The sequence below is a fragment of the Salmo trutta genome, chromosome 30, assembly GCF_901001165.1.
Source record: "Salmo trutta chromosome 30, fSalTru1.1, whole genome shotgun sequence".
Lineage (NCBI taxonomy): Eukaryota > Metazoa > Chordata > Actinopteri > Salmoniformes > Salmonidae > Salmo > Salmo trutta.
Window position 1 is genome coordinate 16326685 of NC_042986.1, and position 72089 is coordinate 16398773.

The following is a 72089-nucleotide window of genomic DNA, read 5'->3' on the forward strand; positions in this document are numbered from 1 at the left end:
AAATTTAGACTCCTCAGACCAAAGGACAGATTTCCACCTGTCTAATGTCCATTGCTCGTGTTTCTTGGCCCAAGCAAATCTCTTCTTCTTATTGGTGTCCTTTAGTAGTGGTTTCTTTGCAGCAATTTGACCATGAAGGCCTGATTCACGCAGTCTCCTCTGAACAGTTGATGTTGAGATGTGTCTGTTACTTGAACTCTGTGAAGCATTTATTTGGGCTGCAATTTCTGGGGCTGGTAACTCTAATGAACTTATCCTTTGCAGCAGAGGTAACTCTGGGTCTTCCTTTCCTGTGGTGGTCTTCATGAGAGACAGTTTCATCATAGCGCTTGATGGTTTTTGCGACTGCACTTGAAGAAACTTTCAAAGTTCTTGAAGTGTCCTGTATTGACTGACCTTCATGTCTTAAAGTAATGATGGACTGTCGTTTCTCTTTGCTTATTTGATCTGTTATTGCCATAATATGGACTTGGGCTTTTACCAAATAGGGCTGTCTTCTGTATACCACCCCTACATTGTCACAACACAACTGATTGGCTCAAACGCATTAAGAAGGAAATAAATTCCACAAATTAACTTTTTAACAAGGCACACCTGTTAATTGAAATGCATTCCAGGTGACTGCCTCATGAAGCTGGTTGAGAGAATGCCAAGAGTGTGCAAAGCTGTCATCAAGGCAAAGGGTGGCTACTTGAAGAATCTCAAATATGAAATATATTTTTTGGTTACTACATGATTCCATATGTGGTATTTCATAGTTTTGATGTCTTCGCCATTATTCTGCAATGTTGAAAATAGTAGAAATAAAGAAAAACCCTTGAATGAGTAGGTGTGTCCAAACTTTTGACTGATACTGTATGTTACATCTCTTTGGTTTCACTAATAAATATGTTGAAATGGAACCAAATGATCTGTTTCTGTCTACAGTCCTTTTTAAATAGGATAGATGGGCTATATGGTCTACTACATGTAACGACGGTCGTCAGGAATGGACCAAGGCGCAGCGGGTTGAGTGCTTATAATTAACTTTTTAATGAAAACACTACTACAAACAAAACAAAACGATGGACGACGAAGACAGACTTGAAGGCACAAGACAGCAATTCAAGTGACAACCTCCCACAAATTACAAACACACCCTAATATATAGGACTCTCAATCAAAGGCAACTAGACAACACCTGCCTTCAATTGAGAGTCCACACCCCAATTAACTAAACATAGAAACAGACTAACTAGAAAGAACATAGACTAACAGGGCAGTGACCAAAACCTCCGGAATACATAAATCAACTACCCTCTACATAATACACACACCCCGAACCACATAAACCAAATACCCTCTGCCATGTCCTGACCAGCCTACACTAACAAAATAACCCTCATACTGGTCAGAACGTGACACTACAGTATAGGTCTAATGTGATAGTCTGCCTATAACCAGCCTGAGAAGGCATATATCTCCAAACCTATTCTATTCAGAGTTTAGAGAAATTAATCAAATCGGAAATAAGCTATTATCAGGCTGGTTAATGCGATGGATGTCTGTTGAATTTAGAAAAAACTACCCGCACTCTGCCCAGCCCCAACTACTCAGCCAATCAGGCTGTGACATACTGCATATACTAAACAATACATGCTAAATAGTATGCAACAATGAGTAGCCTAAATAGTATGCAGTTTAAGTGTGTAGTATGCTAGAATGGGTATTCGGACATGACCAATGTGTAGTAGTCAACTATATTGAATAATAAAAGAGAAGCCTCATCTCCTGAGAATGGACCATATCCCTCAGATATATTTTATATACTAGAATTGGAAAGAGTTGTGGGTAAAATATACAAAAACAATACGTTTATACATTTATGGTGCTATTAATTTATAATGAATACTTCACTAAGAACTAAAAATGAAAAATTGCAAACTAATTCACGTCCTTACTGTCGGCTTCAAGAATACTCTAATATAGGCAACCTGAAGCTCTCACCACTTAGTTTTCCCAATTCCAAGGTGCAAAAAATGTATTTTCTAATCACTCAACAATGTGAAACTTTCCTTTCCGGGTCGAGAGCTTAGTTTAGCATAATTTAAATTATTTTTGAGAAGACTATCTTTTCACTACACTTAAAATCAATGAATTTCACACAAGCATTTGCAGTAGACTCAAGCTGCCATTTTGAAATGAGCAAAAGTTCCTATTACCAAAGATAGTATGCATAATCACCTCAGGGACTTCATGCAACAAACTACTTCTGAATACAAACCACACATCTCCCTTCATGACTCTACACTCAAACCGCTGTAATGTATTGTAATGTATTCCTAACGTGGGTCAGTAGTAGGCTACAGAAATTATTTGGACTCTGAAAATAATCTTATCTAAGCCAATGAGCCATGAAAAGGGAATCCGTTTAGTTTTTTTGTTTCCTCTTTGTTTTTGTCAATCTCTCTTATAAGGTTGTACAATATTGTGAAGGCATTCTATCCAGGAAAAACACAGGTCCTTTCTGAAATATGATGGAAATGCATCACTAACTTATAGGGCTGAGACATTCAGATAAAGTGTATAATGACATAGGTAAAGTATACATGATAGTAAAGTAAAGTCAGCAGATGCAAACCAAAACAAAGAACAAATCAGGTCACTGAAAACATCAAAATGCACCTTATTGTTTCAGGTAATAATTGCAGGCTTTAGAAAAACAACTCTTGCAAAGAACCCTATTACACAAAGCACTCTGTTCAGCTGTCTCAATAGGATGATTGCAGCGGATTTGAAGGGTCCTCAGAGAAGAGGTCGGCGCAGAAGTGATTTATTAATCCCGCTCCCTTCCGCACCCGCAGCTTTTCATACCGCACCCGCCCACACCCGCTGGCTTTCTGTCCGACTCCCACCCGCTGCCGCAAGAACTGGTCCCGAACCCAACCGCAGGCCCGCAATGGGATTTTAGGCCTAGACGATGCAGCTCACTTGCCAGCCATGGTGGCAGCAATATTGCGCCCTATAGGCAATATTAATTAGGCTATCGGTATTACTGGGGTATATCAGCGAATAGGCTACACCTAGTTTTAAGAGAGCTAAGTTGAAGAGACTTGGCATTTGTCTTGAGCTACTGCTACCTTTTATGAGTGGGAGGATTTTCAGATGGCTACACATATGGGTGATCAATGTTTATTTCTAGGCAATGTAGTAACTATCGCCTAATCATATTTAGGAAGTACATTTCTTTGGAAATATAACTCACTTCCCCTTGGTTCTCCGCCCATGCATATGCAGTCTACTCTACAGTTTTTCATTGAGACCACACATACACTCTAAAAAGAAAAGGTTCCTAGAGTATCGTTTAGGAGTTCTTCAAATTGAAACTGTGGGGGAACCCCTATAAGTTCTTCAAATAACCCATTTTAATGGATCCTCAAAGAACCTTTTGAATAACCTTTTGGGGTTAGTTTTTGAACTACCCCCCCCCCCATTATTAGAACTTTGAGGGTTTTAGAAGAACCCTTGTTGAACCCCAAAATATTTTGAGTGTATAAGCCTACTAGGCGCACTTGAACTCACACGCCTAATTAGGAGAGAAGGGGTAGGCTACTAATTAGGAGAGAAGGGGTAGGCTACTAATTAGGAGAGAAGGGGTAGGCTACTAATTAGGAAAGAAGGGGTAGGCTACTAATTAGGAGAGAAGGGGTAGGCTACTTGAAGAAGCAAATTCTGAGTGTGTGAACAATGCGACAAAGATGTGATTTTAATACAATAGTCAGGCCTACGCTAACGCATACAAAGCAGAAAGACGACCATCTCCAAATAATCTGCGGGACAACAAAAATATTTTCATCCCAAAGTTGTCTGATCTGAACGCACACTCCCAACCGCATACAGCATAAAAAATGCCGAGACCCACATGCCTTTACTTCAGAGCGAGAAGCTTTGGTATAACAGAGAGAACAGATTATCACACACACATGTGGGTGGGGCTGAGCCTCGTGTTGAGCAACCCTGAACAATGTGGGAGGAATATTAGCCATTTTATCCCACACCTTGGCCATCTACACTTGACGGTGAGTCAGAACACACTCTGCGTGAGCAAGGGTCTGTGTGTTGTATTTACCCACCACTGTCAGGTATAGTCTGTCTATTTATTCATTTTACCCAGTACAGTATGTTGATTGAAAACACATTCTCATTTGCAACAATGACCTGGGTAGTGTTGCAGTAGTGCAAAATAATTATGAAGGTGAGAAGCACTTCCATTGCCCACTCATTCTCATTCTGACAAAACAGAAAATAGTACACTGCCACAGGTAACAGCAGGAAAAATTGTTCATGGTCTGTCTAGTTGGGGATATACTCATTCCAGTAAACCTGTGAGAATTTTCATGCCACAGTGAGGGGATTCTGAAGGCTATAGGAGAGAACTTAATCAGTACAATTGCTGTAGGCTCAGTGGTTTTGAATGGGCACCCTGGCTCTTAACAATCTGACAATCTAATTAGCCCCTCATATAATTGGCTAATTAAGAACAAATTGCCACCATGAATCTACTTATAGCTCTATAATGTTATGGAGGCATCCTTAGACAATCAAACAAATGCTCCATAGTCTAGTAGGGGCCTCCTCTTTATCTCTGGTTCTAGATCTGTGGTCAGAAATGGAACGGGCTCTACCATGTAGCCAAGTGGATGCAGCTGTTGCCTTGTCAAAGCATTTTTTACAGACTGATCACTGACGAAAGCTAGGATTATCATTTATGACAATCCTTCTAAGGATAGTAGTCTTATAGGTGTTTGTTGTTCAAATCCTATAAGGAGGAGGTGGCATATAATGAATAAGCCTATTACTTGACTAAGCCCAGCTCAGAAAAAAATATTACTCTTGTCCCCAGTGTATGAGACAGTTATTACAATGGATAAATATTCTCATTGGTCATCAGACTTATTCTGACATTATGTTTCCAATTACAGTATTCCTCTTTGTCAGTCATATTAACCACCACATGAACCCAACACAGTGAATGTAGGACAGTGGTTTATGACAAAGCTGCAAAGCGTACTTCTCCCTTTTGTCCAAGCGTAGGAGGCTGTAGTAGTAATTGTAGTGGAAAATTGGGTGTAATTCTTTTATTAAATATAATGTAACATAATGATCGAGAGCTCTAACAAATAGGTTCATTACAATAATACCATGGCGGTTACAACTGAAAAGTAACCTTTAGTATAGCTGTTGAATGTCTTTTTCAAAAATAATTTTTACTTACAGCCAAAATGTTCCATGCAATAAATTCAATTATTAACAGTTGGACAAGATAGTCTGGGAATGTCTTAAAGAGAAGAGCAGAGACTCAAACGTGTCTCTCACAAGCCCTCTGCTGTTAGCTGCTATAGCAGTGATCTATAGCAATGAAGCACAATAGATGATAGGACCATAGACCTATAAATAATGCATGGATCAGCTAGAGAAATGACAGTCCCTCCGCCTGTAGCTCCTCTCTAGGAGCCAGCCATAAATTTGCAGGGTAATAATAATGATTCTTCACAGGGAAATAAAGGCCACCCCCTGCTCTCTGAAGTAATAAACCTGGCTCACTCCTCCATTGGTGGAAGGAAAAATGGTCCCCCTCTCCTCCAACCTCACAGGAGTGATTCACCGTGGGTACTTCAACCCAGGCCAACTTGGCATGCAATCTTCTCTCTTTTTACAATGGAAAGAATACCATTTCAACTTTTATATTCACAATTTTCCGATAACACCTAGAAGGAGGATGTAAGGAAATTGAGTTCAGTAAAAGACTCCCACTGCTTAAGTCTTTTGAACAAAAGCACTGTACAATAATGTTCATGGGGATGTTTTCATATACTTCATGTTCCCCCAGTCAAGTTGGACACAGCATGCTGTAGTAGCTGTTTTAAAAGTTCTCTTTTCTGTCATATCAGGAAAAATGTATACTGCTCTTTTAAGCAAACAAATACCCCTATCTTTGATTGCATACCATATATCGTAAAACAATTAATCAAATGGCCACCTAGACTATATACATTGACCCCCCCCCCCTTGTTTTTACACTGCTGCTACTCGCTGTTTACTATCTATGCATAGTCACTTTACCCCTACCAACATGTACAAATTACCTCGACTAACCTGGACCCCCGCACATTGACTCGGTACCGGTACCACCTGTATATAGCCTCATTATAGTTATTTTATTCTGTTACTTTTTATCATTTTTTTTTACTTTAGTTTATTTTGTAAATATTTTCTTAACTCCATTTCTTGAACTGTAAGGGCTCGTCAATGAGTATTTCACAGTAAGGTCTACACACCTGTTGTTTTCGGGTGTAATTAACATTTGATTTGATTTGTTATGAAATCTGTTAGTTTTGTGTTTTTATGTTGTATTGGTCCATGTGTATTATTCGGATAACAAAGCTTTATATTGAACATAACTGCACAATACTGTACTCTACTGAACAGGCATTCAATCATTCCACAATGAGTTAGGCAATGGCTGCTCAACACTGTGTTTAGACTTGTGAAACCATCCCTAGGATTGTTAAAGCGCAGTCCCATGAGTGGTTCTCAGTCTACTGTATCACAGCATCTCAGGAGAATCACCCATCTGCTCCAAGTGCCTGGTCTCCAGTAAAACGATGTCAGCTTAACTCTTCCTTTTCTTCGCCTGTTGACCCCGCCTCCTGTCATCTCTGAACAGTATGATGTAACTACAAGTAAGATACTATCATCATCACTCAGGCAGAGTCTCCAGAGCCGACTGCTACCTCAGCCAGTAAACTACATCCAGCTGCTCAAAAAGTCAGATTCCCAAATAGACACTTTAGTTTAGTGGGTGAGACTGCTTCTTAAAGAACACATGTCCATTTCACGATCTCAGACCAGACTGGCATAATTATCTTGGAAGAGCTGTGTTGAAAGACAGAGTGGAGACTATGGTGACAGGTATCAAAACAATGATGGGTGACAGGTGACAAAACAATTTAGATCTCCTTGGCCTGGTGAGCGTTATCACTCAGACAGCATTCCAATAGTGGTGACCATCTCCTCAATGATTTCTCAGAATTCACCCATATGACAACTTTTTGGAAAAAAGTAATTTTTTTTCATTTCACTTCACCAATTTGGACTATTTTGTGTATGTCCATTACATGAAATCCAAATAAAAATTAATTTAAATTATAGCTTGTAATGCAACAAAATAGGAAAAACGCCAAGGGGGATGAATACTTTTGCAAGGCACTGTACTGCCAAGACGTCTGGATTATTTTCAGTATGTGTTGTATGCATGGTGCAAAGACCACCCTGCAGCATCTAATGTAGAAATCACATTTTATTCTCATTTTATTTGTCACACGCGCCGAATACAACCGTGAAATGCTTACTTATGAGCCCTTAACCAACAATGCATTTTTTAAATGGCTAAACATCTAAAGGGAAAATAACAACCCAATAAAGTAACAATAACGAGGATATATACAAGGTCCGTTAATATTATTCAGCCTCATCTCATGGCTGAAGTAGTGACATGCATGTTGATGGTAGATAAATATGAGATGATGTTGATGTCGCCCTCCAGATGCTAAACAGAATCTTTGAACACATTATGGCACATTATGGTTTCATTTGTGTCTGGCAGTCTCTAGAGACAAATACATTCATCAGGAAAGAGCTGACAAGTGCAATAATGTGTTCAACCACAGTTTTGGGAACGTTTGACATGATGGAGCCATAATTAATTGAATGAGCCACGCAAGGCATTTGCATTGGCTGAGCCTCACACATTTGGCATATCTTAAAAGTGAAAATGATATGTTTTCTCCAAAGTTTCCATAGGAGAAAAATATTAGACATAGTACAATACACAATGTATCCATTAGTAATCCACAGCTTGAGTTGGTTCAATACTATATGTCAATATTACACGATTCGATGTAATGAATCATTCAATGGCAGCAGCGATGAATTCTCTTTCCAAATGATTGATTTAAATCAAGTGGACAGGGTGACAGTTTTGAGAGACGAGTAAATTCAATGTCCTTGCCTAATAAAACATGTATTTAAGAGTACAAACACATTTAATAGACTAAAGACACATCCGAGTTGACATCTGTTCTTCGTTCTTTTCACCTTGATTTGACAAGTGCTCAGTGACAATGGCAATGATAAAAGCAGCAAGAAAGTAATATACTGCATAATTGAATAGAGAGTTGTTACAGCAGATCTGGGGAGAAGTAGAGGCACTTACTGAGATGGAACGGTGAGGCCCCGAGCCAGAATAAAAAGCATCTGCTCTCTCAGGAGACTGTCATCAGCAGCCCGGGATAAAATAATGAGTAGTTTTGTTAAAATGCATCTGTATGTCCTTTATTTTATGCCCAAGATTGCACTACTGTATTCACCCCTTATCGAAATTGCATGTGCATGCATTGATGTTACTACTTAGCAGAAAAACCATAAAAGTGACAAAATGGGGGTAATTGTCCCACAATGATCTCAAAAAGACGGCTTACACAGAGAGGCTTTGCATATTGCTCAGTCTTTTTTAGACTAGGGGCCTACTAGAAACCAAATACCAGAGAGTACATTATGTAAACATCTTAACCTGCTGTGTCGCTGATTTGTTTCCAATTGATCTCACTTCGACAATAGTGAAGTTTGTGCCTAGTAAGTTAATGAATAGTGTTTGCTGGGGGAAAGATTCCATCTGTTTCTCATTCTCATCCATAACAAATATGAAATGGAAAACATCCTTAAAAATAATCTATTAAATGTTAAGATCATCAGGTGTAAAACGTGGAGACACTCAATTTCCATTCAACTTGAGAAGTCAATAAATTGAAAAACACCAAGCTTCCTCAAATCGAGACATCAGTTATTCTAATAGTGGTTTGATGGAATCCTACCCAACATATTAATCCACCACTATATAAGATTCAAGGCCCCGGCTTTCAGACTTTCAGATTAGGTCTCCCTTTGAAGATAATCTTATTTATTACTTGGCTGAAGCCGCAAGGTGGCTCATGCAGATGGATCAGCCCCTAACTGTTTACCATTGACCTTTAAAGAAACAGGCCACAATTGCTGTGCTTAAAACAGAAGCACTCAATGAAAATGCTAATAGTTGGAAGTTGAAAGGAATCGCTCATCGTCTCATGCTGTCTCTCCGGTGTGGTTTATTGACACTGGTGATTGATATGCCTCGTGAGAAAAGGCATTTGGACCATAAGGCAAAGGCATTTCTTCCTCTTTAAATAGTCTTGAGTGTTTCCACAGCACGTCACTAAAATGGGTTTTAAATTATACTCTTTATTAATGTCAGTTGAAGAAATGATCATTCGATTATGAACAACAGAGCCTGGTGGGGTGGCTGGCACGTTCACGGCTGCAAACATGTCAGTCTCTGTCTCTGTGTCAGTCTCTGTGTCCGTCTGTCTCTGTCGTCTCCACATCAGTCTCTGTATCTGTCTCAGTCTCCATCTCACTACCAGGAAAGAGAGATAAATGAATGCCCATTCCTGTTACAAAGACAAAACACACACACACAGGTGACAATGAGTAAATCACACAAACAAGACTATCAAACCCAAAAAGTTCACAGAGCCCTCAGGCGAGTGATGGCTGAAGATGCTAACTGCTTGACTTCCCTTATTTAGGCAGTGTTTTGGCTTCAATGGAAGGGTTAAAAGAGGCTATCCTTCTGAGCAACCTGCAGAGAGAGAGACCTAAAAACACAATGGGGGTCTGCTGGCACGCTGTGGCTATGTCCTCAGGCCACTCTTTCATGCCACCGAGTTGATTAGAGACTGCTTTGCAGGTGTGTTGATAAGTAACGCTATACAGGTGTCTTGTGTGTCAAGTGACAAGGGTCTGGTTGTCCTTGGCCAGCATGGTTCTGTAGTGATTAGGGCTGTAGCTCTCCAGGCTGCTCAAATGTGGTTTCTTCATTGTGATGCCTATGAACAGAGCTGTCTGTGGTGCTGAACTAGGGCCTCTTGATGGCGTCGTAGTGAGTAGAGCTGTCCATGGTGCTGAACTAGGGCCTCTTGATGGTGTCGTAGTGAGTAGAGCTGTCCATGGTGCTGAACTAGGGCCTCTTGATGGTGTCGTAGTGAGTAGAGCTGTCCATGGTGCTGAACTAGGGCCTCTTGATGGTGTCGTAGTGAGTAGAGCTGTCCATGGTGCTGAACTAGGGCCTCTTGATGGTGTCGTAGTGAGTAGAGCTGTCTATGGTGCTGAACTAGGGCCTCTCGATGGTGTCGTAGTGAGTAGAGCTGTCCATGGTGCTGAACTTGGTCCTCTTGATGGTGCTGTAGAAGGCAGAACTGGCCATGGTGCTGAAACAGGAGCTGTTCAACCGCTCCTATGCCTATGCCCCTCACTGTGCTACACGTGTAGTAGAAATACATTTAATATGAATTATGAAATCTTTGGAGTAGGTTTGACATGTTGTATTGTTCTGAATGACCAACAATATATAAAATACAGTAACTAGGAATTTAAAAAAATATTTAATTTGCACTTTTCCCTGAAGAAGGCACTGCGTTCCGAAACATTTGTTATGTTTACCCATTACATTCTTGGGAGCATATATAGTTTTCAACTTTCTTTCTTTTTATACAGTTAACTCTCCATTAGTCAGCACCTCCTATAGAAATGTTTTGGTGTGTGACAGCTAATGCTCTTTACTAGATAATTACGAATTTTTACATGCTCCATGAAGTCCCTGTCTTAAAACAATGAGCCTTCAGGAGTAAATGTCACTGTCAGCAATATCATTTCCAAATGTCATGTGTGGTTTTTGGGACATCAAAACCTTTCAGAATTTGGTCAATCACGACAGCGGTAAACATTACTGTTGCTGAGGGGAGAAAAATATGAACTAGTTTAGGATACTGCAGCTCACAATTGCATCACATGCACTGTTCACTTCAGACATATGTACATTACCACCACCATCTTACAGAAAGGTTTTGAGATACATCCTACAGTATATTATAAATAGTACAGTATTTATGATGCATTCAGCGCTGCGTATCAGACCGAAATTGCCCTGTATTTGTTAAAACATGTATTCTCCTGTTTGGTCTTGCGGATAGCAACGACATGTGTTCCCATCCCTGGACTTCCTATAATGAGAGAGACTGTGTCAGTGGACTGCTGAGTGCTGCAACATCTGCGACAGCACAGACATGTGAGGGGTCATTTACAGGGCCGAGAGACTCACATCCTCAACAATAACAACCTTCCTGTCTGAAGGAGAGTGTTCCTTTTCTTCAACAACATACCTACTGTAATTGGTTTCTGTTTTCTAAGGATGATAGCTGTCAGAAACACTCATCCAGCGGCTGTACACAAAGCCTGTTAAGACAGAAAGTAGTGGTCTGTAGGTCAGAGAAACAGATGGTACCACAGCAGGTTTCACAATGAATAAGAAAGGTACTCTAGCATATTTATCACATTGAATCAGAACTTTTCTAAAATCTCAATTCAATGTTTATTGTTTTCAAAAATCAACAATTAATTCATAACAATAAACATGGTCAACATAATAGGGTATAGCAAGACGACTAATTGATGGGTGCGTGCAACGCAATAACAAGCAGGCTGGAACTATAGGTGAAACTTAATCCTGTGATTGGACCAGCAACCTAGCTATATCATAAATATGGTCGTAATAAAGAAAACTAACAGAGACCAAATCTTCTACCCTGGCCACTGAGCATTCAGCGCTGCATAGACTTGACGTGTGCTTTGTTGATGCCAGGACTTATTGGTTTTCAATGAGATCCTTGCATTGTTGCACTGCTTCCAACGGAGCTTTGAAGCATATCGTTCGCTCCTAACGCTGTCAAAGAAACATCTAATTAAATCAATGTTAAAGGCTGATACTTCATGCTGCAGATGGCTGACGATGGGAATGAATGTCTAACTCTGATTCTGTTCTAAGAGATTTAAGTTGTCTCTCAGTCTGTTTTCACTGTTATCCTCTCCTCCACATCATGTCTCCCCCATCCCCGTCAGTGTTGATTATTCCATAGCCTCGCAGCAGAGACATTCATTCAAAGCGGTTGTGCCATAACACCTGAGAGGAGTGTGTCACACTCTCTTCTTGCTCCAAGTTTTTATTCACTCATTCCCCTCCATGGGAATTAACCTCACCTTTCCAATCAAGCAACTCCAATAAATATGGAAGTTTTCTCACCGCTGTAAGAGCAGTGTGAGTTCAGGGCCGCAGGCGTGTTCTGTATACCAGCGATAAAGCCTTAGCACAATAGAGTGGAGGAGTGGAGCTGGCTTCAAGTCATGCCATGGGTATGGAGGAGGGAGGACAGCTTCTCTCAGCCTTACCGTCTCCCACACATACTGATCAGGGCTGACTTACTCCCTGTAATGACACTTACCTCTCCCTTATTTCCTAAGGTAGCCATTAAACCTCCATCACATGACTGATGAACTCGACTTCGGTATTTGAATATCCCCCTCAGCAGTCCAGTCTATGAACAACCTTCTAGTAAATTACCCTTCAGCAGAAGGCTGGTTTCAACTCTCCTCTTCAAACTTCTTATTTCTAATAGGTGTCTATTTGGTGATGAATATGTATTATCTGCAGTTTCCATGTAATCAACAGGCTCAAGTATATCAAATGTACAGTAAAAGTAGTTAGACTGCATGCAATTGCATGTCAGATTACCATGAACCACATGGTGTTATGTATATCTATAGTGAGGGGAGAAATGAAATGCTGACAAAAATCCATTAAAGATTACTGGGGAAATCTGAGTGTCTGTAGGTTCTCAAGTGGGTTTTCCTATGTGAGACCACCTGTGCTGATTTGCAACTGTGAGAGGCTGATTATCATAGTTTGTTCATACAGTACCCTACAGTAGCATGCAGTTCCAGTTTGATAGTGGGGCAGTCTTGCTTTAAGAAATGTGATACAGTCTTTACACTCAGCCGGGCTGTAGAGGAACACTCATTACTTAGTGCTCGCTGAAGGGGACAGAGCAAGAGCGTGTGCTCAGAGGCTGCCTTTCAATGGGAGGAGGATGCAGATGGAGAAAGCGAGAGAGAGAGAGAGAGAGAGAAAGCGAGAACGTGAGAGGGGAGATTCTACAGCAGTAAATTAAGGGTTGCTCCTTATGTGCCTGTAAACGCGAAAAGCCAAATCTATTCTGTGTCAGTGCCAGGGTCTCCTCAAGGGAAGCCAGTGATATTTCAAAGGTGGAAATGGCAAGGCTCTAAATCTGTTGTTTCTGACTGGCTCAGCTGTCAGCTTTCAGTCACTGTGCTCAACGCTGTTGGTTGTCCTCAGACAAAGTGAAGAAAAGGAAGGAAGAGTAGAGTGACGAGTCAAAGGAGTTTGGGAGTCTCAACCTAAATCAAGGACGGAGTTGGATGGGGATTCCACATCAGCCTCAAGATGGATGGATTTAAAACAACGTGTTAGAATACTTAGGTAAGAGACTTACTGTTTAAAGAAGAGAGAGAGAGAGGGAGATGTTTACTGTACGGAGGGAAGTAAAAATACAAATGTACCTAAGTGAATTGAAATTAATAAATGGAGACAGTTTTATAAAATCAGCATCACTTGTTTAACATGTTCACAAAGATTAAAGTGTGTTTGCACATATTTACTGCATTAAGCAAATTCCTTAGAGGTTCGGTGCTCTGTTTTTATCACACACTTTACTTGTTGTATCATTGCTTTGCTTACTCAATATCTACTGTTTATTTTATGTTGTGGATTTAATTTTCCTCTCTTTTTCCAAGGATCATTTATACCAAATGTCAATGGCAAATAAGTGCAGGTTACATAGAGCCTGTTCAAATACGTAATGCATGAACGATCAAATGTACTGACATTTTCTCAACCTTTTATGTTATTTACAGTGCTTCCATGAACACACATGAGTACCTGAACAAATTAATAGAGCATTAAAAATAACTCATAGAAATGTAATATGGTTTGCTGACTACGCCACCTTTTTACAAAGGTAAGGTTCTCTAGATCACGGAGACTGTAATATCTAAGATGAGCTGCTGGATGAAATTTCCTCATGGAAGTACCATTCTTGAAACCCAATCCTTTTAGGTAGAAGAAAAAACTGCTAAAATTTCACGCAGACACGGTAGGCTGCATTCAGAGAAAAGGCTGTGCAAAATCATTTGAAACCTAATCTAAAACAAAATCTTAACAGCTATTTTGCCTTTGACATGCTCCTTGAAATTGTATTATTTTGTAATTTGTTGAACAGAAACACTGCTTGCAAACAACCCTTCTAGTTTGTTGATGTGAGGATCTTATGACAGAGGTAATTATTTTGTTTATAACTGAGAAAAAAATGGCACTGAAATGGAATCTAATAAAAAATCTTATTACCTGACAAAGGCACCGGTCCAAAAGCTATTTCTCTTTCACAAGCGTGACTAAAATTGGATAATCACCTCTACAACGTTTGTTGATGTCAAGATCTTTTGACAGAGGCAATTGTTTCAAATATTGAATCATTCTCAAACCAACCCTAACCTTAACCTGGGATCTGCATGTGTCTTACAGCCCCCTTATATAAGCAGCTTTGTGAGAGACATTACATGTTTTTGGATTCCCATTACAGTTCTGTCACTGTCATAGCCTTGTGATATCCAAAAGCCATCCATAGAAAAGAGTTGGCAGCTAACTGCCTGCGAGCCAGGAGAGAAATGTTGTCTTTTTCAATTTCAATTTTTGGTTTAAAGGCAGGCAAGGAGAGGGAGAGGGAGAGGGAGAGGGAGAGGGAGAGGGAGAGGGAGAGGGAGAGAGGGAGAGAGGGAGAGAGAGAGAGAGAGAGAGAGAGAGAGAGAGAGAGAGAGAGAGAGAGAGAGAGAGAGAGAGAGAGAGAGAGAGAGAGAGAGAGAGAGAGAGAGAGAGAGAGAGAGAGAGAGAGAGAGAGAGAGAGAGAGAGAGAGAGAGAGAGAGAGAGAGAGAGAGAGAGAGAGAGAGAGAGAGAGAGAGAGAGAGAGAGAGAGAGAGAGAGAGAGAGAGAGAGAGAGAGAGAGAGAGAGAGAGACAGAGAGAGAGAGAGACAGAGAGAGAGAGGACAGAGAGAGAGAGACAGAGAGAGACAGAGAGAGAGAGACAGAGAGAGAGAGACAGAGAGAGAGAGAGAGACAGAGAGAGAGACAGAGAGAGAGACAGAGAGAGAGACAGAGAGAGAGACAGAGAGAGAGACAGAGAGAGAGACAGAGAGAGAGACAGAGAGAGAGACAGAGAGAGAGAGACAGCCTGTCAGAGGAAAACTCAGCTGCATGGAAAACGTATCCAGGGGCCATTCCACAATTGCTGCTGCGCTGTGGCTCAGGGACGAGATAGGGCAGGAATAAAAAGATTACAAATGAGCAGTTGATAATCACGCTTAATGATACACTGCTTGTTATGGCGATTATGTGGAAGTTCAGCTGGGTCAGTGTACCAGGACATCTATTTCTGTGTGTGTGTGTGCTTTCATGTGGTCATAAATGCATTTGTGCTTGCGTGTGTGTGTGTTCCTGTGTGTGTGACATGATGACCTATGACATTGACTGTGCTCTCCCCCTTCTATAGCAGATGTGTCCTGTCATGTCCTGGCTGCTGTGCCTGGTCCTCTGGGTCAGTGGGAGGTCCATCCAGCTGTGCCAGGCCACCTTTTATGAGACCATACAGCTACAGCAGCACCATGTGACACGGCCTGGAAGGACCTCCATTCACATGATTGGTGAGTTGGCTTCTCAACGACAACACCCTCTTCCACTTCTGCTTTGTTCCACCTTTCAGCTGTGTGAATGTAAGTTTGACCTTTCATGAGGTTTATTGTCTTCATATAGCCTTTGTATGGATATTTGTGGTACTCCACGTGTGTTTGCTAAGATAATACAACAACAAAGACGTTACTTCAAAAAAAATAATTGTATTTTACCTCGGACATCATAGGGCATCATAAGACATCATAGGGCATCATATGACATCATAGGGCATCATATGACATCATAGGGAATCATTGGGCATCATAGGGCATCATAGGGCATCATAGGACATCATAGGACATCATAGGGCATCATAGGACATCATAGGGAATCATTGGGCATTATAGGACATCATAGGACATCATAGGGCATCATAGGACATCATAGGGCATCATAGGGCATCATAGGGTGTCATAGGACATCATAGGGCATCCTAGGACATCATAGGACATCATAGCACGCGCGATAGAACAGCAGAGTATGTACCGCAATGTTTTTGACCACACTGCTGGATGCTTATTTCCTCAAAACATAATCAAAAACAAATGCGCATGGGGCTGCCAGTGGCGCTGTTTCACCTATCACAGATCTCAGCTTTAACTGGAAGAAAAGGGGATAGGGAGGAGGGCTTGGGCAATATAACTATATTCTCCTCTGAACAAAAATAGAAACGCAACATGTAACAATTTCAAAGATTTTACTGATTTACAGAAATCATTCAATTGAAATTTGTGAACCAAATTTGAGATAAATATGTTTCTTGTGCATATAGAACATTTCTGGGATCTTTTATTTCAGCTCATGAAACATGGGACCAGCACTTCACATGTTGCTTTTATATTTTTATTCAGTATATGTAGAATGGTGTGTGTTTGTATCTTCTTTGTAAATAGTCATGGAGAAAGATTGTGATATTTTTCTTACCGCTTTAGAAAAGGTTATGGTGCGTGTGGTGTCTGTGGGGCCTTAATTTGACGAAGGCATTCATTTCTAATAAGCTAGGACTAAACACCCACTAGCTAGCTAGCATGCACATAAAGAGAGAAGCATTCCCACGCTGTATAGTGAATCTTGTCAAGGCTTTCCACAGAGAACTGTGCCTGTGCTTTTAACTGGGGTGGCAGGTAGCCTAGTGTTAAAGAGCATTGGGGCAGTAACTGAAAGGTTGCTGGTTTGAATCCTCAAGCTGACTAAGTGAAACATATTTTGATGTACCTTGAGCAAGGCACTTAACCCTAATTGCTCTGGATAAGAGTGTCTGCTAAATGACATAAATGTAATTGAGCATGCAGCTCCTCAGTGGCTGTTAAATGTGTAATGTCATCGTAGTGCTAAAGCGTGTTAGCTGCTGCTAGTCTTCAACATTCTGTCAATGTCAGGAAAATTATTCGTACTACAATATAAAATTCCATGCCTACTGAAGCAGCAATCAAGACTGGTTCCGAAGAAACTGTGCCCCATTTCAATTGTTTTATACACCCTCCTACAGCATTGTTTTTTTATACTTAAAGTAAATGTTCAGTGTCCATTTAAAAAATGTATTGGGTCAATGTAAAAAAGCACAACATGCTGTAGGCTACATGCTCATTGGGTTCTGTTCTTTCTCATGTCAAATATCCACTTTAGTGAGATTTATTTGGAGAAAGCTGTAAGCCTGATTAGAGTTACTGCTCTCTCGTGAGTCTTTGTTGTTTAGATGTCCCTGCTCATAAGCTTTCCTGAAAAGATTGATTGTGCCGGCACTGAAAGCAGCTAATTAGTCTAGCCGCTTGAATCATAAAGCAATGATGGAGGAATAACACAACATGGATGTCATATTAGTAGCTCTAGTCCTTGAGAGTAAAAACTACACCGAGAGCCATTTAAAACTTCACAAAAAGCCATTTAAGAGATGGCCTTGTACACAGATAAACAGATAGACAGATGAGGTGGGACTGGGATAGAACTGTAATACTGAGTGTTTTAGTTGCATGTCTCCCCCCCAAAAAGCTCTAAACAATAATGAAGGAGACTATGTTTGCTGAGCTTGAGAGCCCTAGCTACCAAATAATGACCTTATGAAATCTCCTCTGAGATGTCAGTGCTTATTGCTATTCTATGAGCTTTGTGATGGTACAGACCATAATTACATTCTCCCACTGAAGAATGAATTACTTGGGATGTTGGCACAATACCCTCTACAAACACACATTTCAGACAAGCATTTAAGAGAGATTACAAATTCAACCAAACGTGAATCCTGGTTAGTTGATATTGTACAAAGCATACAATCCTTATTTTTCTGGATCAGGGGAAAGTGTAAAAGCCTTGTCAATCCTGAATACCATAGATTTCCTTATCCTCATTCCAGAATAAATGGGATGCCGGTGTTATGAGAACAGAATGGGATGTCTGGATTGACTGTGACATCGGGGCATTTGTTCTGTGTTATGTGTTGTGTGGCTGTTGGATTGGTAGCAGTATTGGGGTTGACGGGTCATGAATTGGTGGCAGGAAGGCCATTGGCTGTAGACCGTTGGGCCAATCATTGAAGCCAGTGACATGCCATAAGTTCAAAGTGACTGGTGTTACCACAGGTAATTGAGATCACAAGTGGCTGTAGATCAGTTGTTTCCTTGCCAAAGGAAAGTGTTGGGCTGTAGGGGTAAACAGGGCCTCTAATCATAATAAATGGTAGGCATCGTGCAATGGAAGTTTGTGACTCTTTACATGCTGATCACGGATAAATACAACTCACATGATGTCCAATATAAACATAAACAACACCTAATCCCAAACAATAGACATTCACTTTGAAAGCCTTGAACATAGGTAGGTCTATATGTATAATTGCCTTGAGCCAATTTTGAAATGTGTTTCAAAAACAGCACTAAGCATCCCAAGTCTCCCTGTACTTGAGATGATCACACTGGTGATTACTTCTGCTTTGCGAGGATACAGGTCACCCAACAACAGTTCATTGGGTAGTACTTGACAGTCCTCCCGGTAGCATTAAGGGCTCTATTCAATCCACATCATGGACATTCAGCTTTACAGTGTGATTGAATTTTAAAGGTAATGTTCCTGCTTCAGTGGAGGCTGAATTCACGGTAAACACTGCACATGTCGGCAGAATGGGAAATGACCTGTACATTTCTATTGCGGAATCTGTAACACTTAAGCTTTACATATTGAATAGAGCCTGAAGTCTTTCCTGTCCCAGGCCCAGGCCCAGCGCACTCTAACTCTAGTTGGAAGTAGGATTCCTGAATTGAATGATTATGTATGTCCAGTGAATCAGGAGGAGGTAGTGTACTCCTCTCCACCCTGCAGCTGTACTTATAGGATGTAGCATCAGCCGGAGCTCCAATCTCAGACGTGCTGTAGGCTGTTTTACCTTTGGTGCAGACGGACAGTGTGGCTTGCTGAGCTAAGGGTCACATGAATCACAAGGTGCCGTATTTATCCGGTGCAAGGAGCGTGAACAACAGCGCACAAAGAGGAACAGATTGTCAATAGTGGTGCATGGATAAAATCATTGGGGAAGCCAGGCTGGGTAGAAAAGCCATAGTACAACCTGTGTTGTGATAATTGCAATGTTTTTTACTTTTACTTCACTCCATTCCTAAAGAAAATGATATACTTTTTACTCCATACATTATCTCAGACAGCCAAAAGTCCTCGTTACATTTTTTATCCTTAGCAGGACAGGAACATCTCATTCACACATTTATCAAGAGAATATTCCTACTGCCTCTGATCTGGCGGACTCACTAAACACAATCTTCAGTTGTAAATTATGTCTGAGTGTTGGAGCATGCCCCAAGCTATCTGTAAATAAGTAAAAAACAAGAAAATGGTGCCATCTGCTTTGCTTTATATAAGGAATTTGAAATAAATGTTTACTTTTGATACTTGAGTACATTTTAAACCAAATACTTTTACTCAAGTAGTATTTTACTGGGTTACTATCACTTTTACTTGAGTCATTTTCTATAATGGTATCTTTACTTTTACTCAAGTTGGGATCTTTTTCCACCACTGAACTAAGGGGCCTAGCCCGAACCATGAAAAACAGCCCCTGTCAAGTGTCAGTGTGCAGCGGTTAGGACGGAGTCAGGCGCAGGACACAGAACTGAGTAAAATACGTACTTTACTCGAAAAGAAACAACAATAATTTCCATGCAGGGAAACACACCAGCTCACAGAAGTCTTGAACACTAAACAAAGAACAAACACGCACAAAACCATGTGGGAACCAGAGGGTTAAATAGGGAATAAATTATAACTTAATGGGAACCAGGTGTGTACAATCAAGACAAAACAAATGGAAAAAGAAACGTAGATCGGTGGCAGCTAGAAAGCCAGTGACGTCGACCGCCGAACGTCGCCCGAACAAGGAGAGGCACCAACTTCGGCGGAAGTCGTGACAGTACCCCCCCCCCCCCTTGACACGCGGCTCCAGCAGCGCGCCGACACCGGCCTCAGGGACAACCCGGAGGACAAGGCGCAGGACGATCTGGGTGGAGACGGTGAAATTCCTGCAGTAAGGAAGGGTCCAGGATGTCCTCCACCGGCACCCAGCATCTCTCCTCCGGACCGTACCCCTCCCACTCCACGAGGTACTGAAGGCCCCTCGCCCGACGCCTTGAGTCCATGATGGCTCACATAGTATACGCCGGGGCTGAGGAACCTCCCAGACCACAGACTGCTGGAGTGGACCAGCCACCACCGGCCTGAGGAGAGACACATGGAACGAGGGGTTAAAACGGTAATCAGGGAGGAGTTGTAACCTATAACATACCTCATTCAGTCTCCTCAGGGCATTAAACGACCCCACAAACTGCGGACCCAGCTTCCGGCAGAGCAGGCGAAGGGGCAGGTTTCGGGACGAGAGCCAAACCTGGTCCCCCGGTGCATACACCGGGGCCTCACTGCGGTGGTGGTCGGCGCTCGCCTTCTGTTGCCTGATGGCCCATTGCAGGCGCACATGGGCAGCGTCCCATGTCTCCTCCGAGTGCCGAAACCATTCATCCACCGCATGTGCCTCGATCTGGCTCTGATGCCACGGTGCCAGGACCGGCTGATAACCTAGTACACACTGAAATGGAGACAGGTTAGTGGAGGAGTGGCGGAGGGAGTTTTGGGCCATCTCTGCCCAGGGGATGAAAGCCGCCCACTCCCTGGCCGGTCCTGGCAATAGGACTGCAGAAACCTACCCATATCCTGGTTAACTCTCTCCACCTGCCCATTACTCTCGGGGTGAAACCCTGAGGTCAGGCTGACCGAGACCCCCAGACGTTCCATTGAAGCCCTCCAGTTCCTCGATGTGAACTGGGGGCCCCGATCAGACACTATATCCTTAGGCACCCCGTAGTGCCGGAAGACGTGTGTAAACAGGGCCTCCTTGTGACGGAGGAAGATCCGTCACGAAATCCACCGATAGGTGTGACCATGGCCGTTGTGGAACAGGTAGGGGTTGTAATTTCCCTCTGGGCAGGTGTCTACATGCCTTGCACTGGGCGCACACCGAGCAGGAGGAAACATAAACCCTCACGTCCTTAGCTAAAGTGGACCACCAGTACTTCCCACTAAGAGAGCGCACTGTCCGACCGATGCCAGGATGACCAGAGGAGGGTGACGTGTGGGCCCAACAGATCAATCGATCGCGGACATCAGACGGAACATACAGACGCCCAACTGGACACTGGGTGGGAGTGGGCTCCGTACATAACGCCCACTTGATGTCCGCGTCAACCTCCCATACCACCTGTGCCACCAGGCAAGAAGCCGGAAGTATGGGAGTGGGATCCGTGGACCGCTCCTCTGTGTCATACATCCGGGACAGTGCGTCTGCCTTAGCGTTCTGGGAACCTGGTCTGTAGGATAGAGTTAAAACAAAATGGGTGAAAAACATGGCCCACCTTGCCTGGCGAGGGTTCAGTCTCCTCGCCGTCCGGATGTACTCCAGATTGCGGTGGTCAGTCCAAATGAGGAAAAGGTGTTTAGCCCCCTCAAGCCAATGCCGCCATGCCTTCAGAGCCTTGACAACAGCCAACAGCTCCCGGTCCCCCACATCATAGTTTCACTCCGCCGGGCTGAGCTTCTTCGAAAAGAAAGCACAGGGGTGGAGCTTTGGTGGCGTAGTTGCACCGGTCCCCCCTTCAGCAAGGAGGTAATGGGAGCCGCTACCTGACCAAAGCCCCGGATAAACCTCCGGTAGTAGTTGGCAAACCTAAGAACCACTGCACCTCCTTTACCATGGTTGGAGTCGGCCAATTCCGCACGGCTGAAATGCGGTCATTTTCCATCTCCATCCCTGACGCGGACAGGCGGTACCCTAGGAAGGAGACGGACTGTTGGAAGAGCAGACATTTCTCAGCCTTGACGTACAGGTCATGCTCCAGCAGTCGACCAAGCACCTTGCGCACCTGGGACACATGCTCGGTGCGTGTAGCGGACTATATTAGAATGTCATCTATATACACCACTACACCCTGCCCATGCAGGTCCCTGAAAATCTCGTCTACAAAGGATTGGAAGACCGATGGAGCATTTATCAACCCGTACGGCAAGATGAGGTACTCATAGTGCCCAGAGGTGGTACTAAATGCCGTCTTCCACTCATCCCCCACCCGGATACGTACCAGGTTGTAAGCGCTCCTGAGATCCAATTTTGTGAGGAAGCACGCCCCGTGCAATGACTCTGTCACACTAGCTATGAGAGGCAGCGGGTAACTGTACTTCACCATGATCTGATTTATACCTTGATAGTCAATGCACGGGCGTAAACCTCCATCCTTCTTCTTCACAAAAAAGAAACTCGAGGAGGCAGGTGAAGTGGAAGGCCGAATGTATCCCTGTCCCAGAGATTCTTAGACATATGTTTCCGTAGTCGCCGTATCCTGCTGTGACAGAGGATACACGTGACTCCTGGGAAGTGCTGCGTCTACCAGGAGATTTATCGTACAATCCCCCTGTCGATGGGGTGGTAGTTGAGTTGCCTTCTTTTTACAGAAGGCGAGAGCCAAATCGGCATATTCAGGGGGGATGTGCATGGTGGAGAACTGGTTTGGACTCTCCACTATAGTTGCACCTATGGAAACACCTACACACCTCCCTGAGCACTGACGTGACCATCCCTTGAGAGCCCTCTGTTGCCACGAAATAGTGGGGTCATGATAGGCCAACCAGGGAAGCCCCAACATCACAGGAAACGCAGGAGAATCGATCAGGAAGAGACTAATTCTCTCCTCATGACCCTCCTGCGTTATCATACATAGTGGAGCTGTGACCTCCCTAATCAGGCCGACCGTAAAGGATGACTATCTAAGGCATGTACAGGGAAGGGCACATCAACAGGAACAATAGGGATCCCTAATCTAAGTGCAAATGAACGGTCAATAAAGTTCCCAGCTGCGCCTGAATCTACTAGCGCCTTATGCTGGGAATGCGGGGAAAATTCAGGAAATTCTATACATACACACATGTGCATAACAGGGAGCTCTGGGTGAGTCGGGTGCCTACTCACCTGGGATGATCCACCAGTGCCCTGCCTGCTGCCTCGACTCCCTGGGGAACCTCCCCAGCACCGACCAGCAGTGTGCCCTCTGCGGCCACAGGTGGTGCAGGAAACGCCCCCCCGCCGGTCACCCTTAGAGCAGCACCTCCGAGCTCCATAGGTGTAGGATCGGAGGTGCTGGGGGATGGAATGGACGGACCCCGATCCGGACATCCGCGGGTGGCCAACAGGTTATCCAGCCGGATGGATAAATCCACCAGCTGGTCGAGGGTAAGGGTGGTGTCCCTGCATGCCAGCTCCCGACGAACGTCCTCACGTAGACTACACCGGTAATGGTCGATCAGAGCCCTCTCATTCCATCCCGCGCTGGCAGCCAGGGTCCTGAAGTCCAGTGCGAAGTCCTGTGCGCTCCTCATCCCGTGTCTGAGATGGAACAAGTGTTCCCCCGCCGCTCTCCCCTCAGGTGGATGATCGAAGACCACCCGGAAACCGTGGGTGAAATCCTCATAGCGGACCAACGCTGCGTCTATTCCTCCCCATTCGGCGTTGGCCCACTCAAGCGCTTTCCCCGACAAACAGGAGATGAGGGCGGACGCGCTCTCGTGTCCCGAGGGAGCAGGGTGGACGGTCGCCAGGTAGAGCTCCAACTGGAGCAGGAACCCCTGGCACCCGGCAGCCGTCCCATCATATGCCCTCAGGAGCGAGAGCCGAATCCCACTGTGTCCAGGTGATGGAGGGGTGGACAGCAGTGTGGGTTGGGGTGAAGTTGATGGGGGTGTGGGAAAACCCCCTCTCTCCCATCGCTCCATGGTGTGCAGCACGCGATCCATGGCTGTGCCAAGGTTTTGGAGCATGGTCGCATGCTGCTGGACGCGCTCCTCCACTGGTAACGGAGGACTAAGTGCACCTGCTGACTCCATATTAGGTGCGTGTTTCTGTCAAGTGTCAGTGTGCAGCGGTAGGACGAAGTCAGGCGCAGGACACAGAACTGAGTAAAAGACGTACTTTACTCGAAAAGAAACAACAATAATTTCCATGCAGGGAAACACACCAGCTCACAGAAGTCACTAAACAAAGAACAAACACACACAAAACCATGTGGGAACCAGAGGGTTAAATAGGGAATAAATTATAACTTAATGGGAACCAGGTGTGTACAATCAAGACAAAACAAATGGAAAAAGAAACGTAGATCGGTGGCAGCTAGAAAGCCAGTGACGTCGACCGCCGAATGTCGCCCGAACAAGGAGAGGCACCAACTTCGGCGGAAGTCATGACAGCCCCAGACAGATTATTCCTCCTCCATCAATCTTTACAGTTGGCACTATGCATTGGGGCAGGTAGCCCCAATCCAGATTCGTCCGTTGGACTGCCAGATGGTGAAGCGTGATTCATCACTCCAGAGAACACATTTCCACTCCTCCAGAGTCCAATGGCTGCGAGCTTTACACCACTCCAGCCGACGCTTGGCATTGCGCATGGTGATCTTAGGCTTGTGTGCGGCTGCTTAGCCATGGAACCCCATTTCATGATGCTCCCGACGAACAGTTCTTGTGCTGACGTTTCTTTCATTGGCAGTTTGGAACTCGGTAGTGAGTATTGCAACCTACATGCTACATGCTTCGGCACTTCGCGGCTGAGCCGTTGTTGCTCCTAGACGTTTCCACTTCACAATAACAGCACTTACAGTTGACCGGGGCAGCTCTAGCAGGGCAGAAATTTGACGAACTGACTTGTTGGAAAGGTGGCAACCTATGACGGTGCCACGTTGAAAGTCACTGAGCTCTTCAGAAAGGCCAGTCTACTGACAATGTTTTTCTATGAAGATTGCATGGCTGTGTGCTCGATTTTATACACCTGTCAGCAACGGGTGTGACTGAAATAGCTGATCCACTCATTTGAAGGGGTGTCCACATACTTTTGTATATATAGTGTATATAGGCCTAAGTCCAAGACAATAAGAAGACACAGTGGCAGAATAAATCCAACCACACATTTGTTTCATCACAAAACCGGAAAGCAACATCTGTCCGGTGAAGTTCACAAAGCATATTGCATGTAATAAGCAGTTACATGACCTACAGCATGGTCAATCAAGTTAATGTTTCAGACATTTTCTGCCTCCACTATTCCAGCACTATTTTAACATCAACATTTCAACATCATCAAATCCCTCTAAGACAGTGACAACTAAAAGATTCCAAAAACAATTTATTCCAATCAATGTAAGCTAAATATCATGTGGCTGTCCATGGTACTGATTACCGTGTGTGTGTGTGTGTGTGTGTGTGTGTGTGTGTGTGTGTGTGTGTGTGTGTGTGTGTGTGTGTGTGTGTGTGTGCTTTCATGCAAGTAGAAAAACATGTTGACTCACCCTACTTGTAGAGAAACGTCAATGCCATCCTCCTCTTTTATGTTGCCTAAACGGTCTATGACTCTGTCATACAGTACACACTTTTAGTTTTCTGTTGTCCTAGGCTACCTCAGTAAAATAATTATTCACTAGCTTAACATCCTTTCATTGGCAACGATGTGCCAGCTAGTTAACATTAGCCTACTACATCTAGCTACTGTACATGTTGAACTTCCATCCTCTCAGACCAGAGGCACAATATATGAATTTATGGTTGGATCAGAATCGCTGTTATAATCATTGGCCAGTAGGGAAAATTAAGTAAAACCACAAGTCCAAATCCTTATCTCCATCTATGGCTAATTTAGGAAAGGGACAATTTTAGCTAGCTAGCTAGCCACCAGAGGACAACAACACAACAAGATGCAACTATTCATGTTTTTTTCTGTCATTGATATTTGGCTTTTGAGGTTATGTGATTGGTGTTTAGCCAAATCCAAACTTCTTTCCCTTGAGACTTTTTGTTGGTGCGCCAGAACCATTCACAGTTGAGCTCGCTCAGTTTAGCGCAACACTAATGTGCTATTATTGTATTGTTTTTTTAATCAAGGGAGGACAAATGCTCACTGGCTTTCCTTGCATTCAATGCTACAGACAGCAACAATATCTCACTCTTTTTGACCAAAAAGTATCAGATAGATGGGCTATTCATAAAGAGACAGAGGGGCGCTGTTTCACTCGCTCGGATGCTTTCTCCAGTGAGATACATTCAGCCTCTTGCAAACTGAAGGAAAATTATGAAACACAGAGAGACGAAAGATACAATTATTTTTATTTTTTGTTTTTTTTATTGGTCAATTTGACTTCCCTTGGAAACCATGAATACACGCCACTGCAGAGGGGTTGTCATGCATGCATAACGGGCATTAGTTGGCATGCAACCATCCACACCCAACAGGGACCACAGGAAATGCACTATAGTACTCAAAAGTAAACACTCTTGCCACTGTTGCTAAGTTTTATTTAGTTTTTCAATCACACTTTATCTCTACTAACTCATAGTTAACTCATGCATAAGCTTTGTCCCATGTTTTGAACTTACTTTACAAACTGAACCATATGCTCAAAACAAACACATGCAATTAATCTATAGTGACATGGTTATATATAAATGATATGGTTATACAGTATATAAGTGTATGAAAAGGGTGTGCCCCCAGGTACAAAGTTATATTTATTTTAAATGCAAAATGCTGTCTACCAGACAGTCCATTTTCCCGTGTGGTGTGTGTGCACTTAACAGTGATCTACATCCAGTGGAGGGAAACACATGCCATCTTAAATGAATCTGGAGTGATTGTACTGTTATTATGTACATTCTTCAAAGAGGAGGAAAGATTGGTGCTTTAGATAGGAAGAATCCTGTTGATTGGTTGTCCTAAAGCTTAGATCCATGTGGAGATGTCATGAGAGACAACAGAGAGGAGGTGGTAGGAGACAGAAGCCTGAGGTGGTCTCACTCTCATCAACTCGCTCTCACCTACACTACGGCTGGCAGGGCTTGAACTCAGGCAGTGTTGAACTCTACTTGGCTGAATGGTTCTCTCCTAAAAGCCCTGAAGATACAACATCAACATCATGTTTGTGTACGAAGACTCCCAGTGTCATTTTAATTCTCAGTGCAAATAAATACTTTAACTGACGGACACCAAAACGTTACATACATTTTTTTTTGCGATAAAGAAATCAGAACTGAATCCACACACGTCAAAGTATAATATTTAGGTTAGAGGCAGTGGTTATAGGTAGGTTACACAATTTGTATGTTTCTTGCAAGCTACATGTTTTTCATTGTGTATCGCTCTGTAAAACAGAGTGAGAGAGAAAGAGAAGGAGCACAGACATTTCCCCCATGCTGTCTAACAAAGGACAGCCAGGATACTAGTACAGTACTACTCATTTGCCAAAGACAGGAGAGGCAAGGAGTGGAATGTAATAGCTGAACAGAGACGGCAACCAGGCTACAGTGCTACGTCCTCGCCAGAAACAAACATGGAAAATGGATTTTCAGCTGTCGCAAACAAAGGTTGCATCCTTCTCTGCCGAGTTGTAGAGAGTGACAGTTTAATAGCCTTATATAATGCATCCTCCTGGCGCGTTATTTGACTTACATTTCCCTCATCCTACCCTCAGACCTCCGCTGGGAAGGCTTGGGTTAAAATACTATTTGAAATCTTTCATACACTTTGAGCATTTGCTTTAGTCTGCCTGGAGTACCAGGTGGGAGGGGTTTGCACTTTTGAGACTTTTGTATTGGTTCCATTGCAACAGGCAAGCTTAATCAAGCACAGATACAATACTTGAAATGATTTCAAATAGTATTTGAACCCAGGTCTTCCTCAGAGCCAGGAAGCCATGCTCTCACCAGTCTCATCCCAGCCTCCCTGCAGTGTTTATGGGAAGTGGCATGCACACACGCCTGAGCTCCAGGCCCTGCTACATCTGGAGCCTGCCAAGGCCACTTTGGCACAACATTCTCCATACATGCCACAGTATGACCCCAGAAGACCAACACTCCATACAGCTCCATTATGCTATGTAGGGAACCTTTCCAGACTAATGCCCAGTCTATAAACTATTCTCATAGCATTTGCCACATGCCACATCAGACTTTGGGGTCTCCTTCAGGGGAGGAGAGTGATGTGCCAATTTTGGATTTTGGATTTGGGCCACATGTTCTCAGTTATTTTGTGTCTTTGGTTCAACTTGGTGAAAAGTAATCATATATGGATACAGCACACTTTGGACATGCAATACCCTTGTTATGTTCAGTATAGGAGCGATATTGGATTTTACAATTCGATTTCCTCACAATTTTCTCTCTTGGAAACCATGAATAATTCAATACACAAGACACATGTGGGCTTAGTGCTTGTAGATAGTTGTTTATACAACATGTTAATTGAAAATGTACATGCAGCAGCATTGCACAAAGGGCTATGGTTTGAGGTCAATGTGTGTGTGCAAAATGAATTCTGGTGGCCTACAGCTTAATTAATTACCCAGCACTCTTTCTGCTCTGCCTCTGCCAGCTGTTAGCAGCTTCAGACTCTCTGTATGAGGATCTCCGTGCATTAATAACCATGCTACATCACTCCCACTAGGCTCAGTGGCCGCTGGCGCAGGGGGATCTCCAAGAACGCACACATGCACGCACACATAAAGTGTAGAGTGGAAATTGTTTTGTTTTGCATGTTGGAGTCACACAAAAACAGCAATCCATCAACACAGTGTCAAACAGCCTCCACATTCAATGCGATCATCCTCTATTCACGTTTCACCATTTCTTTCTCCACAACAACAGCATGGGGATGAAGGAGGCTAGAAGAATACTATTTATCCTAACCCTAGATAAGATCTGATTTTGAAATAGAGTAAAGCGATAATCCTTTCACTGAACATATCCTGCCTATGTCAGTGGTTCCCAACCTTTTCAGATCCGGGGACCACCAAATCATTGTCAAAAGATCTTGAGGACCACCATTCGCGATGCCAATGCATTTTTTGAAAATAAAATATATTGGGGGTCACATTTAGCTAATTTTAATGATAAAACTAATAATTTATTCAACTTTTACAGCGCTTCTCAATACAATCTCAAAGCGCTTTAAGTGAGATAAATAAAAAATGTGTGAAAAAAAAATGCAACAAATAGTTCAATAGATGGATGATCCTGCATAGTCAACTTCCACACAGCTCTGACACACACACACACACACACACACACACACACACACACACACACACACACACACACACACACACACACACACACACACACACACACACACACACACACACACACACACACACACACACACACACACACACACACACACACACACACACTTACCACACCAAACATGCTACCAGGGGTCTTTTCACAGTCCCCACATCTAGAACAAATTCAAGAAAACGTACAATATTATACTGTATAGAGCCATGATTGCATGGAACTCTCTTCCATCTCATATTGCTCAAGTGAACAGCAAACCTGGTTTCAAAAAACAGATAAGGCAATAGCTTACAATACAATGCCTCTCTCCTGTTTAACCTATATATTTTGTGTGTATGTACTGATATGTAGTCTCCATGTGACATTTTAAATGTGTGTAGCTCTGTCCTTGAGCTGTTCTTGTCTATTAACGTTCTGTATTATGTCATGTTCCATGTTTTATGTGGAACCCAGGAAGAGTAGATGGTGCTAATGGGGATCCTAATAAAAAACCAAAATACCATTCATGGCTTGAGCAGTCAGCACCAGGTAGAAGGCCAGAGTAAAGCAGTGAAGGTAACAAATTAAAGGCCTATTATTATTTGAAACAATTTGAATTGTGAAAAGTTAAAATTGTAAAATTGCTTAATACCATTCATACTCCCAACTGTTATTATCTGCGGACCACCTGCGGTACCACCATTAGCCACAACATCCACATGACCACATCCACATGACCACATCCACATGACCACATCCACGTGACCACATCCACGTGACCACATCCACATGACCACATCCACGTGACCACATCCACATGACCACATCCACATGACCACATCCACATGACCACATCCACGTGACCACATCCACGTGACCAAATCCACGTGACCACATCCACGTGACCACATCCACGTGACCACATCCACGTGACCACATCCACGTGACCACATCCACGTGACCACATCCACGTGACCCCATCCACGTGACCACATCCACATGACCACATCCACATGACCCCATCCACGTGACCACATCCACGTGACCACATCCACGTGACCACATCCACGTGACCACATCCACATAACCACATCCACGTGACCACATCCACATGACCACATCCACATGACCACATCCACGTAACCACATCCACGTAACCACATCTATGTGACCACATCCACGTGACCACATCCACGTGACCACATCCACATGACCACATCCAAATTCACAACACAGTGGCTGATGTAATTGGGCACGAAAGGATGCATGATATTCTGAATGAATAATTGACACATACACCATTTTCTTAGAATATATGATAAACTACAAAGCAGTATTAATGGTAATACATTTCACACCACCCTACCAGTTGATGGGATTTTGATGTCTGACATTTTTTTCTGAGCATCATTAATTTATCATGATGCCGGCGTCAACTCTAATCAGTATTAAACTATTAGTGTTGTGAGTCTGCTGTACATCTCAGTGACACAAGATCTGGCCCCTTAGGTATCATCAACAAGACTCCCCCCTGGATCTGATGCTGTGTCTGGGCTGAACTGTAACCACCAGAAAATAACAGAATCATTTCAATCATTTCATTTCAGCTGTTTTTCTCTTGTCCTAATCTCTTGCAAAAAATGTGTTTGCGACCATTTAGCCCTAACTCTAACCCTAGCTTCATGTTCACATCTTGGTTCAAACCTAACCCTATCCTCAACTATAACCCTAGCCATAACCCTAACCCTAGCTTCATGTCCATACCCATAACCCTAACCCTAGCTTCATCATGTCCATACCCCGGTTCATCATGTCCATACCCCGGTTCATCATGTCCATACCCCGGTTCATCATGTCCATACCCCGGTTCATCATGTCCACACCCCGGTTCATCATGTCCATACCCCGGTTCATCATGTCCACACCCCGGTTCATCATGTCCACACCCCAGTTCATCATGTCTACATCCCGGTTAATCATGTTCACACCCCGGTTCATCATGTCCACATCCCGGTTCATCATGTCAACACCCCGGTTCATAATGTCCATACCCCGGTTCATCATGTCCACACCCCGGTTCATCATGTCCACACCCGGTTCATCATGTCAACACCCCGGTTCATCATGTCCACATCCCGGTTCATCATGTCCACATCCCGGTTCATCATGTCCACACCCCGGTTCATCATGTCAACACCCCGGTTCATAATGTCCATACCCCGGTTCATCATGTCCACACCCGGTTCATCATGTCAACACCCCGGTTCATCATGTCCACATCCCGGTTCATCATGTCCTCACCCCGGTTCATCATGTCCACACCCCGGTTCATCATGTCAACACCCCGGTTCATCATGTCCACACCCCGGTTCATCATGTCCACATCCCGGTTCATCATGTCCATACCCCGGTTCATCATGTCCACACCCCGGTTCATCATGTCAACACCCCGGTTCATCATGTCCATACCCCGGTTCATCATGTTCACACCCCGGTTCATCATGTCAACACCCCGGTTCATCATGTCCATACCCCGGTTCATCATGTCCACACCCCGGTTCATCATGTCAACACCCCGGTTCATCATGTCCATACCCCGGTTCATCATGTCCACATCCCGGTTCATCATGTCTACATCCCGGTTCATCATGTCCACACCCCGGTTCATCATGTCTACATCCCGGTTAATCATGTTCACACCCCGGTTCATCATGTCCATACCCCGGTTCATCATGTCCACACCCCGGTTCATCATGTCCACACCCCGGTTCATCATGTCCACACCCCGGTTCATCATGTCCATACCCCGGTTCATCATGTCCACACCCCGGTTCATCATGTCCACACCCCAGTTCATCATGTCTACATCCCGGTTAATCATGTTCACACCCCGGTTCATCATGTCCACATCCCAGTTCATCATGTCTACACCCCGGTTCATCATGTCCACACCCCGGTTCATCATGTCCACACCCCGGTTCATCATGTCCACACCCCGGTTCATCATGTCCACACCCCGGTTCATCATGTCCATACCCCGGTTCATCATGTCCATACCCCGGTTCATCATGTCCACACCGCGGTTCATCATGTCCACACCCCGGTTCATCATGTCTACACCCCGGTTCATCATGTCCACACCCCGGTTCATCATGTCACACCCCGGTTCATCATGTCTACACCCCGGTTCATCATGTCAACACCCCGGTTCATCATGTCCACACCCCGGTTCATCATGTCCACAACCCGGTTCATCATGTCCATACCCCGGTTCATCATGTCTACACCCCGGTTCATCATGTCAACACCCCGGTTCATCATGTCCACACCCCGGTTCATCATGTCCACACCCCGGTTCATCATGTTCACATCCCGGTTCATGACCTCAACACGGTTAATTATGTCCACACTCTGGTGCAACTCTGACCCTTGACAATAAAGGAAACTCTATGTCCAGTACACCTACAGTATATCTGCAGGATAATCCATGACTGAGTCTTTATCCTCCATTCTTAGTTATTTCAAATGCTCAACAGGGATATGCAATTCATTATCATGACTTAAACCTCATTAACTAGAAAAATAGCATCTTGAATTCCTAATTAGGTCCAAGGATGAGGCTTGGTATGATAAATAAGGAAGGTAATTAATACTGTGAGTATCAGGCTCTATTGCAGATTTCAGCTTCTTCTGCTTCTTATACCTCCTTGGTGTGCCACAAATCACTTTGCATATTTCAACCACCCATTCAATTACAGCAGGTTCAGAGCTGATGTTAAGCATGCCGATGCCGAGGTAGAGGGGGGATAGATAGAAATGACTGCTCTGTTGCAATAACGGGAACCCTATCACAGGATGAGGGATGGAGTTAGGCTAGAGAGCATCAATTGGAGCAGCATCCTATTCTCTCACATTGGGACACGTGTGATAAGAAAAGACCTAATGGTACTTCATTGTATAGAAATTATGATTGGTGTACTGTCCCTTCATTAATATGAACCAAACAGTCCACTGGTGGCAGCAGGACTGGAGAGTAGGCTAGAAGTTAGATAAAACATGAAACAGCAGGATGTACACGGCACCAACACCCACATAGCCTAATTCCTAACGCACGATTAAGATAACTGAAAATGCTTGTTACCTAAGACGTCTCTGCACAACACCAGCATATTGAATTAATCATTCACCATTTCCTTCAACTCCTTTTACCAGCACTGTCACCCTGCGAAACTTACGTAATCATTACTACCCAACCCAGGAGAGTACATGTCTTCTTGTATGACAGGTTATTTAAGCATTCTATTATACAGTGCATTATCACACAGAGCACATGTTGCAGCAGAGTGCAGTAGCAGGGGAGTCAGACACATTAGTACCCAGCACCAGACCGCAGTGTCTGTCCATCCAGCCCTAAGAGGAAACGACGTCGCTACAGATCCAAGCTAAGCAGCTGTCCACTGAAGACTCTTTGAATAGCGCTCGCCAATCACTTACCTCCTTTCTTTCTTAACTTTCATTCTTTCTTTTTTTCATTCTTTCTTTCTCCATGCGGACTCAAAGTCTGTCATCAGGGAAGGCTATATATAGATATTAAATACCTGGAAACGTAGCAGGCAGAGAGAGCTAGGGCCAGATAGATAGGCAGGCAGACAAAGCTTTGACATTTAACAATGGAGTAAGGAAACTAGGGGCTCATGTTCCATGTTTCTTGTCCTATTTTACCAATGTCACCATTCACCAGATAATGCAAGTCTAAAGTGGCATGTTTTTCTTTCATTGAATGATTGCTACTGTAGTTTGTTGTCACGACCGACAGCACTCATATACAGTATATCCACAGCAAAACCATAATCACCATGGGCAGTTTTTCACATAAGGGAAGACTGGGAATATGATTTCATACCCTTGATCAATACCAGTTTTACAACAGCCTCTGCCTCCCTGTATGACAGCTGTGGAGACAGGCTTTGAGGCTCAGATGCAAATGGGAGAAAAAAAACATTCCCTTTCTCTCTCTGGTCCCTCACTCTCTGGTTCCTCTCTTCCATGCTGTTTTCATGCATCTTAAAACAGCAGCAGCAGCTCCCTCCTCTCCGTTTGCATTTCAATAAAGTATTGCCCATTCTAGGTGGCCTGTTGCATAGGACATATCTTTCACCCTGCTGTGTTAAAGTGACAGTGCTGCCAGCCATTTATTTCATACATTTCCTTGCTTATATTTGTCATGGGCCCTACTTTTTCAGAGTAGCAATTTATATTTTTCTTCAGCCATGTGTAAATTGTGCATGCTGTGAAAAAGGACTTTGCTAAATCCAATCCAGAGGGGGAGAGGGGAGGATCATTCTTTCTGCTCTGGGAGGGTAGGTAAACACGCGTATGCACGCATGCATGCACGCACACGCACTTACTGGGACCTCTCAGTGCTTTTCAAAGCCATGTTATTTGCTCTAAGGAAACATTGATCTAACATTGAGCTGTTCATAACATTCAGTTACTCAGGGTTTTTTTTCACACGATTCATCTAGATTTCATTTGGTCTATTGAATTTCAAAAGACAAAGTTATAATTGGCAAACATATCATGTTATCTTACGTTGTTCTTTTTTTGCAGAAACAAATTTCTCATGAGCGGCATATTTATCATAGAATTTATCATGCAATATTGTCTCCATGTTTCTCTGTTTTCCCCAAGCATTTTAGACCAGAATAACAACAGCACTGCAGGGACTTTACTGGAGGGAGAAACATAGTCCTTAAATTTGACACCATGCAGGCTTGTGTTTTGTGGCTCTCGCTGTCTTCCATCTGCATTAATTTGACATTCTCTAATCTGGTTGTCTCATTACCTCAGTAACAGGTCTGTGGTAGCCTGCTGGCATGGACCTCTACAGAGAATGAACCATAAGAGCTGCCTATTACGGGTCACCTTGAGCAAATCTTCTATTTAATGGTGACAGGCATGCTGCTTCCTTCCAAGCATGGGCTGTGGTTTGCCAGGACTCTTGGAGATCTGTCCTGCTGTTTCATTTAAGTTAGTTGTTATATGTATAACATTTGAGCACACAAAAGAGGGACCTAGGTTGCAAATGTAATATTTGCTATAATTTAAGTGTAATATTTACTGAGAGCAGTTACTTTCCTTTGTTATAACATCATCAATACCAATAATTCTTATTTCCTCCTCAAATTATGTAATAAAGGCAATAATTACATTATGTAACTGTTAGAAACATCTCTGAAGGCAGCCAAACATGGCATTGTTCTGAAGGAGTTGTCATAGATTAGCAGATCACACACTAGTGTCTATGCCTGAATGTGTGCGTGTGCGTAGATGCGTGAGAGCGTGGGAGAGAGCCATGTCACCTGAGTGTGTCCATGTGTGCATGCGTCTGTGTGTTGGTGCGTGTATGCTCATGCGTGTATGCTCATGCATGTGTGTTTTTTTTTAACCGATTGAAATTATAAGGGGATATCGAGGAACAAATGCCGTTGTCAAGACTACAACGGTGCCAGTGCAATGAGTGGAGATGACTCAGGTGTTCAAAATTTATATCAGACCGAGAGCCTACTGCTTTTATGTAGTTCTTTAGGAGTTTTAGTTTAGAGAACAACATTTCGGTAGAAACTACAGTTACAGTGATGGTAAAAACAGCTTGATTGCCATAGCAACATCAGGGAAACTGGGCAGTAGGGAGTGGTGCTTCAAATACAGCAGTTCTACAACATCTTTAATTCAGCCTCTCATTCTCCTTAGTTGTCGGCCTCAACGCGTTTAATACGGAAAGAGATGAACTGTATAGGAAGCTCTGGGGACAGGTCGTCTGGATACTGGACAGCCAATAAATTTCCAGATGCAAACAGATGATCATCTTTAGCGGACAACAGTTCTTGAGGGTTTGAACAAAAAATGCTGTTTGCTGGTGAACCGGCATTTGAGTTGTGTGGTTGCAATATAAGCAGTCCCTTGTCTCTGGTATATCTTGGCATTCATCATTCAAGACTAAGTTTAAATTGTGTGCAGTGCAATGGACACAATGCACAATGTCTCAGGAAAGACTGTCTGTGTTGGCAATACTCAGTATAGAAAACAGTCGGGCGAGCAACCTGGACCCACATGCCATGATAAAAAAAACACAAAGGACTTCAGAAGCCTTGGGGAGTCCCTCAAGTTGGATTTAATTTGATTTAATTTAATTTACCTTGAATATTGCAGCCCATTTGTGTAGGCCATTAGCCTGACTAAACCCGCTGAGTTCAACAATAAATAGTTGCTGAATTTATCCTCAAGCCAACATGTATTTGATGTGTACTTTTCATTTTAAAAAGTTTATAAATAGCAGATAAATAAGTTTCTTCAGAAAGTATTTGTAACAGTCTTCGTCGTCTGAAGAGGAGGAATCATCGGACCAAAACGCAGCGTGGTAAGTGTTCATGCTTTATTTAATAAACTGAACACTAAACAAAAATAACAAAGAGAAGAACCGAAACAGTTCCGTAAGGTGCAAAACACTACACAGAAATTAACTACCCACAAAAACCCTGTGGGAAAAGGCTACCTAAGTATGGTTCCCAATCAGAGACAACAATAGACAGCTGTCCCTGATTGAAAACCATACCCGGCCAAAACAAAGTAATACACAAAACATAGAAAAGGGCACATAGAATGCCCACCCTAGTCACACCCTGGCCTAACCAAAATAGAGAACAAAAACCCTCTCTATGGCCAGGGCGTGACAGTATTCCCACGCCTCGACTTTTTCCACACTGTGTTGTGTTACAGCCTGAATTTAAAAAGGATTAAATAGAGATTTTTTGTGTCACTGGCCTACACACAATAACTCATAATGTTAAAGAGGAATTAAGTTTTATTTTTATTTTACAAATTAATAAAAAAATGTAAGCTGAAATGTCTTGAGTCAATAAGTTTTCAACCCATTTGTTATGACAAGCCTAAATAAGTTCGGAAGTAAATATTTTCTTTACAAGTCACATAAGTTGCATGGGCTCACTCTGCAAATACATAGTGTATGCAAATAAAAGTGTTTAACATGATTTTTGAATGCCTCATCTCTGTACTATACACATACAATTATCTGTAAGGTCCCTCAGTTGAGCAGTGAATTTCAAACCCAGATTCAACCACTAAGACTAGGGAGGTTTTCCAATGCTTGGCAAAGAAGGGCATCTATTGGTAGATGGGTAAAAAAAGTGACTGAAGTTATTAATTACACTTTGGATGGTGTATCAATACACCCAGTCACTACAAAGATACAGGCATCCTTCCAAACTAAGTTGCCGAAGAGGAAGCAAACCGCTCAGGGATTTCACCCACGAGGCCAATGGTGACTTTAAAACAGTTACAGAGTTTAATGGCTGTGATAGGAGAAAACTGAAGCTGGATCAACAACATTGTAGTTACTCCACAATACTAACCTAATTGACAGAGAGAAAAGAAGGAAGCCTGTTCTGAATAAAATATTCCAAAACATGCATCCTGTTTGCAAGACACTAAAGTAATACTGCACAGAATGTGGCAAAGTAATTCACTTTTTGTCCTGAATACAAAGTGTTATGTTTGTGGCAAATACAACACATTATATACTTTCAAGCATAGTGGTGGCTGCATCATGTTATGGGTATGCTTGTAATCATTAAGGACTGTGGAGTTTTTCAGGGAAAAAAAGAAATGGAGCAAAGCACTGGCAAAATGTTTGAGGAAAACTTGGTTCAGTCTGCATTCCACCAGACACTGGGAGATGAATTCACCTTTCAGCAGGACAATAACCTAAAAGGCCAAATATACACTGGAGTTGCTTACCAAGAAGACAGTGAATGTTCATGAGTGGACGTGTTAGTTTGACTTAAATAGGCTTGAAAATCTATGGGAAAACCTGAAAATGTTTGTCTAGCAATGATCAACAACCAATTTGACAGAGCTTGAAGAATTATGAAAATAATAATGGGCAAATGTTGCACAATCCTGGTGTGGAAAGCTTTTGGAGACTTACAGAGAAAGACCCACAGCTGTAATTGATGCCAAAGGTGCTTCTTCAACGTATCGACTCAGGGATGTGTATACTTGTGTAAATGAGATAATTCTGTACTTAATTTCTAAAAACTATTTAATCAATTTTGAATTCAGGCTGTAACACAACAAAATGTGGGATAAGTCAAGGGGTATGAATACTTTCTGAAAGCACTGTAGATAGCAGATACTACAATGCATAATGAAACAATCCCTAGTAAGCTAGTGTTTTGAGGGTGGACATACTGTGTTATTTGGAATTAATAGACTGGTTTTATGCACAACAACTTTCTATCCAAGCTGGGAGAGAGAGTGAGGAGAGCTCATGTCATGCAGGTTCAGGTAGCCTATATAGGACAGTTGTATATTCAAAAAAATCTATTGGTAACTCATTAGTATGCTGTTGCATCAAAAATGTATTTTACTATCTGCAATGTTTTAATTTCCAACTTTAATTACTGAACAAGTAATTACATTATTGCCACCAGCCAGCAATCTAAAAATGACAGCATTGCATCACCTTGTATAGCTTTGTGAAATGTTAGGCTTAACATGACAAAATGATGACCAAATAGGCCTAACAATAAACATTTATTAAAAAATATTTTTGATTTATTTAACTAGGCAAGTCAGTTAAGAACAAATGATGACAGCCTACCCCGGACAATCCTGGATGACGCTGGCCCAATTGTGCGCCGCCCTATGGGATTCCCAATCACGGCCGGATTTGACACAGCCTGGATTTGAACCATTGAGATGCAGTGCCTTAGACCGCTGTGCCACTCAGTAGCCCCTTAGTTAAAGCAAAGCTGGATATGCCCTAGCACCACAGAAATCCTATCATTGATTCGATAAGAAATCAGCCACATAAACATATCGCAATTTCAGCACCATGGACAGCTATCGGTATTCTATACTTTGTGAGTGGCTGTCTGGCTGACACATTAGGTTATTCATTTTTTAGGGAGGGGGCTGCAACTCCGACCTTGTAGGGGTCCAGAGAAACTGCATTACGCCAGTGACACACACACACACTCTCTGTGTTAATTATAGTAGACAGCAAGTCATGGCATGCTTATGGCATATAGTATTAGTGACATTTCTAGTGAGATGTAGCGACCATTTGCCTTTGAGAAATAGCAGCTTCATTACTGGTGAATAGTCAATTATTGGTCCCATATTGCCCCTGTTCACCTCCATTAGACACAGAGAATCTCAGAGCCACGCAATTGTGGAATCTCAATGTTGTGAGTCATTGTCATGCATGCGTTGGCACTACAGTATGAACCTCTATATTAGGAGTAATAAATCATCATTCTTCATTTCCGCTGGGTTTCACTGGGTTTCAGCATGCGTTTGATTGTTTTGTGGACTCCCCAGAAACTGATGTACTCCTCTGTTAGTCCTCAGAAAGTGATTTACCATAGACACCAGGTGTTGTGTGACCTGTCCAAATCATGGGTTCTTAAATTATTTAGTGTTCACACAAAGGTTTGTCTCTGCAGCCCCCATGAATCGGGGCTCCCAAACCCCTTTTACACTGGTTTGAAATGTTACAACCATCTCCCCTGAGTGCCACAGAAAGTACATTGTCAAATGTCAGGACTGTACCTTATCTTTCCTCGAAATGCAGTGAAAAGGGTCAATGCCTCTAAAGAAAATAAAAAAGCGGCCCAGATCTATTGGGTGGCAGGTTGTGTGTTGGCACCTGTGTTGCTGACAAATCCAATGTTCAAAGTCCTGCAGCCAGGAGGAGGGCACTAGCAGAAACATGGCATGGCAACTAAAACAGTGCCATACTAGAAAAGCTCCTCCTGTTCCTGCCTGCCTTTACCACCAACCCCCTGGAACGACTGTCAGTCAACACAACAGCAGTAGAATCAATAAGCTAAGAGATCAGGAACTGGCTCGTGACATGCTTCACATAATGTGCTTCTCAGGGAGAGATGGGAGATATTAAACTGATATTTTTCTGCTTTTCGGAAAACACACAAACTCAACCTTCCATAGAATATCACAGCTTCTATTAGACCTATAGCTACATAAACACATGCATGCACACACTAGTTCTGACACCATTTGTCATGTTGACTTCGTTCTCAGTCATTGATAACGGAAGAGAGGAATGGAAATACAGAAAACGATTATATCCTGGCATGGCTCCAGCAGCCGTCACCTGATGAGGCAGTATTCATCTCCAGCCATTATTATTATCCATAGGCAGCTTTTCTCCATCTCCCATGATATATTCATGATGCAGAGATGTGGTCTTGGGGCATGCAGTGTGTGGCAGTCACAAACTGACTCCACGCCGACTGAGCTTAAAGAACGCTCATCAGTTTTACATTGCTTTTGTTTGAAGCCACCGAATACACCTGCCCAGCTGGAAATAACCAAGTCTATTTGCATTTTTATTTGATTTTAATATATTCTTCAGCGGTAATGATTTCCAATTATAGAGTATATCCAGACTCAAACGTGTGTTCTCTCTGCTGCTGCTCTCAACAAGCAATGAACAAAGTGGATTCTGTTGAGTAGTGTGGTTTTAAATAGATCAAAGGATGAATCTGGGTCTTGTCTTATGCAATTAAGAAGATGCATTAAAGAGAACAAACCCCTGTGGGCTGTTGTTGTTTTAACTGATGCCCTATTGCTTCCACTGCTATATCAGGATTAACATTGTGCAAATAGGCCCTGTTGTTATACAGTACACCGACCAGGCTCAGAGCTACACTTTATGTCTCTCCTCAACTTCTACCAAAGGTTGTTGACTTTTTCTCCACCACTAACCTTGAGTCACAAAAACCCCTCTGAGAATTGGGAAGCCAAAGTTTGTCATTTCTTTCCTACCCCTCAATTAAACTTCAATTACCATTGTTTAATTACTGTATTACAATTATTTCCACCAATTAAGCCTCTAGGCTGTCTCTAACTTCACTTGTCGGCTTTGCTGCTATTATTTGAAGTCACTTCTCAGTCAATCTGTACATTTCAGATATCTGATAGACGTTACAGTGAGGGAAAAAAGTATTTGATCCCCTGCTGATTTTGTACGTTTGCCCACTGACAAAGAAATGATCAGTCTATAATTTTAATGGTAGGTTTATTTGAACAGTGATAGACAGAATAACAACAAAAAAATCCAGAAAAATGCATGTCAAAAATGTTATAAATTGATTTGCATTTTAATGAGGGAAATAAGAATTTGACTTAGTACTTGGTGGCAAAACCCTTGTTGGCAATCACAGAGGTCAGACGTTTCTTGTAGTTGGCCACCAGGTTTGCACACATCTCAGGAGGGATTTTGTCCCACTCCTCTTTGCAGATCTTCTCCAAGTCATTAAGGTTTCGAGGCTGACGTTTGGCAACTCGAACCTTCAGCTCCCTCCACAGATTTTCTATGGGATTATGGTCTGGAGACTGGCTAGGCCACTCCAGAACCTTACTGTGTTTCTTCTTGAGCCACTCCTTTGTTGCCTTGGCCGTGTGTTTTGGGTCATTGTCATGCTGGAATACCCATCCACGACCCATTTTCAATGCCCTGGCTGAGGGAAGGAGGTTCTCACCCAAGATTTGACGTACATGGCCCCGTCCATCGTCCCTTTGATGCGGTGAAGTTGTCCTGTCCCCTTAGCGGAAAAACACCCCCAAAGCATAATGTTTCCACCTCCATGTTTGACGGTGGGGATGGTGTTCTTGGGGTCATAGGCAGCATTCCTCCTCCTCCAAACACGGCGAGTTGAGTTGATGCCAAAGAGCTCCATTTTGGTCTCATCTGACCACAACACTTTCACCCAGTTGTCCTCTGAATCATTCAGATGTTCATTGGCAAACTTCAGACGGGTATGTATATGTGCTTTCTTGAGCAGGGGGACATTGTGGGCGCTGCAGGATTTCAGTCCTTCACAGCGTAGTGTGTTACCAATGTTTTCTTGGTGACTATGGTCCCAGCTGCCTTGAGATCATTGACAAGATCCTCCCGTGTAGTTCTGGGCTGATTCCTCACCGTTCTCATGATCATTGCAACTCCACGAGGTGAGATCTTGCATGGAGCCCCAGGCCGAGGGAGATTGACAGTTCTTCCATTTGCGAATAATCGCACCAACTGTTGTCACCTTCTCACCAAGCTGCTTGGCAATGGTCTTGTAGCCCATTCCAGCCTTGTGTAGGTCTACAATCTTGTCCTTGACATCCTTGGAGAGCTCTTTGGTCTTGGCCATAGTGGAGAATTTGGAATCTGATTGATTGATTGCTTCTGTGGACAGGTGTCTTTTATACAGGTAACAAGCTGAGATTAGGAGCACTCCCTTTAAGAGTGTGCTCCTAATCTCAGATCGTTACCTGTATAAAAGACACCTGGGAGCCAGAAATTTTCTGATTGAGAGGGGGTCAAATACTTATTTCCCTCATTAAAATGCAAATCAATTTATAATATTTTTGACATGCGTTTTCTGGATTTCTTTGTTGTTATTCTGTCTCTCACTGTTCAAATAAACCTACCATTAAAATTATAGACAGATCATTTCTTTGTCAGTGGGCAAACTTACAAAATCAGTAGGGGATCAAATACTTTTTTCCCCACTGTATGTACAATGCACACTCTGAAAAACACAACGCTATGATGCATAAAGACAGTGGGTGGGTGAAGAATATCACAAATCCTAATACCCTTACTTATAATGGTAACATTTGGAAGCTTCTTAAACATTCTTTGCATGTCTTATTGAAAATGTGAACTGAATTATTTTGCTAATGAGATAAGGTGGTGGAATGACTGAGCAAGTGAGTCGGTAGGAGAGTAGTGTGTGGTCTCCTTTCATCCAGGGGTCAGGAGAGGTGGTGTTAGATAATCTTATCAGGCTTTACCATGATGTCTGAATTATAGCATGAAACTGACACCGACTCATCTCCAACCTGAATTTAAGCTCTTTTAAATGTTAATCTGGGTTTTGACTCTGAATATGGGTTTTACTTGAAATCTCATATCTTTGAAGACAAATCAAAATTTCTATCTAGTTGGTGAAAAGTCCGTTGGCTATATTTGACTAATCTTTGGGTATTGCACAAGGTAAGATTATAGCACGAGTGTTATTCAACCCAGTCTCATGGGCTATAATGTTCCATTGTATTACTTTCATCAGCAGGTGATATCCACTGCTGCTCTGCAATTACATTCTCTAGTCATAAAACATTTTTTAAACATAATGACATATACATTTCTCAACAAACTTCTCCAAGTAGGAATATGTTCATACTTGTCTCATTTTGAAAACACAAAGGAATATACTTTCTCTCTACAAACTCCTCCAAATGGGAAACTTTACATTTCTCCCACCTGATTCACAATAAACCTTCCTTGTTTCTGGTCAACAGACAGGCCTAATTGTTGGATGGGTCCTACTTGTTGTGTTGACAGTGTTAGGTGTAGGGGTAGAACACTGAGGACAGCAAGTGGGGCATCCTGATAGGGAGATGTCTGTCCTGTAGGCAGAGTAAGCCAGCCAGGCTGATAAAGAGGGACGGTGGGCAGGTGTCCTGTAGGCAAAGATAACCAACCTCCTGATAATTACATGAAGGGCCATTATTCAGACTGAGGGGGAGGGATGGCCCCTGCAGACATTCTCATCCTGCTTATAGATATGTCTTTATCTACTGGCTCTCCATTATCATCATCATTCCGTCACACACACACCAGGGGCCTCACTCAGTCAAAGCACAACAGCCATCACTCTTGTTTATGATAAATCTGCTTGACATATTAATAGTTGTCACATGTAATAAACTTGTAATATCTTGCATAAAGATATTCCATCTACTGTATGTTGATATTGTGATAAAACCTAAAACATACACAGGTAGTAAAGATATTTAACAGACCACCAACAATCCTACAAATACAGCTACATAAATCATTGTTAATTGTGCTGACTTCGCTATCAAGTAAGCCAGGGGATCTTTCAGCTTCAGACCCAAATGAGAAATTGACCGCTCTTCCGTGACCCAAATCCTCCTACAATGACCCCAATTGAAAAGAAATAGTATGTGATTATAGATGTATCCTCCTAACTCACGACCTACCTCTCACATGCCCAGGGCCCACTTTGGGATACAGGGATAGTTTAAGAAACCCTGGACTAAGCTCAGGAGTTATTCTGAATTATTTTTGCTTGTTTGTTGTTCTTTTTTCTTAGAGGGAGGAACATGTGAGGTGATTGCTGCTCACAGATGCTGTAATAAGAACAAGATTGAAGAGCGGTCCCAGACAGTCAAGTGTTCCTGTCTACCAGGGAAGGTGGCAGGGACCACCAGGAACAGACCCTCCTGTGTTGACGGTAAGTACCACCACTACCATCACAATCCCCATTGGTATTGCAGGCGCAGAGAAGTGTTGGCACTGTCACTGATTGGACTCACACGGGTGCTGCTAATAGAACCCATATTCAACAGTTCTTTAAAATATTTTTCTCCAGGGTTGCGTAAAAGTACAATATATCATTTGGAGTGTGTATGATGCTTCAGCCTTTCTCAATAGATCTGGAATAGCAAATATCACAGCAGGTGGCCAGTAGAAATAGAGAGCCCCATGCCCTATCCCTTTCCTCTGATTAAATGACTGTAGAAGTATAAACCTGAGAGAACGTATCGAAGAACAGATACAATTCATTAATGGCATACATTTCTTAGAACTAAAGAAGCTGCGATGGTTCTTTATTTATTATGCATTTTGTTTTAAATAGTGTCAAGTCTAAGACAGGATGCCCAAGGAGTTGTTGTTATTGATTAATAGATGCACTATAACCTTGGTTCGACCAGCCTCCTGGCAACAAACCTTGGTAACCCTGTTTACCATAAGGAACAGGTCCAAGTGAGGTCCTCATGGGTGATGAATATGTATGACTGGAAAACCACTTAGACTAGGACAGAAAATAACACTGTTAGACCAGCTGGCTGCAGTGTTCATGGACATATTCAACCTCTCCCTGTCCCAGTCTGTGATCCCCACATGCTTTAAGATGTCCATCATTGTCTCTGTACCAAAGCAAACTAAAGTAACCTGCCTTAATGACTATTGGCCTGTAGCGCTCACTTCTGTCATCATGAAATGCTTCGAGAGGCTGATCAAGGACCACACCAGCTCCACCTTACCTGACACCCTCGACCCACTCCAATTAGCATACTTCCCCAACAGATCCAAGGATGACGCAATCACCATTGCTCTACACACTGCCCTGTCCCACATGGACAAGAGGAACACCTATGTGAGAATACTGTTCCTCGACTACAGCTCAGCGTTCAACACCATAGTCCCCTCCAATCTTGACACTAAGCTCAGGACCCTGGGTATGAACACCTCCCTCTGGAACTGGATCCAAGACTTCCTGACAGGCAGACCCCAGGTGGTGAGGGTAGGCAAAAACAGCTGCACAATCGAGAGCATCCTGACCGGCTGCGTCACCGCCTGGTACGGCAACTGCACCGCCCTCAACCGGAAGGCTCTACAGAGGGTGCTGCTGACAGCCCAATACATCACTGGGGGCAGAACATTTACACCAGGAGGTGTCTGAGGAAGGTCCAAAAGATCGTCAAGGACTCCAGTCACCCAAGCCACGGACTGTTCCCTCAGTTACCATCTGGCAAGCTGTATCAGAGCATGAGGTCTTGGACCTACAGGCTCCGAGACAGCTAGTACCACCAGGCCATCAGACTGTTGAACAGCTAACTCTAGCTGTCTCCCTGCACAGACCTGGACCTTAGAGACTATATACACCTTAGAGGTTATTTGCACTGACTACTCAAACATCCAACTCTCACACACAAACTTACACACACACAAACACCCATAAAACACACACACACACAATTACCCGCACACATTTAGAACACACACACACACACACACACACACACACACACACACACACACACACACACACACACACACACACACACAACGCTGTTGTTCAATTATATACTATTGATTCCACTGTGTGACCAATTCACTACCCACTCTATATTTGTAAATACAGTGTTATACAGTCCATAATATTTGATTTGAAACACTCAAACAAAATATTTACTGAATTTACTGGCCACACACAACACAACTACCTCATTTTGTACTGCGGAATTGCAGTGATGCTTTATGAATTGTATGTATTGGGTTTTGACTGATGAGGCACAATTTTACCATCTCTAGTAAAGAAGCCAATAGAAGCCAATAGTAGCCTATATCCCTCCCTATATATTCTTCCTGTGCTGTACAGCGAGCATTACTCCTCACCTGCCTGTATGCTTCTTTCGATTCTAACCATTAGATGATGTTGCCATAATTACTGAGCAGAGTAGACAGAGTGAGGGAATCTGAGGTCTCTTCTGTCTGTCAGGACTGACAGGGTATTTTCCTCTGTCAAACATCTGAGATGTGCTGGACATTTAACCTGTATTTAAGGCAATTTTCTTTTCCCAGAGCAAGAATATGGCCTGCATTAGAGTCACAGCTATGCCTCCTCCTACATGTCTAGACGTCTGTCTTTCTCGTTGATTTAAAAATCATGTAAGAAATGCAATGATATAAAATTCTTTCAATAATTCACATAGGGTTGTTTCAGTGCATATTTTGTTTTGTAAGTACTGGTACAAGGATTCAGATATTGATTTTGATCGATTATTACACCATACTCAGCTAGGGACGTTACTTTGATATTTGTCAGACAGATTCCCACAATTTAGATGTGTGTGTCTGTCATGTGATGAACAAAGCAACAGACCCTCTAGTCACCAATCCATCTCCAAGTCATACACTGCTATTACATATAGCCGTTCCACTGGGTAAGACATACTCAGGTCACATTATCCATTTGTTGCCTGCAGCATCCATAGTGATTGGGAAGTGGTGGTGTGAGATGGAGCCTTGTCTGGAGGGAGAGGAGTGCAAGACGCTGCCTGACAACTCAGGCTGGATGTGTTACGCTGGGAACAAGATCAAAACCACCCGGGTAAGATAGCCTCACATTACCATTTGAAACAGAGACATATTGGAGGAGGGAGAGTTGCAGTCATGAGGAATTTGCACCAATAGAACAATACAGACTTTAAATTTAAAGAAAAAGGCACAAGGTATTGACTCAACAATATGGGCTATACTACCTAATACCTATTTTTTACTGGTTAGGGCTTGCAAGTAAGCATTTCACTGTAAGGTCTACACCTGTTGTATTCGGCGCACGTGACAAATACACTTTGATTTGATTTACTTACGTCTCCTTTCTTTTTTAGAACACCCAACAACCTGCAAGCGAAGAATACCTCTAACTTTAGACGGACCAACTGCAGAGGTCAGCTTTGCATGTTCCATGGAGCTGTTACTGCATACCATCTTATCATAAACCCTCTAATAAACAAGATTAACATTATAGCTGCACTGCAATATATCACAATATCTTAGTGCTCTCCCTTTTGTTTGTTTCAGATCAATCCAAGGACCCAACAAAGACATTCAGTTTACTTTCCTGGATTGAAATGTGTGAATTCTCAAAGAAACTGCTGCTCAAGTGTACTGGGAATGATGCAGTTCAAGGATACCAATGGGGGACCTTATTGAATTCTGAATTTTGTTCTTTGAGGAAACACTGCTTTTGGATGTACAGCACATCTGTTGTCAGAAAACTCAGACAGACTCTGCGAGATGGGCAGACATTTCTGGGTTACCTTTAGCAAGTACTTGCAGTGGGGAGTCAGGATTCTGTATATACCATGTTTCAGTGTCTTCATGTTAACAAGAACATTGTCTACAGTATGATGGTGGTGAGATGTAAATGATTCCAAACCCTGATCTGTTCTGTTCTTGTCCATGTGTTCTAGATTTCAGACCACAGCCAAAAGTCTAATATTTCTCAGACATTCAATAACCTATAGGTTTACATCATGTGAGGATGCAACTGTACATTGGCTGTTAAAAGGAATAATTTGACCAATATAACAACACATATTTTTGTTATCAAAACCGTTTTTGTATTTGAATGCATTCAGTCATCTCAGTTGCTTCATCATCCCTCTTAGAAATAACAACACTTATAGTTCAGTTATCCTTCAAAAGGTTGATTGCTCACCAAAAATACAGTACGCTTGTTTGTTTTTTACTCCTTTAGATGCCTTATGTGTGTCTTCAACATATTAAAAGTCTACCATTGCTCTGTGCGTAAATATTGAATTAAAGTATGTTGTGTTATGTAATTAAATATATCTTTTGTACTGGCTGCACAGTGCCATTTACCTCTAAATTGAAGTATCAACGAATCAGCCTATCCTACTAAGTGATGAAATCTGGATAATAATGGCCTCTATAGCGCACAGATGTCAGAAAGCACAACGATCACAATCAACTAGCTTGCTAACTGGGTTAAGTAAGTAGAGGAAAACACATGAACAGAATATCAATGTTTAATTTGTACATGCATCTTTGTAATGGGTACTAGACCAGTTGTTCCACTAAAACAGCACACAACTCCAGCACTCTTCCCTAACATAATTCTAACCTAACAAATCGTTTTTTTGGTATCCTGCTCTCCTTGTAAATAAGAAATGAGCTTGTTTAGGACTAATAAGGAGAGTCAATGAAAAACATATTTTCTCTGAAGTCTTCCACTTAACAAAGAATGCTCAATGGAGCATAAAGCAGATTATACAAAGACTGTGCTATTACAATGCGTCAGGGAACCAAGCAGCCAGTGGGCAAAGTTGATTTAAATCCACCAGACACCCTGAAGTGATTTTTCTGAGTGTTGCTCTCTGGCACATGTTTTCTGAAATCTCCATATGTGTGGATCAAACACATCGTACAAACACACACTGAAATCACATCACACCAACGACAGGAAGGCTAGAGACAGCACAATGCAATGTGCAAGTAAAGGCACTGTATCCTAACTGTATTCTAGAAAGTCTTATATGGGCCCGTATCCACAAAGCATCTCAAAGTAGGAGTGCTGATCTAAGATCAGTTTAGCCTTTTAGATCATAATGAATAAGATTATATGGACGCTTTGTGGATACCGTTTCTTAAAGAGGATTCCAAACTGAACAATAGGTTGTTATCAGTATCACAATAAGCTGCAGAGCGTTTTTTGTCTACTGAGGGACAAGGAGTCCCTTCTTTTCTTCAACCATCATAGGCCTACCTAGCGAAGTTAGCTAACATGATCACCTTTTCAACATTGTTTTTGGAGTGTTTAATAACGATTGCTGCTGACTGGCATGATGGGCTACATTGATTGGTTGACCCCGTCAATTGGCTAGCTAACTAATAACTAGCCCAAAGGCCAGCAGATGTTGATATTGATATGGTATTGATGGTTTCATCTTACCGTCCAAACACATTGTATGTAGCCGGCAATGCATTCGTATCCCTCGTGGAACCGTTCGTACCCAAAACATTCTCCATTCAGGCTGCAAAGGCATCAATTTCCTCCTTAACTAGATTTAATGGCGAGAAGTCTGAAAAAAAATGGGAAGATAAATGTAGTTTCTTTATGAAAAAACATTTTTCACCACCATGCTAGTGGCTTATAATGCGTTTGGACGGTAAGATGGAAACGACTCAATATCGCCATCTGCCAGCCTTTGGGCTAGCTAATAACAGATTACGTCAATATGGCTAGTTAACTAGCTAACTTTCAGGGGATAAACTACATGGCTATATCCAAATATTGTTTGATTTGCTTGCCATCTATAGTGGCGATGACAGTAGTCTGACTGACAACTTTACCAGGATGAGGACTTGCCATTGTTAAGCTCTTTCCAAAAGCCTAATCTCTGATGGAGCAAGCTAAATGACACATGTTGTTTGCTTAGCTAGCTAGCTATTTGCCAAATGAAAAGGCTACCCTCATGTGTCTGAAAATGCATGATCACTTGATGTTTAGTGATCATGAAAAGCATGCTGTTACTTGCTGTATAACTGTGTAAGGACACAGCCTAAGAGAGCAAAATAATTAGTTAACCACTGTTTAATGGACTATGTGCTTCCTTTAAAGGCTCCCTTTACAATCATGCTGCAGATGAAATGATTAAGCACAGAGGACACCAGCTGGTGAGACTGGGCTACTGGGATTCTGGGAAAAAGATAAATGAGAGAGGTGAACAGTAGTTGAAGGTGAAACCACGGTATGCAGCATTTTGCCTCATGGAGGGAATCAAGTTTTAATGTCACATGCACAAGTACAGTGAAATGCCTTTCTTACAAGCTCTAAACCCAACAATGCAGTGATCAATATCAATGTAGTACAAAAACTAGCATAAGGTAGAACAAAAACACAATAAATAAAAATAAGAAAACGAGAAAGTAAGAATATACAGGGTCAGTTCCAATACCAAATTTACAATGTGCAGGGATACTGGAGTGATAGAGGCAGAAGTGGATGCTCCTCAGAGTAGGAAGGGGAGGACCATCCTCCTCAGTGAATTTCCCAAAAATGTAAATAGTGAAACATTTAAAAAGTTATCCTTTTTAGATACAACAATACTAAATATTTTCACGTCACCAAATAATTGATTAAAACACACTGTTTGCAATGAAGGTCTCCAGTAGCCTCAACAGCCCAGCTAGCAATGAGGAATCGGCCCAGAAGCAGCCCTCTTCCGGGGGGCCGGAACTGATTGAATCGGCCCGGAATCGGGTTTCGGACTCGGCCCGGAATCAAAATGAATGACTGCCCAGAATCGGCCCAAGTACATCGGGCCGTTTCCGTCTACCAGAATTCAGCCGACTTTGTCGGCATCTTACCAGAATCACCCCAGAAGCGGCCCGATGCAAATTTAAATGAATGCATACAAAATTTCCCGATTTAGTACTTTTAAATAATACTATTACACATACAAATTATACCCATCCACAAAAAATGTCATGGTTGTCGTTGGGAAAGGAGGACCAAAATGCAGCAGGTATGTGGTTGCTCATCTTGAACTTTTATTAACTCAAAATGAACACCAAAATAACAAAACGAACTCACGATCAACGAAACCGTCTTCTCAGGCTCACACACGCTAGACAAGAAACAATCTCCCACAAAACCTACACCAAACAATTAACCATATATAGGACTCTCAATCAGAGGCAACGAGGAAGCACCTGCCTCCAATTGAGAGTCCCAACCCCCCCATTAACCTAACATAGAAATACACTCACTCGACTAAACATAGAAATACCTAAACATAGAACATAAACCAAAACCCGGAAATAATAAATCAAACGCCCTTCAACAAACACTCCACCCCAAACCACATAAAACAAATACCCTCTGCCACGTCCTGACCAAACTACAATAACAATTAACCCTTATACTGGCCAGGACGTGACAAAAAAACATTTTGTCCCGGAGGAAACGCCATACACCTGGTGACCGTGTCAGCGTGTATGCACCTAGCCCACCACAGGAGTCGCTACAGCGCAATGGGACAAGGTCATCCCGGCCAGCCAAACCCTCCCCTAACTCGGACGACGCTGGGTGTCGCGTCATTGGTCTCCCGGTTGCGGTCGGAACGGGTCTCTAACCAGCATCTGTAGAAACGCAGTTTGCACTGCGATGCAGTGTCTTAGACCTCTGCACCACTCGGGAAGTTCCAGCCACAATGTTTTTAATGCTTATCAATCGCCTTGCACAAAGTAGCAAAATACTAAAATACTACACAGGACTCTTAAAGAATTTCATTTAAATGTTAATTGTATTTTTTGATCACAGAAACAATGAGGAAAATATGGAAAAATAAATAAATAATGAAATGTTAATTTTATAAAGCAAGCCCGTGTTATCATCTGCCAGAGAGTTGCCCCAATCGGCCCGAGCCCCAAGTAATACATTTGGGCCACATAACTCTCACCGGAATCGGCCCGAGCCCCAAGTAATATATACATTTGGGCCAGATAACTCACACCGGAATCGGCCCGAGCTCAATCCCCGCATCGTAGCCATAAGTAATACTACCGAAGGCGGCCCAGACTCGGGCCACATGACGTCGGCCGAGTCTGACTCTCAGCCGAGTGCCCCGATTCTCAGCTGGAATCGGCCCAGATCCACTATGCTAGCTGGAAGCACTCTGTAGGGTAGCACCATGGTGTAGCCGGAGGAGAGCTAGCTTGTGTCCTCTTCTGGGTACATGGACTTCAATACAAAACCTAGCAGGCTTATGGTTCTCACCCCCTTCCATAGACTTACACAGTAATTATGACAACTTCAGGAGGACATCCTCCAACCTATCAGAGCTCTTGCAGCATGAACTGACATATTGTTCACCCAATCGAAGAATCGGAGAATGAATCTAGCATAAGCTATAGTAGAGCTAGCTAGTACTGTAGTGCATAAAATGTGTTGAGTAGTTGACTCAAACAGAGAGAAAGACAATAGTTGAACGGTTTTGAACAAATTCATTTCTTCTAAAATGAAGGCGAAGCAAGAGAGAGAGAGCGAAAGATAGCCATATTTGGTTGTATTTTTTTAAACTTTCACTTTCGCTTAGCAAGAAAATTCAGCTAGCTAGTTTAACCTACTCAAACACCTGGCTCAAACAGAGATGGATGCTATGTTAGCTAGCTGGCTATTGCTATCCAACACTGGAACTCTTCCAAATCAAGGTAAGCTTTTGGTTTTATTAATTTATTGCCACCGAGGCCCACCGGTGTAACTGCTAAACTACATTCTGTCTGTACACTGTACTGCATAATTGTAGCGGATTTACTAACACTTTAGTTCTAGTACTGTAGTTCTCGTTAACTATGACTTGACAACGATGTAGGCTGTGTGTAGTAGTTAGCGGTCATGATATGAAGGTTTGGCTTGGAAAGATTTTTTTCGCCTTTTTCACTCATGTCCACAAGCAAAGGGAAAAGGTGAGAGGAGGAGAATATTTGTGAGAAGTAATTACATATACAACGAGCAAAGTGATCATGCTGTTTATGTGGCTGCTATGAAAGTGAACTGTGTTTGCGTGTGATATGGGTGGATTCCTTCCACCAATTTGGTTGAAAAATGTTTCTTAAACGGAACGAAATGGGCATAAACATACCTGAATTTGCCCAATAGAAACTATAATTTGCAAATGTTGGACTAATGATTACACCCTAGATCAGTTAGATGCAGGCAAGTAAGTGCAAGGCGGTATTGAATGTGTAACTGTCTGTCACCTTCATTACTCAAAAGTCTCTCAACCTGTATACCTATGTTGTAAACTTTCATTTGTAGGCTAGGTTGTAGCAACCTTGTGATGGATACAGGGAAAATTAGAGTATCATGTAGTAGCCTAACCCTATATATATTACATTGAGCTGGGTGAATGGAATATGAATGACAGTCATCCAATATGCTGTAATAGAAATAAGGCCATGCTCATAAAAATAAAAGAATCCTCTTCCCTCATCTTAAACGGCACCAACCGCCACTGAGAGGTAGATATGTATAGGGGTAAGGTGACTAAGCATGAGGATGTATGATAAACAGAGTAGCAGCAGCGTAAATTAAGATTGTATGTGTGTGTGCGTGCGTGTGTGTAGAGTCAGTATAAATGTTTGTGCATGTCATTTGTGTTTTAGAGTGTCAGTGTGCATGAGTGTGTAAAGTCCTGTGAGTGTGCAGAGAGACAATGCACAATAAAGTAAATACGAGGGTCAACTCAGATAGTCCGTGTAGCCATTCTATTAGCTATTTAGCAGTCTTATGGCTTGGGGATAGAAGCTATTTCAGGCGCCTGTTGGTGCCAGACTTGGTGCACTGGTACCGCTGCCATACAGAAGCAGAAAGAACAGTCTATGGCTTGCGTGGCTGGACTCTTTAGCAATTTTCTGGGCCTTCCTTTTACACCGCCTGATATTGAGGTTCTGGATGGCAGGGAGCTCGGCCCCATTGATGTACAGGGCTGTCCTCACTACCCTCTGTAGCGCCATGCGATCGAGAGCGGTAACGTTGCCATACCAAGCAGTGATGCAGCCAGTCAAGATGCTCTCAGTGGTGCAGCTGTAGAACTTTTTGAGGATTTGAGGGCCCATGCCAAACTTTATAACCTCCTGAGGGGGAAGAGGTGCTGTTGTGCATTCTTCATGACTGTGCGCGTGTGTGTGGACTATTTTAACTCCTAATGATTTGGACCCAGAGGAACTTGAATCTCTCGACCTGCTCCACTGAAGTCCTGTCAATATGGATGGGGGTGTGCTCACCCCCTGTTTCCTGTAGTCCACAATCAGCTCCTTGGTCTTGCTGACGTTGAGGGAGAGGTTGTGGTCCCGGCACTACACTGCCAGGTCACTGATCTCCTCCATGTAGGTTGTCTCATCGTTGCCTGTGATCAGGCCTACCACCGTCGTGTCGTCAGCAAACTTGAGGATGGTGGTGGAGTCATGTGTGGCCACGCAGTCATGGGTGAACAGGGAGTACAGGAGGGGACTAGTGTGGAGTGCAATTGAGATTGCGTCATCTATGGATCTGTTGGGGCGGTATGCAATTTGGAGTGGGTCTACGTTGTCTGGGATGATGGAGTTGATGTGTGTCATAACCAGCCTTTCAAAGCACTTCGTGATTATAGCTGTGAGTGCTACAGGGTGGTAATCGTTGTGGCATGAAGCCTTAGAATTCTTTGGAACAGGAAGGATGTTAGTCATCTTATTAAAACATGTGGGGATTACAGACTGGGACAAGGAAAGAATGATAATTACTGTGAACAAGCCTGCCAGTTAATCTGCGCATGCTCAGCTAAATTGGTGCGTAGATCAGCTCAATTGAAGTACTCTGAAAAGTCCTCATCTTCAATTATCTGTGGATGAGTTGTTGAAACTGAGGTCCTGACTCTCAGTGGTCATTAAAAATTGTGTAACCAGAATATGGGTGTTAATCCTGGTGCTCTGGCCTAGCGACATTCCCAATACGGCTGCTTATCCTACCAATATAGCTACTCAATTTCAGCTTCCAATTGTCTCATTCAGTCACTCTCCTCTCCCTCTTCCCCAGAACCTGACATTCAGCCATATTCTGTTTCTAACTAAAGTTGATTTGTTTGGTCCTCCTTTACAATACCAAACACTGTGGCACTATTGATAATTTAATGTCAGCTAAGTGCAGGAGTTTCTGAAGTAGCACCGGCACCATAAAATCAGACATTCTTAAGTCACGCTCTGGGCCTCTCCCACGGGGCCTGATTTCTCACATTTGTGTGCAGAACCATGACAAATACGTGACAACTGACGTTGATCCGCCTTGACTTTCTGTCAGGACGTGATTGAGGCATCATGGGACAACAGTGCAACCTGGACTCAGGGGGAGACGTAACATAGTAACTGTAAATCTGTCTCCCTCCATTTAGTATGATATGCTATGTTTTGCATGGTATGTATGAATTTGTGGATGTCCATCATCCATTTCGTATGATATGTTACGAATTCCAATTTCTTGTGGCTAATGTGAGCTAGGTGGCTAACGTTAGCTAGGCTAGGGGGTTAAATGATTAAGGTTAGGGTTAAGGGAAGGGTTAGCAAACATGCAAAGTAGCTAATTAGCTAAAATACTAAAGTTGTCCGTGATGACATTCGAACACGCAGCATTTGGCTTGCTAGACGTTCGCGTTATACTTTAACCCATCCTCCCAAACAACCACCCTCCTTTTGATTTTGCCTTAAGTAACTTTCTGTCTTATGTAACCATACCAAACGTAACATCACATACTAACTCGAGTGTCCCGGATTTACATTTTATATGTTACGTCTTGTCTCTGAGACCACGCTGAACAGTGAGGTACCTATGGGACCCCTTTCCTGCTGGATCCCCATGGAATACTTTAGATATGAACATATTCAAACTGGGTGACACTGACAGTATATTCATGCTCAATGTGGTACTTTAGATCTGCAGCAACCCATTTACACATTTTCAAAGTCAGTCAGTATCAATATCATGATGGGTAGTGTCAGGTATGAAGTCAATGATTGTATCAAGAGGGAGTTAATGAACCTCTAAAGTGAATGGCACCACTTCAGCCATCATTACATTTAAGTGAATGTCTAATGTACAGTAGTTTATGTGGACAACTGGCAAAAAAAACAACGCATGGCCACATACAGACTGTACATAAACAGTAGAGTAAAATCAAACTGCTCTAGTGTTTGCCATTCTCTCCAAGTACAACAGGCAGCAGCTAGCCACCAATATATTACCAAGTCTAATCACATCCTCGCAAACCAGGCACTGTCTCCTTGTTTCCCTGTGGGATGCTGGGATTTCAAAGTCAAGATAACGTGGACCAAACTGGATTCTAATTAAAGTTGACATCAGGTTCCTCTTCCGGCTCCTCCAGCTTTCATCTAAATCATTCATGCTGAGAAGGACGGGGCCGCCACGCCATTTGGGCTCTATTAATGATTAAAGACTTGATCAAGCAAACAAAAACAATAACACATTCAACAGTACCAGATTTGTGGGATTTAAAAGCCCCTAGATTGTAATCTTTAAAACATTTACTGACGTCATATGAGTCATGTATGAATCCTACTAATAGTATACCAGTTGATGTTAACTCAAAGCATTATTCACTCAACATATTATCATTAAGCGTTTGTGTAACAATTGTTGCTGTACGTCATCATGTCAGGACGTTAACTTGGCAGTAATCTAATGCACTGATTTATTCCCATGAATTATACATATAGCATGTTTGATAATAACATACTTATACAGTACACAGATTAGAATGAAGGTCATGGAAAGTCATATTTCAAAATCTATTTTAGAATAGTGCTACAGTGATAAATCTACAGGGTTACGCCTTGTGAAGTATATACTTTTGCAAAACCATACCAGACTGACGCTTATTAATAATATAATGTTGACAGGGTAGTGTTTTCAGTGGTGACCTGCTGTGAACCCGCAGCCTGGAATCTGATATTCTTTGACATGTGTTGAAACTGACACTGACAATGTGTTATGTGTTGGGGGCCTGTCTCTCAGTGACCTTGTACACTCAGTGTACCTTACATAAACATTACCCAGCTGATGTTCAGGAAGCAATAATGTTTAAATGCACAGCTTTTCCCTTGTAAAGGACCCATCACAATACAAAGGTGAATTCAATAATTGTTGACTTGGAAAATGCCTGTTTTAAAAGATTTTACAAAATGGATGAAATCTGTGAGAAGGGGTGAGAATATTATGGTAACACCGGGGCATACAAAGCTACAATATTTACACACTGGATAAGGACATTGTGTACAATACTAGAACAACATGGTAGAATGTGAAATGTAACCACATTGCCTTGTACTGTCTGGGTGACATGAAATAGGCAGTGTCTGAGTCTTTTTGTGCTCTCCCTCCCTATCTTGCTGTGGGTTATTTTCTTGTCTCTGCTGTGAGCTCACCATGTTGACTTTAATAGAGTGTGACAGTAAATTACAATTACCCATATGCAAGATACTTTCAAAATAGTTCAGGAAATTAGGCTACCCTGATATGACAGTTGTTTTATAAATCATAGATACATATTAAATATTAAATCATTTAATTTACATATTAAATCATGTTTGCTGCAAAATTGTTCGTACATACTATATGATATAATTAACATCCGACACAGCACGATGAAAACAGGGAGAAAGACTGCATTCTATGGGTTCATGTACTTGATAAGAAGTAGCTACAGTACACAGTATGCACCAATCTGCCTGTGCATACAGCTATGAGATATAAAAATACTGTACATGCACTATGAATTAATTATACAAAGACAGATTAACTAACATTAATGTTAGTCTGATTAATATTATATTCATTAAAATATAATTGTTGAACTCTCTAATTATGTTAAATGTAATTCCAATTCTAGACGTCATGCACAAGACAAGACAAATGGAACAAATCTTTGAGCCATGACCAAATTGCAGGGTGATTTTAATTCTTGCCTCACCAGGCAAAACACGCACACAGATACACACACGCACACTGTGCAATAATGGTCATATTTATCATATTCACACTTTATTAATTAGCTGTGTCATCTCTAGGTTATTAGGAGACGGTTGTGATGAATACATTTGGAACAGAAATAATTGTGAACTGTTAATGTTGAGTAGGGGAGAATGGGGTAAGTTTAGCCAAAGGGGTAAGTTGAGCCCCCCCATGGTTTCTAGTAAACCATGCACAAAATTAATCAGTTGACCAAATATTTAGAAAAAAGTCATAATTTAATGGAGTCCGTGAAGGAAGAAACCACATGGAAAAGTGGTAAGCAAGTTTCAGAAGGTCCAGAAAGCAGATTTTAAACAAGTCAAATTAATTTATTGTGATACAGGTTTCATCATGTTTATATCTAAACTAAACTACTAGATATTGTAAGATGGTTGAATACTTCAGTTGGGGTCTCAATATGAGTTCCTAAACCTCGCATGAAAGTGCATCCTCGTAGCTGTGTGGGCTAATAGAGTCAACATGTTTGCCTTGGGGTACGTTTACAAATGGAAGTGTTTTCTTCCCAGGCATAATGCAAGGCATTATCGCTGGGATATGAGATAACAACAAGACCTGGCCTATGCCAACCGTGTTTAAAAAAAAGTACAACGTGTTTGTTAGGAGTTAAGCCTGTGTTAAAAGATACTTAAAATTATTAAAATACAAAATAAGTGATTGTGATGGTGTTGAATTGTGTTTGGGAAATAAAGATAGACATGGTTCTAAAAAGGTAGTGGTATTATTTAATTCAGTACAGAAATGTGTAGGTGGCTTAACTTACCCTGTCCCGCGGCTCAACTTAAACCATAAACGGGGTAAGTTGTGCCAAGAGAACACTTTTTTTGGACAAGCTATGTTTTCTAAACTGTAATGTTTACATGAATTCTGATTATTTCCAGGGATACACAACATCCTGAAATATATGTAGATATCTTAGAAATAATACTATATTTCCCTTGACGAGGTGATGCTGAATGTAAAAAAAAATCTCAACTTACCCTTCTCCCCTAAATCTCTGTAGGTTAGGTTAGACATCATATACACTAGCATTAATGATTCTGTCACAAACATGACATTACATATGACCATTTGTGACAGTTTAGAAGATGTAAATGCCAAATAATTTTACAAGGTAATGATTTGGACAGTGGTGAGCAAACAAGCAGGTTGACGTTTATTGTCATGAATCTTGCCCTGGGGGCAGAACTGAACGATTTCCACTAGATGGGCTGGCTGCAAAATCAAATTGTCGATATCGTAAGAACTCATGAAAACAAAAATGTGCTTTTTTTTAATCTTAATTTAAGGTTAGGGTTAGGCATTATGGTTAGCAGTGTGGTTAAGGTTAGGGTTAAGGTTATGTTAGTGCCAGCTAGTGACCACTCTGCAGAGTTACCTCCAGGGCAACATTCCTTACAATAAATGCCAACCTGCAAACAAACAACTCTTTGTGTTGAGTTTTACTCATAAATGGCTGTCTGTCATGTTCTGTTGGGTTGTCATGATGTGATGTTGCTTTAGGAAGAAATCGGTTTACTGTATCATTGAAGCGCTGTATCATCAAAACAACTTGACAACGTAATGGTAAAATATTAAAACTTACCTCCTGAATTCTCAAATTACCCTAAGAATGAACAAAAGAATGACAATTATTATGAGTATACGCAGATGTACAAAAGTGTTGAGAGGACAGAAAGTAAGGATGGTAAATGACATTAGAATGAATGTTCTATTTTGCTTGTAGACACAATTTGCTTGAAGGCACAGACGATTCTGCACCATTTCACATCATTGCTATTACAGAGGTCCTCTCCATGGGAGACGGGAGTTGGAAAGACAAACTAAAGCGTGATGTAAATACTCTCGGCAGTGAAGAAGCTTCTTTCCTCCCTCCTCCTCTCCTCGTGATTTGCATTTCAAACAGCCGTTGTTTTGCATCTGTCTATTTGCATGGCATCGCATCCTTGCAGGTGGTGGCTTGTCTAACTGGGTGAGATGAAAAGCTCTCTGTGCACGTGTGTGTGTGTGTGTGTGTGTGTGTGTGTGTGTGTGTGTGTGTGTGTGTGTGTGTGTGTGTGTGTGTGTGTGTGTGTGTGTGTGTGTGTGTGTGTGTGTGTGTGTGTGTGTGTGTGTGTGTATGTGGCTGAATCTCTACACATATTGTATCAATAAGAATTCCCAAATCGGAGGTGCTTCCACTTGTCACTAGCACTTGCTTAATGAGACAGTCAAGACAAGAGTCTCTCTCCATAAAGCCATTGGTCCAAGTTCACAGTCTATTTATTGAAACATTGTTCAGTTGTGTCTCTGCGCGTGGCTCATCCAAAAGTTAGCCTGAATGCATACAGCAATCCCCAGCTCAGCATTTATCTGTCACAGAAAGACAATGTCCCGCTGACAGAACACAATATGGAATCCCATTGAAAGACTTAACAAGCTATATTTTTATCTGCCCGTTAGTCTCAGGTAGGAGCTGGCTGCCATGGCTAAACCCATCTCTGTCTCTCAGAGGACACAGTCAGGGAAGTAAGGGTGAGTACTGTATGACATAGGCTCCTTGAGTTCCTCTTGAGTTTGCCTTTACATTCACATCAGTCACTCTACTCATTTGATAGGGCTGCTCATTTGCTATTGTATTCCTCATTATATTCTGGGGACTGAAGCAGATCTTCACTTTTTTCAAAGCAAAAAATGTGTGTGATTGACAACTGGCCAGGCTGTGGCACGTTCAGGGTCTCAGTCGATTGGCTGAGATGGGGTTTTTTGCTACCGCGCCACCTGAAAAAGGAAAAGGAAGAAGAAATACAGGAACTTCCAAAAGGTCCATTAAATGCTGGGTCACCCTGAGCCAAGTATTCTTTCCTGGGCATCATTATTTCTGCTGCAGCTAGCCTAATCCACATCTCAGACATATTTTATGTAGCTGACATGAAAATGGAAGCAAATAGTTTATTCCTCAGGAGATGTTAGATGGGTATAATATACCTGTCCAGAAAGCTTCATGTTGGACTGTTTGTTGTCAGTTTTTATTAATCAATGAATGTATGCAGCACATGTTCAGCTGATTTTCTATTCTCTTTGAGTTGACTCTCATTAGATATTTCCCTACTGCATATCAATTTGAAGCTGATAAAAGCCAAGACATATCACAGTTTTGCACATTCCTCAAGTCTGTAGTTTGTCCACAGGCATTTAAGGCTGTCAGATTGAATTACATCCCATTAAGATATCTGTATCAGATGGTTTACATGTATAAAACAGTCTCATTTCATGTTTTTCTTTTGGTCCCATCTTCCACAGGATTACCAAATGAGGCTTGCTTAGCCCTCTGTGGCTGATTGGGAGCAGCAGTGTTGATTCTGCCTATGGGAGCAGTAATTGTGACTGATTGTGGGATATTTTATCATCAAAGCAAGGCTTATTGCAAGTACTGTAATCGCATGTGATGATTCCGCATAAACACTGTCATTCAATTTTTGCATTAACTAGATGTGCAAACATGGGGGGGGGAAATAGAGAGAGACCAGGAGAGAGAAAACAGGAGAGAGAAAACAGGAGAGAGAGAGAGAAAGTGTGACTGCAAGTGCTTACATTTCTTCTTACTTTTATCAAAACCATTACATTGCCTTTAGGCTATTTATCGTAATCTTTACACAGGGACCACTTTAAAACAAGTATGCATCAGTGGTGTCATTTCCCTGATGTGTTCGTTGTTTAAACAGATGTGTAGTTTGCTTGACATTATATTTTATATTTCTAAGACGCTTATAGATTTTATACCTTTAAAACCTTTGTTTTATGTGTTTTATTTTGGGACCATGGTGTTAGTGCTGTTCTTAACACACTGTGTTCAGCTGGATTTTACTGTCTCCTGGAGCTAACATTAGCAGGCTAGCCTCGGCCAGCTCCGGCTAGCTAGGTTACCTGGCTGTCACTGGCAAAGCTTGTCTCACGTCGGGGACCGCTGTTTCTAACCTGAGTATAAGCATGTCAGACTCCTCTGTTTTGGAGTTGGATTCAGAGATGGACAGTAAAGTCATAAAATGTTAGACCTGTGATATGTTTACTGTCGTGAAAAGGAAGAATTTACTGATTTATACATTTGTGAAGCGTAAGCAACTCGTTGCCTCAAAAGACTGGATGACTACTAGAGGAGAACAGAGTCCTGCTGTTTTGATGCAACACTTCTAAATTACCGAGAGGATAATCGAGGGTGCTCTATGAGATTGGGCTACTCTGCAGTAGCTACTGAGGATACCACCTTGGACCATTTTCCCGTATTAACACATCCCACCGACAAGAACGGGAGAACTACTACGTCTTGCTCGACACCTTCGCTGGCAAAGTGGAATCGAGTTAGAAGATGGAAAGAAGGAATATTCCAACGTATCCTCCGTCTGCCCTCTTGCCAAGACCTGCAGCTCTCAAACTGTTTCGCGGCCCTGACCCCGGCCCTCCTACAAGGCCCTCCACCGCAGTACCCAGCAAAAGCCAAGCCACTGCCTCCGTGCGGCCTGGGAATCCACGACCTGCCTCTGGCGCTGCAGGTAGCCTGGCGGGTAGGAGAGTTGGGCCAGTAACCAAAAGGTTGCTAGATCAAATCCCCAAGCTGACAAAGTAAAAATATGTCGTTCTGCCCCTGAGCAAGGCAGTTAACCCACTGTTCCCCGGGTGCCGTAGATGTGGATGTCAAGGGCAGCCCTCTGCATCTCTCTGATTCAGAGGGGTTGTGTTAAACGTGGAAGACACATTTTAGTTGAATGCATTCAGTTGAAAAACTGACTAGGTATCCCCCTTTCCTAGTGTGGCCATTGTAGGGCGTTCTATAGTACAGGACGTGGTGGTTGCCGGAGCAAGTACATTCTGCTTTCCTGGTGCTAGGGTGCATAATATTACTCGGGAGCTTAAGGTCATTCTAGACCGAAACCCTGAGCTTCAAACGGTGATCGTGCATGCCGATACTAATGACATCAAGCTGCGACAATCGGGGGAGTTGAGACGGGACTTCGAACACCTTATGGACAGGCTAATGGATACTGGCAAGAGGATTGTCCTTTCTGTCCCTATCCCAACAGACAGTTCTGGAGGTAAATCTGCTGTCGAAACTCTGCCCCGAAAAAGCATTGGATTTTATCGACTTATCCACTTATAGCGATTTGTTTTGGGAGCTACCTCGGTTCTTAAAATGAGACGGCTGACATCCAAAAAGAAGAGGAGCTAGAATGCTGAGTTTAACATGTACTAAACAAGTGATAGGATTTCAGTCCTGGCCTACAACAGGTAACCCTCACTGACTTTTGTTTTAAGTCATGTCCTCGTTCGAGGCATAGGCCTAATGGTACAATCCTGGGAAATCTTGCATCTTGTCACGTCCTGACCATAGTAAGATGTTATTTTCTATGGTGGAGTAGGTCAGGGCGTGACAGGGGGTGTTTTGTGTTTTTCTATATTTTGTATATCTATGTTTAGGTTCTAGTCTTTATATTTCTATGTTGTTGTTTTTTGGGATGATCTCCAATTAGAGGCAGCTGGTCCTCGTTGTCTCTAATTGGAGATCATACTCAAGTAGGGTTTTTTTCCACCTGTGTTTGTGGGTAGTTGTCTTCTGTTTAGTCTATGTACCTGACAGAACTGTGCGCTTTCGTTTTCGCTTTGTTATTTTTCTTTAGTGTTCTGAGTTAAAATAAATATTCATCATGAGCACTCGACACGCTGCACCTTGGTCTACTTTACATTTACATTTACATTTAAGTCATTTAGCAGACGCTCTTATCCAGAGCGACTTACAAATTGGTGCATTCACCTATAATATCCAGTAGAACAAACACTTTACAATAGTGCATCTAAATCCTTTAAAGGGGGGGGGGGTTAGAAGGATTACTTTATCCTATCCTATCCTATCCGTTACACATCTATACCAATTCAAGCCAACCCTACGGTAGCATGGTTATTCTAGATACTCCCACAGCTGTGGCATTGGACTGATTCATGTAAGTGCAAGAAGTTCGATTTTCAACAAAACAAATGATTGCAACTCTGGCTTCTCAAACCAACGCGGACATTCTGATTATTACTGAATATTGGTTAAAGAAGTCTATGACAAATTTTTATGTGTCTCTGATGGGTTATGATGTATAACTAAACCAACTCGCCCCATATTTAAACACCCTGAAAAATCTACTATTTTATATATTATTCTAACAAATGCCCCTCATAAGTATCTGCCAATTCAATCGTTGCTAATGAGCTCATTGACCATTGTCCCATTGCCTGCATAAGAGATGCTAGGCTACATAAATCTTGCCCATACATTATTATAAAGAGACATTTTTGCTATTTTAATGAGCAACATTTCATGTCTGATCTAGGGTTGTGTGACTGGGGGATTGTGTCATCTGACTCGGATCAGGCCCCAAATTGTTTTACTTCTCTGTTTATTAACTCTGTTGCAGACAAGCATGCTCCATATAAAAAAAACTAAGTGTAAAGTATAGATCAAACCCTTGGTTCACGCATGAATTGTCTGAAAAATTACAGGAAATACATTTTGCTTGGGCTAAGGCTAGATTGACTGATACTTCGTCTGACTGGCAGTCCTTCAGACATTAGAGAAATAGATCTATTTCTCTATCTCTGCTTAGAAAAGCAAAGTCAACATACTTTTTGAACTGCGTATCTGAGAATGGTAGGAATCCAGCGAACTTCTGGAAACTAGTCAAATCTCTGAAATAAAACTCCACCTCCCTTCATTGCCCCAGCAGGTTATGGCAGCCTCTGGTCCCATAATAGACTAAATGGAAATTCCTCTTCCAGTAGAGGGAGTCCTTTATTCACCTTGAAACAGACTGTAGAGCAGTGGTCACCAACCTTTTCTGAGTCAAGATCACTTTCTGAGTCAAAATGCAAGCCAAGATCTACTGGTCAGATTTTTTGGGAACATGACTTAAAAAACATAAGCCTATGCAACATTAACCTATTAAAACAGTTCTGTAGCAATGAGGATTATGCAGTAGGCTAAAGGCCCAATACAGTATCACTGCATATTGGCTATGCTTGAATTGTCCAATGCTGTTGTTCTCAGAACATTTTGAAATGATATTTTTAAATCTTGGTATATGATCACAGTGGTAATAGATCATTTGTTGTAATACTTGTGATGCTCAGCTACTGTAAGTGAGCATAATATTTATTTATTTTACTGGAGTGATGGCCTGCATCTGATGGTCAGTCTGAGGGGGGGCGCAGCACTGAAGCTGATCTTCACCCAACTCACCATCCCTCCTCTCTCCCTCCCTCTGCTGAGAAGAGGGAACACAGTCTTCCAGCTGATGGCAAAACTTAAGAGGCACTGCATTATTTCTGCTTCATGCACCAATTCATGTTGTTACTCTTATGACCAGAGAAAGTGAAATGTTCCTCGGTATTAAAAAAGAAACAAGCCAATAATAACGCAAGCTTATTGGAACACTATGCTATACTCAATCCTTTCAGCTGCAGTGCTGGTTGTAGCGTTTTATGGCTTATAAAAGTGTTGAACAAAGTGTTGATAGGGCTGAATAAAAACTTAACACATGGACTTACTCATAAAAACAGCAGCTCTGAGCTGTATTCGTTGAGTCTCTCTCTAGTCATGGTTTTACAAGTTTTGAAATCTCACAGTATCAACTTTGCTGTACGTTCTAGTTTTTTTTTACAGTCTATGGCTCCAGGAAACTGTGCAGAAATGTGATCTGAGCTATCTGATTGGCCAGTGGTAGGCCTATAGGTATTCTACCTTCAGACACATGAAATGATTCAAAATGGAAATGATTTTCCTTCCCGGCACTAGGGCTGCTGAATCCAGTGCCAACAGCATGAAATGAATAAAAACAATAGGAACACAAGGCTTTATCGTTGGCTTTTTTACAGAAATGTTTGGTGATCGACTAGGAATGCCATTGAGATCGCAATCAACCGGTTGGTGACCACTGCTGTAGAGAATGATGTACTCCCAGATACACATTCTCTATTTTCAATTCAACCATTTTATATATATGATTTACTAAGTGTCCTGCTAAAAATCAACTTTAAAAAATCCACATATTGCAGAACTTTTTAAACTTGTCATTCTACTCTAAATGTGCAACAGTCTGGTTTTAAAACCTGGACATAGCACAGTTTCAACTGCTACTCTTGTTCTTTGATGTATTAAATTGCTTAAATCATAAAAAACATTGTGCTGCCTAACTTATAGACCTTTCCAAGGCCTTTGAAACTGTTGACCATTACATTCTCATTCAAAGGCTGACTGAAATAATTCGCAAGTGGTTTGAGAATGATCTGTCTGATAGGACATAATGCTTGATTTCTGATGGTGTCAAGTCTAGTTTCCTGGATATTACGAAAGCTGTGCCGCAGGTGTCGGGTATTGGGACCTGTTCTCTTTAAAATGTATATAAATAATATTGGTCTATGCGTTAACTTGTAATATTCATCTGTATGCAGACGACACAGTTATGTATGCCATTGCCCCAACTGTTGACCAGGCTATGTCAGAGCTGCAACCTTGTTGTCTTACAGAAAACCCTGGTTGGTTTAAAATGTTTGCTTTATGTAGGTTGACTACATATTTATTCATTAGATAGGTCTCCCATCAATCGGGTTCCCGCCTACAAATATCTGGGCATTTGGATTTACAAAGATTTAATGTTTAAAAAAACATATGGATGAGCAAGTTAAAAATGTAAGATTTAAAGTGGGCTTATTTTTTTAGAAATAGATCTTGCCTCTCCTTAATAGCAGAAGCAGATTGTACAGTCAGCTTTCCTGCCAGTTCTTGACTATGGTGGCATCATTTACCAGATTGCACAGCTTTAAAGCACCTCATTGCTGGATCCAACTACAAAAAACATTACAATGTTCTGGTGCTACTCAGGCAATTTAAAATATTGAATGGGGACCATCTTACTGAGGAATGTAATCGTTTTTCTTGAATATACGTGTTGTGCTGTATTTAACTTTTTTTTATATTGTATTTGATTTTTGATTTGACTTATGAAACTGTATATGCAGAGCTCTGTGAAAGAGACCCTGGTCTCCCTGCTAAAATAATAATAAAATAAATATATTTGTTTAAGATACATTTTCTAATAGGCTGGTTTCATTACCTTCCAACTGTAATAATGCATATGAAATAGATTTCTTTGCTGTCCCTTCACATAAACTCACCTTGGTGGTCTTGACTTTGTTTCCAGAGCTGCAGGACCAGCCAGTGAGATCAGGCAGTACTTTACACTCCTCTCCCTCCAGACAGGGCTGCATCTGACACCACCACTTCAGACGCACGATGGATGCTGAGGAAAACACAGCACAGTGGTCAGTCAGTCACTTGAAATGAGATGAGATGCAATGTGTGGTCTGGAGAGCACTTCAATAGATGGGCGAGATAACAACTGTAACATTGAGAATATGTTGGTGCAATACAAACCCGTTGAAGTACTGAAACGCTACCATCTTATATGAAGCATCCTACCTTCAACACAAGAGGGCATTGCCCTTGTTGTTCCGGCGACCTGACCAGGGAAGCAGGAACACTTGACTGTTTGAGAGCGCTCCTCAATCTTGTTCTTATTGCAGCAGCGATGGGCAGCCACTACTTCACAGGTACCTGTCTTTACCTGTGATGAACCTGAGACAGAGGGATTAGGAAAGGTGGTTACTAACTAGCAGTAGCAGCATGCATAGGGAGGGATGAAAACAATTAAACAGCTCCTTAAAATCAGTCAAAATGATGTGAAGCTGTATGTGCTATCATTTTAGTGCACTTTGCAAGATATGACATACTGAACTTGCCTGCCTTTCACATACTGCTTGAGTGTGAGAAGAAAAATCTAACCATACATACAAGTCAACATAAGAGATTTCAACACTACATAATTACATAATTCACATCAGTATGCACCAGGCATGCATGTAAGTATGAGGTCTTAAGATTCTTCTGCAGTTGATTAAATTAAGCTGAAGCTTGAATACATCTAATAGGTATGTGACAAGTGTTAAATTGACAATTTTTCACTTTTGAACTGGCCTTTTTTTAATAGTTCAATTTCTTTGAATTATCATAAAATTACACGAATTCACAATTCACATATGGTCCTGCGAATAACCGCTAGGGGGCAATGCAGTTCAATCTACCGCTGTCCAGTCTACCTAACAGACAACGCTCACCTTACTGCTGTCCCCAACCACCCAACCCAACCACTAAGATGGTATTAATGCCGTTTTAGGTTCTCTGTTTTCAATACATGGAACTTCATGTACCATTTCTCATCAATGTGATGGCTCGTTGCAGTGATGTATAACAGCATGTTCATAGTACATCCAGCAATCTGTTGTTAACGCCACGTATGGCGTTTGAGAGCTCGCACTTTGTACTTGGAGAGCAATCATTGTACAATTTCACCATCAGGGCGATACGGTTTTTAAACATGGCATCTTGTAGTCTGGTTCTAGAAATGCCATTAGGGTATTGAAGCCGACATCCTCTACCATTGACAATGGCTGCATATCAACTTCAATCTTTTCTGTAATCAGCGCTGTGATTTTCTCACTCCGTCCCTTTAACTTCTCAAAGTATTGCCATATAGGACTTCGCTGAGGCCGCTTCCCTGTCTCTCTGCCATTTTCCAACTGTTAATGACAATGAGGTGTGGACCACTTTATATTGGTGGCAAATAATTTGAAAGATGCATATCTCCTATTTACAGCATTGTTGCGTTAGGTATTTGTTTAATTTTATACAACGGGTGGGTCTAATCCTGAATGCTGATTGGTTAAAACTGCATTACAGCCGGTGTCTATTCCACCGGCTAAATCTATGATGTTAAAATGCCTATTTACTCTGTTCCATCTGACTGCGCAATCCACTGTCTCATCAGCCCAGCCAGACAATTTATATACTTGATCTACAATGTAAAAAGCATTAACACATTATCTCCCATTTCTTCTAGACTAACAGTTTTCAACAGCGGAGATTTGTATAAACCTTGCTGTCTGTTTCTTTGACATTTGTAACAATATTTCAATTGTTTCAATATTTAAATTTGATCTCCAGCTGTCCCATAGTAATGAATGTGTCGGGAGTCGGGTTGAGATGCCGTTTCTCAGCGTTTCTCAGCCAGTCGAAATCGTGAATCAGCTGGCATAATTTTTATGGATATATACAAAGAAATGTCAATTGAAAAAGGTCAAACGAAACGAAGTGCAGCTAGTTTGAAATCTTTCCAGCTTCAGTTTGAAGTGATTGTGTTAGCTGTGTTGTTGGCTATCTCCTCTGAACAACAGTGTCCTGACGAGTGAGCACATTTTCTATGCCAGATGAAATTGGGCCTCATTAGCTCATTGTTAATGGATGTATCAACAAAAGAAATCACTGGAAAACAGCTTAAATAAATCCAAATGAGGCTACTTTGCTGTTATTCTGGCTGCACTTTTGACGTGATAGTAAGTTAGCCGTAGTTGGCTAGCTAGCAAGCAAGGGATAAGAACGTTGCCAGCCAGTATGGCAATGGAACATTTAGAACGAATACAGAATACAGATATAGTACAAAAAGACTGAATGACTGCGTCTCTAGCAACCGAACCGATAGAACGAATGACCAGCCGGCTTGGGTAGCAACCCTAGATTTGTGTCGGGCCTATATCTTGTGGAAGGATGAAATAGTATGAATAAATTCATCAAAATAACGTTTTTAATGAAAATATGTCAATTATTATTTGAATATGTTGGTAACCTGTTGTATAAAAGTGATAATGCCCTTGAAGCCGGTGTCATTGGCACGGTTTGCCGGCCATCGACTTAGTCTCGGGCCTAATAACACCCATGCCAATATATTCTATAAACGCCAGCTTCTCGGGCATTATCACTTAAATAATGTTTGGCTTTATGATGATGATGGTGATTGGGACCTGTTAGTGGTAGTTTTGTGTATGTATGTTTTCTTAACGATCCCAAATTCGTTCAAATATTTAAACATCACACCCATAACATTTACACAGTATCAGCGTTCACATCCATTTGGTTTCTGGAGCAACAGAGCCCCCATGTGGATATAAGAAACATCACAGGGAACGCAGTCAAAATGGAGGAAGTAAAAGAGAAAGTGAACGAGACTACGACCAAAAGGGAAAAGCAGCATTCACAGAACTCCCTTTCAGTCATTGCAAAGTTCTCTCAATTGAGATGAGAAAATATACAATAAAATGTAGGTATTCAATATTTTTTTCATAATGTGTATGAATGTAAATAGAGATTTTGGTGTTAAGGATTGTGACCTTTTGACATGTTACGTTATTTATTTATGGCACATTCAGAGGGAACACTGCATAATGCATCAATATTAGTTGCCACTTGAGTTCAATTACTGCAATAACCTTATTTTAACACAAGATTTGTTCATACATTTCTGTAAATTATCCGTTTCTTATTTATGAATGTATACTTAAATATTATAGTATTATGTAGTCCCCTCCCACAGTAGCTGTAGAAACACCATGAGTCTGGCAGGACAGATACATTGTAGCATCAGCACTTGTGTTTACTTTCTACCATGCAGACCACAAACACCTATTTTCACCTCATTAGTGTTGGCCGTGCTTAGTTCCCAGAGGAGCTGGGAGTACTGGTGACCAGGTGCCATAATGAGTCCAGTGGGGACCAGTGTTCACTGGTATGAATGGTTCTGGGACTTACCTGACTGCCCCCGGGAGCTGTGGTTGCCGGTGGACACTGGTTGGCAGTAGAGGATCACTATGCAGAGCAGGAGGAGGCCCCAGTGTACTGACCACGCCATCTCACAGCTAATAACCTTCATCCGGTCAGCCAAGCAACCACAGAGACATATGTTGTTAGTGAGAAGATATGACACAGCTATCGCACAGTAATGGGGTCTGAAAACTCTGTTTGAAGTTAGAACATTCAGTATGAGATCAAAACACAAACTGTGCTTAGCCTACTCCAAATGTTTGATTTGTTAAAAAAGAAAAATAGTATCTACATTTTGTGTCAACATTTCATCAAAAAAGTTGGATGAAAGCTTGATAAAAGACATACAATAGGCAACCAATGACAGTCACCTAGTGGTTATAAATCATCAAGTTCTTGGGACAAAAGGTGATGAGGAGTACAGCTCATCAGGGACATGTACCAACAATGTGAATTCACAGCCCAAACTCCAATTTGCGTTGTAGCCAGCCAAATTCAACAGTCAGGCTGTTTAAAAAAAGAACATCTCATACCCTCTATTGGGAATTTAATCCACAATGCTGCCACTGTGCATGTACCCGTGAGAAGTATTAGACCCAGATTGTTGAGACCACCATGGATACCACTGAGTTGGTAGGACCAGCAATTCTTACAGTACATTGCCATAGTATAGGCAGGCTTTCAGCGCTGCAGGTTTTTGTTCTTATGACACCCAATAACCTGCTCTGAAGACAATCATTTTTTCTCTGTGATTTTATTTGAAGTGATTCAACATTGAATCTGCTCATGAGTTTTCAACCTCAATAAGTATATAAATATATATACACAATACCAGTCAAAAGTTTGGACACACCTACTCATTCCAGGGGTTTTCTTTATTTTTACTATTTAGAATAATTGTGAAGACATCAAAACTATGAAATAACACATTTGGAATCATGTAGCAACCAAAA

At 42.1% G+C, this 72089-nt stretch overlaps 2 protein-coding genes across 5 annotated transcripts in view; one reads left to right on the forward strand and one right to left on the reverse strand.

Moving 5' to 3' along the window:
* The first annotated feature begins 13019 nt into the window (after window positions 1–13019).
* On the forward strand, window positions 13020–48612 carry LOC115168114 (chemokine-like protein TAFA-1). Of its 3 annotated transcripts, XM_029723040.1 has the most exons (7): window positions 13020–13465; window positions 14265–14321; window positions 15590–15740; window positions 44613–44753; window positions 47293–47417; window positions 47698–47756; window positions 47891–48612. In XM_029723040.1, exons 2-6 carry the CDS (start codon window positions 14313–14315, stop codon window positions 47731–47733), a joined length of 462 nt encoding a protein of 153 aa, XP_029578900.1. In that variant the 5' UTR covers window positions 13020–13465; window positions 14265–14312; the 3' UTR covers window positions 47734–47756; window positions 47891–48612. The 3 variants fall into 3 exon arrangements, with proteins under 3 accessions (XP_029578900.1, XP_029578901.1, XP_029578902.1); XM_029723041.1 differs by lacking the exon at window positions 14265–14321; XM_029723042.1 differs by lacking the exon at window positions 14265–14321 and having other exon boundaries at window positions 15593–15740.
* Window positions 48613–60656: 12044 nt separating this feature from the next.
* The window catches only part of LOC115168115 (chemokine-like protein TAFA-2), a 14521-nt gene continuing 3088 nt past the window's right edge, over window positions 60657–72089 (reverse strand). The window contains exons 2-5 of one of the 2 annotated variants that reach the window (XM_029723045.1): window positions 71125–71239; window positions 67906–68061; window positions 67602–67726; window positions 60657–61172 (exon numbers count right to left, since the gene is read on the reverse strand). In XM_029723045.1, the coding sequence (XP_029578905.1) occupies window positions 61161–61172; window positions 67602–67726; window positions 67906–68061; window positions 71125–71239 (408 nt within the window). In that variant the 3' untranslated portion in view covers window positions 60657–61160. Of the gene's footprint in view, window positions 61173–66858; window positions 67727–67905; window positions 68062–71124; window positions 71240–72089 lie in introns of those variants that run through there. The other variant, XM_029723043.1, reaches the window with a different exon arrangement.

What these genes read in the sequence shown, in the direction of transcription:
- LOC115168114 (XM_029723040.1), top strand. An exon ending in CAGACCCTCCTGTGTTGACG is followed by an intron (nt 44,754 to 47,292) that starts GTAAGTACCACC and finishes TGTTGCCTGCAG; the next exon opens with CATCCATAGTGATTGGGAAG. An exon ending in ACAAGATCAAAACCACCCGG is followed by an intron (nt 47,418 to 47,697) that starts GTAAGATAGCCT and finishes TTTCTTTTTTAG; the next exon opens with AACACCCAACAACCTGCAAG.